Below are 70,398 nucleotides of genomic sequence, written 5' to 3' on the forward strand. Positions count from 1 at the left end.
AATCTTTGTTGTTTTAAAACTTGAAAACATAATTTTTATGAACCCTTTTTTATACTAAATCAAGTCTAGTTGAAACATGCAGTAATTCAATTTGATAAACCTAATTTTTAACAATTTAAAACTGCACATAACACTTGCCCAATGTTAGCAAAAATAATTGGCACATTAGTCTCCAAAACACCTCAAAACTATTCGGTTTTAACTTGGCTTTGCAAGCTTTTAATCCATTCATTAAACCTTTTACAATATGTTTTAATGGATTAAACACATGCTGTCCAGATTTGAAATTAAAATAGAAAATCAAATTTTAAAGAAAATCTTCAAAATTGATATATACTAAATCAACACACAATCAATCCTATCGATTATCACCAAGAATGAAGCATGCAAATTATATGAAAAACATCAAACAAGGACTCTGATACCACTGCTGGGATTCGACCTCATTCTCAAATATAAAAATAATCAAGAAATTAAAAATATAATGCGACAAGAAAATAAAATAGCATTTAATCAGAGAAACTGTCAAATCCTATAGGATCAATGTTTGTGTTTTTCATGTAATTTTCAAATTAATTATGAACATTCATAAGTTTAAGAGTTACATTCCTTACTTTAGATATCATAATCAAGAGCCAATTAAATCTAAAAACGCTTGTGATGAAGCAATAAACTTGAAAAGAGAATAAGACAGTCTAAAATTCTACAGTTGAAATTTTTTCTTTTTCACCTTTATGATTTGTTAAATCTTCAACCACTCAAGTGTTTGGCCTCTAACAGTAATCCACACAGTGATCGAATAAGACCTTCTCAAAGGTAAGATTTTTATTTGTGCTAGCAAGTTTTATTTATAAAACAAAAAGACCAAAAGTTCTTGTTGAATCTTATTTCTGTAAGACAAAGAAAACTATTTTTCTTTTCTTATTTTTACGAAATGGCTAAGAAGTGGCTAAAGGCTTAGAGTTTTAGTTGGCTAACATGACATATTTATATAACTAAACTAAGTTGTAACCCTAGATACAACATTTGTATTTTTATTCAATTAAGTCTTTGTGAACTTAATTAATTTTTTCACTTTATTTTGGTCTGTTTGAATTAAGTCCAACTTAATTAATTGTCCTTATTTAATCCCAACCATGTCATTTAATGTGTGTGACCTATTATACTTCTAATATATTGGCAATAAATATAAATCCTAATCAAATATCAATTTGATAATTGATTTATATTTATAGATCATGAGCGACATCTAATAATACATCATGACCACCCAAATGTTAAAGAGTCAAGTAAAGAATTTGACAAAACCCTTCAGTGATAAGCTTCTTAGTGTAATATGATCCTTTCAACTAATATCTCGGATATGTTATAAAGCATGGCTCAGTGTCTACTTATGACATTCCATATTAGTTCTCATAATTCATGACTAACTTTATGAATTTAAGAAATTAACTTTTCTCAAATTCATTATGCTTTGGCCAAACACTTTATACGAGTTAATCAAGAATTGAGAACAAGTGAGATACATCCCTTTATATCATTTGGGGTGATGAATCCTCCTTTGACCACTCAATCATCTTCGAATGCTTTATGACATACCTAAAAACACCCTATTTAGGCATCTAGTCGCCTTTAGACCCGTAGAGGTGAAATCAAAATATGTCATTCTCCATAAAAGATGACTTGGTGTCTCAAGTCCAAGGACTAGTTGCACGGCTATCACATGAGAACATATTCCATAGACACTTTAGTGAACTACCAAATGGATTTCTCATAGTAAGTCATGTTCAATGAACTTGTTCTTTAACAAGCACCCACATGTTATCATCAAGTATCCCATATACTTCAATTTATGTGATCAATTGCTTACTTTCCAAGTAAATAGCCTTAATGTGTATTAATCTTTCAGCATTGTGAATACCCTGTCTTGAGAATACAATGTCCAGGAACGATTTTAGGAACATGACTTTGATGCATAGTAATCTCATAATTGTAACAACTTTACAATTCTCTTACAAGATCTTTATGTTTCATGAGCTTCATCCAATTAGTACTTAATAACTCCTTATTATTGCACTAACATGAAGGAAAACCTTTATCTCATATAGTTATGTGATTAAGTATGTGTTTAGTGACAATATATATTCGTTGACCAATCCATTTGGCTCGAAAGCATATACCAATAAAATAGAAGGTTGGGTGAAGGCGAGTCCGCACATGTTTATAAAGGAACCTTGGGTAAAAAATTAGTCGTTATAAAAAAAAAAATCTGTTGAGTCCTAGTGTGAGTTCAACTATGAATTGAGGGTTATAAAGCGTTTAATGCGTAGAAACATGGGGAAGTTCATTGGTTGGTGTCTTAGGGAAAATGAATTCTTTCTTGTTTATGAATACATTCCTAACAATAACCTTGAAAGTCATCTCCATGGAAATGAAACCACACTTCCTTGGTATATTTGGTATAAGGTAGCTAAGAACTTGGTCTTGGCCATTCAGTATCTTCATGAAGGTGCAGAGAAGTGTGCCATCCATAGAGATATCAAGTCGGAAAACATATTGCTAGACAAATATTTCATTGCCAAGCTTGGTGATTTTGGAATTGCAAAGCTCAAGGGCTTAAGGACGAGTCAGACATCTCTAGGGCCATGAACTTTTGGCTACCAACCATCGGCATATTTGGAGCAACCCAGGGCTAGCAAAAAAGGAGACATGTATAGCTTTGGAATCATTACCTTAGAAATTGCATTTGGGAGAAAAACCGATCCTAATGAACTTAGTACAACTCATAATTGGATCTGGCAACTTCACCTTGCTAGCAATATAACTGATGTAGCATATGGCAAATTGCAAGGAAATTTTGATAAAGATAAAATGAAGTAGTTGTTGATTGTGGGATTATGGTGTACTTGTCTTTCCAACAGGGAAAGGCCAAATGTAGGTGAAGTAATCAAACTTCTTCAACTTGAAGCACCATTATCAAAGCATATATGCATGATCATCCAGCCCCCTTATCCTCATCACAAAGCGACCCTTCGGATTATTTCTCACTACAAATTGACACATCAGACAACGGAGATCATCTCCCGTTACAAGTTGAAGCCTCAAGACTTTATGTTGACCCTCCCTTAATAACGTCATGAAATCAAATCATAACATAATACACTAGTTTTTTGCTTGTATTATTTTGTTACTGACCTTTTTGTTCATATATATTGTCTTTTTTTTTTAATTTTTCCTTATTAAGCCAAATATTGTTCTACTGCTTGATACTGTGGAAATGGAACACCATTTCAAACGAGGATGTCAATTTTAATTACTGAATATGTGTAGGGTACAATTTATAAAATTGAAGTGGCAATGATACATCAGTATGGTTAAGGGAGTTGCTTTGATAATGTAGAGGATTGTTCTAAGAAGTAGTGTTGCAACAAATAGAGAGAGGTATGTTAAAGACCACAGAAATTAAAATTGAAATAGTTCTTGAAGTGTTACTTTTAAATTACTTTTAAATTAAAAAATCAAATCAAATTAAACAAATGACATTTACCTATCCTATTTACATAAGATAATCACCTCTTATCGGCCAAAGATTTGATCTTTCATGTATTTATATTAGATTGTCTTTCGATTATAATTTTTTTTATTTATAAACAATTTATTTACATTTTAAAAATATTTATATTTTATAAGTTAATTATTATTAAAAAATAAATATGCAAATGTATCACACTTACAATAAATATTAATTTAGGTAAAAGTAGTTAAGCGATGAAAACATAATACTACCAATTAATTTAGATATAACACAATTTTATATAAAATTAAAAATGTGATATATATATTTACTTGGAACAAATAAAAACTTTTCTATTCATTATTCATGGATTTTTTACTTGAACAAATTCTTCCTTTTTGAAAGATAAAAAAGCAAATTAGAAGTAGCAAAGAAGTAGTTGCTTAGTGATTCAAACCATGAGTCAACTAGTTTGGTTGAACTTGGTATTCAAATATGGATTATTAGTGTATTTACTACTGTATAGAAGCCCTTTATCTCTTTGTTTTCTCTTAATTTTTAGGTAATATCATTCAAACTTTGGAAGTAATTAATAAGATTTGGATTTTTGGATGCATATATATACATATCATTTATCATTAAGGACAAATATTCTAATTGCTAACGTGGAATTTGTTTCTCCTCGATTCCAAGATGAAATTGGCTCTTAGTACTTCGTTATTTGTTTTCAATAGTATTCATCTGAGAAAGGTCAACTAGGAATTTTTTTTTTATTTTTTACATTGCAGCTTCTTATGATTAATTGTATTACCCATAATTCAAAAAATAATGAAAATAGAAAACAAGATTCCAGTCTATATAAGAGCGACAAGGAAAAATGTATATATGAACCAACACTCCTAGTCTCAACAGCACTCAAAGCAAAACCATGTGATGTCATGTTAATGCCTCTTGCCAAACCTTCAGTTGGAGCGATTGAATTCAATACCGTAGATTATCAGTAGCCTGTTGGTTGGGTTGTGTTTTCAGAGCCTATTTGCCAATGGGACTCCTTGACCAAGATACATGCAGACTTAACGATCCATTTCCCATTCATCATCAACACTAGAAATGCCACTACCTATGGTCATGGCCTTACTTTTTTTCTTGCTCCTGTTGGCCATCCAATACCACCCAACTCAACAGGAGGATTTCTGGTATTATTGAATAGCCCTACCACCGCTACCAAGTCTTAAAATTAAATCTTTATGGTGGAGTTTAATAGCTATGTTAATGAGGATTGGGATCCACCAATACAACATGTTAGGATCAATAACAACTCAACATTGTCAACTGTCTGTCTCATGGGACACGTAACGGAGAACTAGCTCATATTTGGATTACTTATGATGTCACTACCAGAAACCTGAGTGTGTTCGAGACATACGATGAAAACCTTGTTTTCATAGGTAACAATGGATCCGATGAAAACTGTCCCATGGAGGGTTACAATGGGGTTTTCAGCAAGTAGAGGCCAGTACACGGAGTATAACGCCATCAAATCATGAGAACTCACTTCAAATATGGATAATGAGGTAAGCCATGGTAAAAGGCTGAAGACATGATTGTTATTGTTACAATTGTTTGGTCTTTTTAGTGGCTGGCCAAATTAGAGCCCAGTAACTGCTGGAAAGGAAAGTCAAGAATGCACCAGGAAATAATCATGCAAATAAAGAACATGGTGGCGCTTCCGCAGTTAGAGATCTTCAAGAAGAAAAATTACCTAAAACGGTTTTCAATCAAAGAACTAAAGACTGCTACCAACTACTTCGCAGTTGAAGGAAGATTGGGTTAAAGTCGGTAAACATATGTTTACAAAGGAATCATGGATGGAGAATTAGTTGCTGTAAAGAAAATATTTGCCAAGTTTATGAATTCCTTCAACAATGAACAGAGGATTTTAAAACGTTTGAGAACATTGCAACCTTGTGAATATTATTGGATGGTGTCACAAGCAAACGTCTTAACAACACATCAATCGTGGAGCTTCCAACTCATGTGCATTCTCATCCAACCCCCATGTTCACCACCACAAAGCAACCCTTTAGAGGTCACGACTCACAAGTTCAATCTGCACCAAGTGGCTATCGGGTGAGCACAAGCCTTGGGGCTTAAGTAAACCACCTTTAGGAGGCTTGGTTCAAATGGAAACCCCCAATGGTGTTGAAGGGGCCAACAACAACATTACACTTGCACAACTTGCACCTAAAGAACCAGCCAGCCGCACCAGCAGGCAAGCAACCCACCCTACATCGCTCCGATAGACTAATCACTATTTTAATGGATGGGAAAAATGTTCCAACAAGTTGGAGGTTTGAAATCATGGCAGAGGCTCCTACAAAGCTGTTAGAGAGAAAGGGGCTTTGTAAGAGGGTTCCTAAACCTATAAAAGGCACCCTTAACCAAAAAAAAAAAGCTGAATAGTGTGAGTGTGAGGGGTGCATGGGCTCACTTCCCCAAACCATAGGCAAGTTGTATGAGGGTCTCTCTTGTGTAAATGTTTTACATGTTTGTGAATATAATACTTTTTTCCTCACTCCCCTTTCTTACTTTGCTTTTGATGCATATTTCTTGGTTCATTCTTGCTTAGAAGGGAATGAAAGTTTCTAGATTAACTTAGGTGTTCCGGTGACATGTAAGGAGTGCCTAAAGCCGCATGGAGGCCTAGTTAAAATCTTTGACACATGTCAACTGGTATCAAAACCAAGAACAAGGAGAGTGGTGGCCATGTGGTGTTCGTAGTGGAGCCATGAGGCAAAAGATGCAAAAGAGTTACAACCATAACCAAAGGTGTAGGGAATTGAGCCTAAGAGGGGCGGACTAATAGCAAAGTGTGCCATAACTAGAGCTAGAGGTATGGGAAGACGCCTTGACAAGCCAAAAAGGGCAAAAGGACCGAGGCCAATAGTGATAAGATTGCTACAATGTTATGAGCCAACTTTGTATAAGATCGTGATTAGGTAGATGTGTCTAAGAGTGTAGTCATTTTGTGTCTTGCGAAAAAAGTGTTCCATTTCAAACAATGTAATAATCCTTGATAGTATACTTGTAAAAATTTATTAGCTCTTTTAAGGAGTGTCCTTTAAGGGAAATAGCATCTCCATCTCAAATAATGTAATAGTTCTTAATAGTACACTTATAAAAGTTCATTAAATCTTTAGAGGGAGTGAGCAATTAACGGAATGTTAGTTTACTTTACTGGTTAAGATATGTGTTAAGCTAGCCATCTAAGGTCAACCCTATGGCTTAATGATGGCATGGTGGTATCTTTAATCCAAATCATTCTACTTTTAACGAAACATTTTTCTTTTTTTGTGGAAATAGTGGCTGTGTATATAATGTTCGCTATGCTTTGTAATTTTGTTATTTTCCTGAACTAAGTTGTGACTATATTATCTGCTTGCTCAGATAGAGTGGAACTCTAGCTTGCGTAGAAGCATCGTCCCCAGTGTCACGTGAGCTATAACGAACTTGAAAAAAAAGGCTTACTTCATGACACGTGGTACCAAAGCTGACTTTGAGAGTACTAGCTATGTGTCACTGAAGACAATAATCTCTTATTGAAGTGGAGGAAGATGTCACAGTCCTAACGGGAAGCTATTATTCCCATATCACAAAAGATGTCCTAGTCCTAATGGGAAGCCATGAATCCCGCATCAAGAAAATATGTCATGATTTTAAAGAGTCTTGAATCTTACATCGATTATATACTAAAGTGAAATTGAGTTTTTACGAGTTGACACTATCTTCAACATGTGAGGCACCTTTTGTTGGACAAAATCGACCAATGAGTCAAAACAGCCAATATCTTGTAAGTTGGTATAAATCGTAACACATGATAGTGGAGCACAAAATCAAACACACGACCACCAACACACACCACATGATAGTGGAGCTCAAAATCAAACACACAACCCCCAACACACACCACCACAAAATCAAACACACAAAGGGGGAAGGGGGAATGAAATAAAGCCATAGTGCAAAAAAGAAAGTACCACACCTGCCAAAACCGCACAAGAGAAAGCAAGAGAGAAACTTAACATGCTGATTGCTATTAAATAATCTTTCAACTTTGTGTACAAGAATATAAAATGCATTAGATTACCGCACCGGCCCTAAAAAATTACAGGTTGCTATATCATGGTGTAAAAAAAATGGCAGAAGTCCTACTATGAAGAATGTTAGAGCCAGCGAAAAAGTAAGATTTCAGTACCATACATTTTAGTACCGTACATTTTGACTGTGCAATAACTCAACCACAGCAGACACCACTCCTTTTCCTTCCACAGAAATATCAAATCCTGGTTCTTCAACCTTTCTATTCAAAAGCTTGCCAAGTTCCCCACGCAGTTTCTGGAAATGATAATAAAAAGTAAATAAATAAACACACGTAAATATATTAGAAAAATCTTTTATAATCTTCATCCATTGCTTAGACTGGACCTGGAGGATAGTAACCTTTTTCTTTTTCTTTTTTTTTTCCCAAAGAAAGGCGTAAGAGGCATTACCTGTATCAAGTCTAATACACTCTTTGATGCAGAAAAATGAAGGTACCCTCCGAGCATCTCAATACCCTCTCCAGTTTTGCTAGGAATAAGATTACCACCAAACAGAAGCAAAGCATAATCTGATATGTTTGTTGAGTCACGGATAAAAATGCTGGTTGTTTTGACCTTTTCACTGTAAACCATGTAAGGCAGAGGGAAGTGATGAACGCCTGCATTAACAGATGCAGGATGGATATCAACTTTCCCAACTTCTTTAGTGTAGAATGCTGTACGCTTTCCCCTTCTTTTGCATTGAACAACATTTGGGTAAAGCCCAGCACAAAGGATTGCGCATACCATCTCCGAATCATGGCTGTATTTGTTGTAAGCCTGTATAAAAGTAGACATGGACTTTTAGCTATAAGTACAACCACACAGCTACCATTCTGAAGATAAAAACTAACAACCAAAGACCATGATGAAGACTGCCGGCATATGTACAATGTGGAAATGAAAACCTAATAAATCAAACATGGCCAGGGATGCTTGAAAAGGGATACAAAGGCATATCTTTAGAAAAGAAAGGAAAGGAAAGGGGGACACAGAAAAGGTTTCAGTAAGGCAAGAAAATTAGATAAGACAAAGAGCTTACACTAGCACCCCGTGATTTGTCCACAAAGCCTATGTCTGATAACAGATCAATAAACTGATTTCTCATATCCTCCATCATCTGCAAGGTCACCGGGGATAAATAATATTCCCAACAAAATGCTCTTTCTCTTCCATTACTTTTTGCATCTTTATATCCCCCAAAAGCTTTAAGAAGTGCTATGTGGTCACTACATTTAAAAGAGTGTATACTTTTCAGTTAGTAACAGGATCAAAATTAATTTTAATTTGCAATTCAAAAGGGAAAGGATGACTTAGCATAGGGGCCTAACCTGCAAGAATCACCAGCAAAGGATCTTTTTGCCGCATCAGCTTCCTCTTTCCTATGTATTGGAAGGACAAACGGGTCACGATGTGCAAGAGCAGATGCAATTGTCAAAGCTGGATTCAGGCATTGAAAAATAGCCCCCATTAGAAGCATCTTTCCTATGTTTGGGTCCAAAGGTAGAGTGCAAAGATGGCGACCTGCAAAAAAACCAGTTCAGGAAGCAGTTAGCATCGTAGGGCTGACATATGTTAGAGACTTGGAGATATTTAAAAAAAAAAAATAGATACCCAGAGGAGTAAGCTCCTCTGCATCATCCAAAGCTCCAATTGTTTTAAGAAGCTCAATTGCATTCTGAACAGAAAGAGGATCTGGTGGCTGAAGTGCCTTTGCCAAAAATGATCCCACAGTTCCAAGCTGCAAGCTTTTGATATGAAGGCATAGCTCTTGCAATGGTGTTCGGAGAATTTCAGGTAATTGATAGTCAAGCATTGCATCATGGATTAATTTTGGGTACAGTCTATAGCAAACTCCAGGTTGCACACGGCCAGCACGGCCCCGTCTCTGGTATGGTCCCACCATGTCAGAAAGAGAATCTTTGTAATGAGTTAAACTACCCAAAACATCGAATAAATACAGAGAGTTACCCATTAAATCTAGACTTTCTTGAAACTAAATGAATACCTGATGTGCTGAAGCCTTTGAAATCCACGATGGTAACAGACATGCCAGCTTGTTAAGAGCATCATAACTTGTTTCCTTCGCCTTTCCACAGTCTATAACATAGACAACATCATCTATGGTGATGCTACTTTCAGCAATATTTGTTGCCAGGACAATTTTTCTGAAAGATAGAGGTGCAGATTCAGAATTCAATAAAAGAGACAAAAGAGAAACCAAAACAAAATGATAAAAAAAAAAAAAAGTAAAACTGCACTGATCACATTAACCAGTTAATGGAAATCTACAGAAAAGAAAATTCTACGAACCCATATGTTGCAAAAATTATGGGGCCATGAATGACAAGTAGCTTACCAAAAACAGCACTTTGGCTGAGAAATTACTCCTTTCGACTTGACAAACAAAATCCATCTTTACTGTCACAGACAAGTTCCAGAATTTGTGTTCTTATAGTAAAAAGCAAGATAATATAAACATTGTTTTATAAGATTTCATCTTAAAAAAAAATTATATCAATTAATAAGAATCTAAATAAAAAATAGAATGCATCATTCTTGCTATTCAATTCAATCTACCGCAAGGGTTTAACCTATTTAAAAATGATGTTTCAAACCTGACATATAACTAAACATAGGGAAAATAAAAGGGTTTACAAGTCAAAGGGTCCATAAAAATTAGTTGTCATTATTCAACTAAAGAGCAGAAGAATCTTAGATGCCAATCTCTGTTTAAGTATCATTCCAATATCTCCTCCACTTCCTCGTAATATGAATCGTTGCTTCAGGGTAATATGATCAGAATAAGCAGATTCATGCTTAGTTCTTTACAGGACCGTTTGGTCATCGTATGGTACAAGTTCTAATTACCAAAAAATCAGCGACAGGAGATATCATCATTGTAAGGCAGTCAAGTTTAACAGTAAAAAGTTATTTTTCCTGTTATTAATCAATATAGAGTCTAGTACTATAAAATATACACTCGAGAAGAAAGGAAAAAGCTATAACGCCAGCGGCCAATGAAAATGGACACCATCCACCTTCAAGAAACAACAAACTAATAAGACAGAAACAGTACCGCTTGTTAGGGGGAGGACGGTCAAATATTTCACGCTGATTAATGGTAGGCATTGAACCATGCAGAGGAAGAACCAGAAACTTGCTAAGATCCCCAAGAAAGCTGTTTACTTTAATCTTGTCAAGGAGCTTAGAAATGTCATCCCAGCCTGTGAGGAATACAAGAATCGCTCCATCACCTTCATGGCGGCAAATATATTCAATTGCAGCCTCCACCTACAAATTTCCAGTGACAGCAACATAATTAGACATGGAGCAACAGTATATATAGTTGAAAAGGTTATTGCAAAAAAGAAATGAGAAAGAAGAAGAAAAGATATGGTAAAAGCAACAATATATATTTTCTTTCTTTTAAAAAAAAATCTTTTTAAAAAGATACTCTGTTTCACTATAACCATGAAAATGGCAGGGCCCAAAAAAAAAACAATAAGCAAAAAAACAGCCATCAATGATAATTAGAATGCCACACTACATAAATTTCCCTTTCAAGCTGGCAAAAAAAGCAAGTTATAGTATTTAGCTGACTTCGTAAGTTACATACCAGACCCAAATCAATCTGTGAACCTGACCATGCTTCAAGTGAATGTCTAGTAGATACGCTGTAATTCTTATAGTGAGAATCAATGTCAACATCCTACACAAGAAAATGCCACAATGTAATAAGTATTTAACAGAATTGAAGAAGAAATTTCCTAAACGGTAAGTGGCTTATTCATCTATTTATTGATAAAAGGTACCTATTTACATTGTCCAGATGAAAGCATTACATCCCTGGTTAATATATGCTAAACTGCTAATAAAAGGAATGTGAATTATCACAAAGAGAAAATGGAAAGAGAGAGAGAGTAAGAGCAAGCAACATATCTGAAATGAAGCTAAGATGTGCACTCACAAGAAGCACATATATTAGTAAGTATAAATAAAAGAAAGTGGAAAAATAATGTCTTGTAAAACTTACTTATTGGTGCCATAGTACGGTGTGAAAAAGCATTAAGCTAAACAGCACAAGAGTGCAAGTACTAGATTTGAAACCAGTTAGTTTGGCAAAAAACCAAAGGGTTTAGCATCCTGCTTTTGTTGGACCCCTAATTAACGACCCTGTATGGTAAATTTATGGACTATAAAAATTATTAATTTACTTCCAAAATTTTCTATCAATTAAAAATGTCAAGGAAAAAATTTTGGCAGAATGGTAACATTTATATATGTATATATGGTCCCAATTTAGTGACAGCATAACTAGGTCATGACCCTTTGATTGTATTTGTTAATTCTTTGCAAAATTTAATAGTTGCAAAGAGACTGACAATAATTGAATTTATCTTTCAATACGTGCCTCAAACAGTGCAGTTAAATTATCTTGCTTCAAATCCAGCTCTTTCCTTCTTCTTTGTGAATTGCCCTGAAAGTTGTCAAACTCTGATTTGATATTATAACGAGTTTGCTGCAGCACATCCTCCAGAAATAACTCTGCCACAGGAAAAGTCAACCACTGCATATAGAAAGTAAATGATGATGCTAAAAGATAAGCAAATACAGTTTATGCAATGAACAGAAGAAAACACAGTCCTACTTCTAAGAAACTTCACTACTGACTATACCGGTATGTGAATAGTTGGAGCATTTCCAAAGTATTTGGAGAACAAATCAGCATTGATGGTAGCACTCATCAAAACAAGACGCAAGTCTGGACGCCGAGGAAGAAGGTCACGCAAAATTATTAACAGAAAGTCCTCATTCATGCCTCTTTCATGAATTTCATCCACTAGCAAATGGCTCACACCATTTAAATCAGGGTCCTGAACCTGCAGTTTCAGTATGAATATAGAAATGAAAGAAAAAGAAGTCATAGCAGGAAATACAAGAGTTAAGTACAACTAGCTGACTGGAGGAATAATCACATCACGATGAACACAAGGCAAACAAATGCTCCAATGCTTTTTAAGCATTCCAAAAATTTACTAGCAGGATGCATTTCACTGAAGCAACCAAGAAAAATTTTTGTAATGGAGAGAAAAAACCGTGTGGTTTGATCACATCAAGACAAGCATAAAACAAACAATAGCTCTAGTTTACTTTAAGTATCCCAAAAAAAACTTTACTAGCAGAACGCATTTCACTTAAGTAACCAAGAAAAACTTTAAGTAACAAAAGGAGAAAACTGTATGATTTGTCAGTGACAGGTAAACACCATAAAAGTTCAAAAAAAAAAAAACCAACATAAAAGTTATGTCGCAGCCAAGCTACAAGTATCAGATTGCTAGCCAAAAAGAGTTTAAAAATTTCAAAGCATCACTAGAAATCTTGAAAAGAATAAACTACAAAGAAAATACCAACTTAGAGATTCAAACTTAATTTAAACAACAAAACAGGACATAATAGTACCAACTGTCTGAGTAACACTCCAGCTGTGCAAAACAAGAGTCGTGTTTGAGCAGAGCGCTTTGATTCTAGGCGAATCTGATAACCAACTGTTTCACCAAGACTCTCTCCCCTTTCCAAGGATATTCTAGATGCAACTGATATGGCAGATATACGACGCGGCTGAGTACATATTATGTTACAATCAGCACCTCGCAGACATGATATCTCCTCTTCTAAAATAAATTGAGAAAGCTGTGTTGTTTTACCACAGCCCGTTCCTCCTGAAATCACTAGAACCTGTATCATTGAATAAAATTATAATAATTATAATAATAATAATAATAATAGCATCTTATGCACTGCAAATTAAGCCAAAGAAATAAACAGAACTATTTGATTGATCTGTGTATGTAAGTCAGTACCTGAAATCTAAAAGTGGTAAATAAGCTATCTTAGCGTGATTTAACAAAGCAAGAATATTAAGAAAGATAAAGGATGAGGAGGAGGGGACAGGGAGAGATAGCAATATTGACCATGAAAGTATCCAAAATCTACAAAATGTCAAGTTCTCAGTTCCATCGTTAACTATGCTCTAGATGGCATCTTCTTGTCGTTCCTCTGGACTATGCAGGTAAAGATACTTGTGAGCTAGCCATACTTGACTTGTTGAATACTAGACCTCAACTAGTTCACTATTGAGTCAAACTTGAGCTTGAATAGTTCAAGTAGTGGATCAAGTTTGAGTTTGCGCACTTTAATACTTGACTTAACGAACTCATGAGCATAATTAACAACCTTTTTTTGCTTTAAATATTTGTAATTAATTTTATATATAATATGCAGATAAAGATAGAGCATAAAATTTTATCTTATAATTGCAATTTTACAGTAATTATACAATAGCAAAGCATTATAGAGTCACATGTTGTGGTATCAACTATTTTTTGAGTCATGCTTCAGCATGGAAAAGAAGCTTTGTTGAGTTTGAGCATGAAGTTTTCAGCTGAGTTTAAGCTTTAGCTCAGCTTGATCACACAGCAAGTGCCTCTACTCTTCTAATGATAAAATCAAGTATTCAACTCTGTTTTTGAAATTTATATGATAATTATGTCACTCATGATCCAGGTATCAAGGATCAATATAACAAATATACAACCATGTGTACAGAAAGCATATGCTTTTGAGCATATGAGCAAAATTTTCATGACCTCCAAGTTACAATAAAACATAACAAAACAACTCATGGATAACTTCATAATACCCTATAATAAAATTTATAAAATGTCTAAAAAATCATATATGCACTGATCAATTTGGAGTATCCAGCAAAAGGAAGACTCTTCTTTTCTTTCCATTGTAAAACAAATGCAAAATTACTGCAAAAACGTATTGAGTACAGAATCCACTGTGACTAGTTATTTAAGCTTCATGTTTATAAGAAAGCAACTATAATTTTACACTAGCATCTAGTCGTCAATCTCTTTTCTCCTTGTTTGGCAGAATCAAGCACATCATCAAAAAGCTAGTAACACCTAAGAAAAAATAATGCTCTCCTAATTCATGAGAAACTGGGTTTTAACAAAGTATTGGACCTGATTTTCAGTAACAGCTTTCAAAAACTCAGCTTTCACTTTGAATGCAGGTAGCTTTTCTCGGAAAGACCGCATCACCTTCACCCTATCACTTGCCTGCAAGAGATTAAATAACATGAGAAGTATTGAACCATAGCAACCTGGACCATTGGGATATATGGATGTTAACAAAGATAATATTATAACATGTTAAGATAAGCATGCACACCTTCAAATTTTCCTGCTTTTGCTTGAGTTCAGCACTGAATTTTTCCTTGGCAGAATCTGTTCCAATTGTAGAAACTGAATCAGTTCTTTTCACATCAGGCAATGGTTTTGTAGCTCCCCTACTGGATGCTACACCAGAATCATCAGCAGACCGTGCGTCCCTTGAGCTAGCCAAAAGATTTCCAACTCGCCTCTCAGTTTCTGTAGACATTCGAATCTGTACAAAAATTTGGAAAAGGAGAACTTATATGAACACTCAGTAAAAGATAATGACATTAAGGATATAGGTTGCATTAAGTTTACCTCTTTCTGTGTGGATCCATGACGTTCATCAAGATCTGCCCGATAATTTGGCAAAGGAACTTTACTAACCACAAGAGCCTTCCCTTTGTTATATGCATGGCTTTCTTTCCACAAGTACAAAATCAAGGGAAAAAAAAAGAATTTGTAAAGACTAAGAAAAATAAAATATATATATATATATAAGTAATAAAAATGGAATCACGACCATATTTACTTCAACCAAAATGATTGGGCAAAACCACTTCCAAACTAAATACGAGGCTAATTGCTAAGTAGTTATGGTACACTTACAAGTAAAGACCTAATTGGTAAGCCATATCAGAGAGAATTTGCTGGTCCGAACGGCTGAAATTTCGCCTAATTATCATCTCTTGCTCCTCTCCTTTTTTCATTTGATTTATCTTATCCCACCACTCGCCCTCATCAAGAACTTCCATCTAAACACAAACACAAGTGCATTAAAAGCAAAAATAAAGGTCTGATTGGTTCTTGCTTTTATCACTCTTCTTAAAAAGTTGTCATAAAGCAAAAGCAAACGATGAAAGATTCAATAATATTTGATTAAAAATGAGCAAATAAGTAAAACGTGACACACTGGCACTCATTCAAACACGGTAAAATCATATTTGATATTTAAGAAAAGCTAGTTTTTATAACTTTAAAGTATTCAAAATCGTTACTAGTATTTACCTTTGTAATCAAAAGCGCCAACAATAAGAACAGCCAAAGAGAAACTAAAAGAGGTATTCAGTACATAATCTCAAACAGAAAACAAAAATGACAGTTTTCGAATACCTCAGCTGCTTTTTGACGGAGGCGCTCAGCACGCCAAACGGGGTCCCACCAGCGCTGCTCACCGCCAGGTCCTCCGCTTCCACCTCCACCACCGCCTCCTCGGCGTCCCCCTCCGCGTCCGGAGTTGGGACCGCCGCCTCCTCGACGGCCGCCTTGGTAGTTAGGTCGATGAGACATGGCGAAGGAGGAAATCTGAGGTGGGGGAAATGAAGAGATCAGCGGCGTAGGCAAGAGAAAGAGGCGTTTGGAAAAGAGCAGAGTGAGGCTATTATGAGCACTAAGCAAGCGCAGGGACATGACATTTATACGAGGTAGAGAAATAATGGAGTTTTATTCCATATAGATCGCACTGTGGGAAGCGGGCGGTGGGCTGGGTTATTGCTTCCGTGTGCAAACACAGTGAACAACGGCACTGTTACCAAAATACCATTAATTTTTTTAAAAAAATTAAATATATAAAGTTTTTCAATAATTTAGGAGATAAAGTTTTTAATTTGAGTCATTTTCCAAAAGTCCATTAATTTAAGTTAGATCCACATATATGTACATCGCAGAAGATGTATAATTCAACCGTTATAATTATTTTAGTCTATGAAATGGATTGATAAGATGGTGTTCATGTATATTTAAAATATTAAATAATTAAAATAAATTTTTTAAAATTTTATTAAATATAGTAACAACTTAGTTAATACTATGACACAATCTAATAATCAACTGCTCATGTAGGTTTTAAAATGCAAATTTAAACCGACCAACATAAGGTAGACCAATTCGATACCACCGATTAGATTTTGAACCAACATTAATTAAAGTAAAAGAAAAAAAGTTTTTCATATAAGTTTGATCTTTTATCCTTTTTTATTAATTAAGGTAATTTTTTTTAGAGGACTTGAATGGCTCGAAAATTTGGGACAATTATTTTTAAAATGATTTATGGTAAGGAGTAAGTAACAGAGGCTCTGTATAATTGTAAAATAACTTATTAAAGGAATATCTTTTTAGTACAAAATATTTTTATGTTTTGTATAAATTGCTTAAAACATTTTTTATTACTTGATTTATCTTATAAAAATATTTTTTATCATGACTTATCTTTAAAAATTTTTTCTATAACGCCATAAAGATATTAACACTCCTCAATTATGCAATACATCCAAAATATATATTTTTTTAATATTAAACTATTATATATAAATAATAGTTAACTTTATTTTTTTATTTATTTCTCATCATATTGATATAGTAGTTAGTTTGTGAAGTTAATAAATCACAAATTAGAAATTAAAAGAAATGAGAAATCTTTATGTGTGAAAAACTTATTTCCTATTTATATAATTTTTTTCTTTTATTGACCTTAATTATTTTGTATTATATTAAAATTTTAGTAGTTTAGTAAAAATAATTATACTGATATGAATTTTATGAAATTAAATAAAAATAATTAATGATACTTTATCAAGAAAAAGAATAATAAATAAAGAGATGAAATGAAAAAATAAATAATGATACTTGATTACTTTGTGGGATCAATATCATAAAAAGAGAAATGTAATATTTTTGAAGTGTAATCATCTTAGAGAGAGAAAGTAAATGAAAACGTTTTACGTATTTTTCCAGATAAAAAACATTTAACATTAATTAATAAAGTTTTTTTGGTTCACTTGTGAAATATTTTACATTCGTAAAATTTTTATTTCTTTTAAACTAGAGAAAAGATTAAAAATTTATTTTGAAATATTTTTTCAAATTTACCCAACGAAACCCAAGTTTTGTTCCTTGTGTTGTTTTTTTTTTTTTTCCGTGGGGTTTTGTAGATGGAGAAAAGAGCCCATATTCATACGGATCGACACTTTAGCCGGTGCTTCTAACTCTAACACGGTCCATGGAAAGGTTCGTAACCTATCAATGACAAATCGGTCCACAAGCCCACAACATCTTTCCCCAACGTCACCGAATTCTCTCTCCAAAACTTTAAACCTCCATTAACACCAATCAAAAGATCCGATCGAAGAAGCTAAAGAGGCAGCTACTCCGCCCTATCTTATTGCCTCTCAAAAATCGAGTGGACTCGCCAACTCACCTGTTCAATCGACTCGGAGCTGTAGAAAAACGGCTCTCGGCCCGTCGCCAATTAGGGCAACCGACAATCGGAGGAGAGGGAAAGAGAGAAAGAGAGTGATGGTGGATCCGGCGAACACGCCACTTGGCAAAATGCTATTGGAGGAGATCACTCCGGTGGTTATGGTACTCTGCACTCCGCTAGTGGAAGAATCTTGCCTCAAGAACGGCCTCTCCTTCATCCAAATGCTCTCCCCTTTCTGCAATTTCACCAATATCGACGGTGATAATTTCAGACTCTGTCAATGAATTTTTATACATACATTTATACGCAGCTTTCTGTATATTTACGTTGAATTGTGACGTGATTACTTTTTTTATTAATTACTTATCTAAATTGCGGTGGTAGTGCCTGTACGGACGGCGAGTGATCAACCCTACAGGCTGCAGAAGTTTAAGTTGCGGTTGTTTTATGCCTCGGATATTCGACAACCCAATCTTGAGGTAATTTTTCTTGGGATTACTGGTATAGTAGCTGTATAATACAGCCGCATTCTTTAATTTTTCTTAATTTTTTTTTAAAATTTTTGAGTAGGTGAAGATTACTTGAATTCAATCTTTATTGAATTGGAATTGGAGAATAATGAAAATTTGGTAATTAGGAATCAACAGCGCTGATAGGCTTCTAGTTGAGTTGGAAGCTACTGTGAGCTATTTCAGTTTAAATATACCTGACATTAATTCGTAAGCTTTGATAAAGTATTTAGTATTGGAATCTGCGATTTAATTGAACTGATTGAGAGAGATTTACTATGCATTTCAAAATTAACAGATGAAGGAAGTTGGTGGGTTTTCGTTCAGTTGGAATAAAAGTTGGTTGATTCGAGCTCCATTGTGCGTGTGAAATATCAATGATGTGATAAATTTTCTTCTTTGTCTTCTTGTTGGTTTCTTTTTGAAAATAAATGTTGATCAACTAGGTAGCGAAGGAGAGGCTAAAGCAGGTTATTACCCAGGCAGGAGAGAAAGATTTTTCTGAAATGTGGTCAGACCCACCTCAAGTTAATGATCTTCTCTCTAGTAAGTACATTCGTTATATTTATTTTTTGGTGGGTATCATTTTGCTCAGTTTATTGTTGTCATTTTTATTAGCATTTTGTTTCATTGCGGCTAGTTTTTCATTTTTCACATGCTATCTGATCTCTGGTCTCTTAGCATGCCCTTTTTCTTTTACTTTTTTTAACTGTACATAGCTGCTTTGATTTATATACGTGAATGTTTTATGCAGGGCCTGAATCTGAAATTTTACCATCATGGTTTCAGTTTTTTAACGAAGAGCTTGTACGTACGTTGTCTTTTTCAGACCATGAAGCTTTTGATCATCCTGTGGCATGTAAGCTATTGAAATTAATTAGATACCTTTCTTTCTTTTTTCCCCTTTGCTATTAAGCTTTGCTAATCTTGTTCATTCTGCTTATGGGATTTTTAAAATGTTCATTTTAGACATCAAATTGCATTCAGTTGTTGATTGTTTCATGTCCAAAACGGTTTGCAGGCCTTTTGGTTGTTTCTTCTAGGGATGAGGAACCCATAAACAGATTTGTAGACCTTTTTAATACCAACAAATTACCCTCTCTTCTTAATGACGGTGCAATGGACCCAAAGATTTTGAAGCATTACTTACTGGTGCATGATAATCAAGATGGTGCTTCAGAGAAGTATGCCGCCCTATCTTATCTCACTATGTTTGAAATTGTTAAATGCAATAAGCATGACAGCATGCTGTTAAACACTGCTCTACAATTTCAGAGGGACATGCTTGCCTGATTAGGTTTAACTTTTCATTTTATCTTTTAAGTTAGTGGAGCAATGTGCAGATATTTGTTTTTCCTTACTTTCTTACTAGGACATGTAAAGGGCTGCATGTAAGGCTTGCAAGAATATTTAAGCAGCACCTAATTGAATATATTAGATTGCAAACCAGATGTATGTATTAAGAAAGGACACCAAGTGGATAACAAGTAAGAACCTTAGTTTGAATAGCAAAATCTGGAAAGAGATGCCCCATCATGTATGGAGAATCTAGTTTATAAAAGAATCCTATGGTACATGGAATAAGATAGATGTTTTTTGCTGGAAAATATCCTCAAAGAAGCTGTAGGAAAATAAATCATCATCATATGAAAAATGAAACAGATTGAGCTTTTGCGTAGGTTGGGGAAGCCAAATTTCTGACCAAATTTCCGTTCATCTCATGCGAAGCAGGAGTTTTTGTTTTAAGTTCTACTTGATTGTGGTTGGATTTTGATAATATGATTACTAAAAGGAAGCGAAAGACCTGATATAGATTCAATAATAATATTATATTTCAGTTAATTAAAGCAGATGCTATGTTAGGACAGTGAAGACATGCTAAGATCTGCAGCAGTTGAAACTTAAAAGTTGTTTTGACTTCTTTTATGTTTGCAGGGCTACTAAACTTTTGACTGAGATGAAAAGTACATTTGGCCCAAATGACTGTCAATTACTTTGTATTAATTCTTCTCAAGATAGGCAGATCCATCATCAGGAGAACCCTTGGGCTCCTTTTGTAAGTTAATCTACTTTGAAGGATAATTATCTTTTAGTTATTTACTTGTTCATAGGAAAATATTAGGTGAATCTTCTGTTGGTTTAAGGTACCCAGAAAAGTATTGAATAAAGTTATTCTAATGCTTTAATTCGTGTACTTTTTTGACAGAAATCTGATGCTTTACCTACTGAAAATCTTGGTTGTTTCCTCAATTTTGATGACTTTAATGAGGTAACTTTTTCAATAACTTGGTCTGATATTCTTGGCCGATGTTGCTTGTAATTCTACTTATGTTTGCATAACTTGGGAGCAGATAAAAGATCTCATGCAAGAATTATCATCTAAACACATCATTCCTTACATGGAACAAAAGATACGTGTATTGAACCAACAGGTATTTAAATCCAACATTTGTTCCTTCTGTAGATATCCAAATGCCCATGTATTGCTTTTGTTGTTTTTCTTTTATTATGTTTTATTTCTTAATTACACTTATGTGTCCTTATTCCTCTTGTCATGTTTCATTGCAAATAGGTTTCTGCCACAAGGAAAGGTTTTAGGAATCAAATTAAAAACTTATGGTGGAGGAAAGGGAAAGAAGATGCATCAGATTCCCCAAATGGTCCTGTGTAAGTGTAGATGTTCATTCATCAAATTTCAAGTCCGTTTCGCATTTCATCTTGAGTTATCCTAATTTAGTTTTATTTTCACTGTTCATAGGTACACCTTTAGTTCAGTTGAATCTCAGATTAGAATTTTGGGTGACTATGCATTCATGTTACGGGACTATGAACTTGCACTGTCGAACTATCGCCTAATTTCCACTGATTATAAGCTAGACAAAGCCTGGAAGCGCTATGCTGGTGTGCAGGTTGATTCATATATTCCTATTTTTAAGTAAAATATGTCATTTTCTTCTGCTCTTTATGTTCATTCTCCACTCTAAGTTGATTTTCCTTTTCCTTGGCTTGGTTTGTGTTTCATGTGAATGGTTTGTGTCTTCAAATTAAAGAAAGTACAAAATTCTGTTCATTTCATAGACTTAGATCTTATAAAAACTTTCTATATGGTCGGGCTTGCTTGTAGGTTATTGTTTAGCCTATCTGTTTGCAATCTTATTATTTCTTGTTCATTTCTTCAGGAGATGATGGGGCTTACGTATTTCTTGCTTGATCAATCAAGAAAAGAAGCTGAGTACTGCATGGAAAATGCATTTAATACTTATTTAGTATGTATAGTTCTTGGCTCCTTTCTTATTTTCTTGTAATTATTTTATATGGTTTACTGGAATTTATGGGTAGCTTCCTTCAAGTAAACTTTATTTTTTACAACATGATCCATATCATGGAATCCATTGATTTTTAAGCTGAAGAACAAAATAGATTAATTTATATCTATTTGAAAAGTAGGAACTGCTAAATATAAATGAATTAATTCTAGATATCCAATTCTGCCTCAAATTACCCAGATATTTTTAACATCAATAATTGTTATAGTTAAGATGGGCAAAAGATGCTTTTAAGATGAACAATTAGGCTTGAACCTTGAATGCATGATCTGTGTCTGCTGAATATGAAGAAGTTATCATGTTAATGACATAGGACAAATTGGGTAAAGTCTTCTACATGTGATTTTGTGGTGGATGAAGATTGATGGCTCGCAATATCTTGGTCAGATAAATGTTGAAAGATCTGTGTCTGCTGAGATTGAATGTGAATGATGTAGGACAAATATGGCAAAGTCTTCTACATGTGATTTTGTGGTGCATGAAAATTGATGGCTTGCAACATTTTGGTCAAATTAAGGTTGTTTTCTTCACAAGCCAAGGATAAAGTTAATGGGTTCTTCAACAGTAAAGGAATCCCTTTGGTCCTACGAAAAGCATCCTTCATTGTTGTTATCTTATATGTTATCTTATATACTATTCCAGTAGTTAAACATGTAAATGACTTATGGCCTTGGCGATGTGTTGGTGATTTTTTTGCTAGAATGTAGCTGTAATTCTTATTTTGGTTTGTGTAAGTAATTAGGGTTGGTTTTGGTGACTAGGAATGGCTGATATGAAGTGATTTATTATATATAGCAAATTCCGGTTGAGTTTTAATGTCTTCTGTTGTCATTTTTCTTTTTCCTTTCTTTATTCAATTCATGAAGAAACTTGGGTCAGCTGGTCAACAAAATGCTACCAGATGTGGTCTTTGGTGGGTAGAGATGCTGAAGACAAGAGATCAGATTAAAGAAGCTGCCACTGTTTATTTCCGCATTTGTAGTGAGGTAATTTTCTATATGCTGGTAATTGCTTTGGATGAGTGCATATTATCTGTCACTCACACCCTTTCTGGTTTTTCACCCTTAGGATCCTTTACATTCGGCTGTGATGCTTGAGCAAGCATCTTTTTGCTACTTGTTGTCAAAACCACCAATGCTGCATAAATATGGCTTTCATCTTGTTCTCTCTGGTGATCATTATAAAAAATGTGATCAGGTATCTCAATCCCTTAAGTATTGTGATAATGTACCAAATTCTCGCTCTTCTAATATTTTACAATGTTTTCATCTTCAGATTAAACACGCAATTCGCACATATAGAAGTGCTGTTTCTGTTTATAAAGGAACCACATGGAGCCTTATCAAAGATCATGTTCATTTCCACATTGGACAGTAAGTTACATATACAGTGCAGCTGGATCCTATATGAATTTTACAATTTCAGAACTTTTAATGTGGAATGTTGCTGATCAAACTTGCTTGATATAGGTGGTACGCTTTTCTTGGCATGTATGATGTTGCTGTCACTCATATGTTGGAGCTCTTGGCCTGCAGTCATCAGTCAAAGACCACACAGGAGCTGTTTCTGAGAGATTTTCTTCAAATTGTTCAGGTTGATCACAAGTACTAATGTAATTTCCTTCGTGCTTGGTAGACAAAGGAAAGCGAAATAAAATTGGAGCTTCTTAGATCACACAAAGTTTATTTATGTTTTGAAAAGTGAGTTGTCTAATTAGTTTGTCATGTGCAAGTTTAACAGGGTTGTCTAATTACTTTTTTTTTGGATGATATAGAAAACTGGTAAGACATTTGAGGTATTGAAACTTCAGTTGCCTGCTATCAACATCTCATCACTTAAGGTCATTTTTGAAGATCATCGAACTTATGCATCTGCTGCAGCTGTAAGTTGAATTATTGTTGCTTGTTATCTGGAATTATAATTTTTTTGTTTAATGTTCTTGAAGATGCCTCTTTCTGGCTCTTGATTTTCCCCCTTTGTTCTTATGTCACTGTTAATTGATTGATTGCATATTTTGTGCATGCGTGCTTTTCTTTTAGTAGGTGATAAGGTTGATTTTGGATTATGGATCATGTTTTGAGCTATGTTCTCATATAAACAGAGTAAATTGGATTTATGGATGTATATGGTAAAATACTAAAAATTACCAACATGTGATTTCTGAAGCATTTCTTGTTGGGACTTGTATAATTTTTAGTTTAGTTATTATTCATGATTGTGATATTTGTGCATGGAATTGCTGAAGTTAATTTTAAACATTAACCAGATATGTTTTGCTGTGATTTATTGATATGCTTAATGAATTTAGATGATTTGTGGATGTCATCATAGTTGTTTTCTTCCAGGCTAGTGTCAAAGAAAGTGTATGGCATTCACTGGAGGAGGACATGATCCCATCACTGTCTACTGCCAAGTCCAACTGGCTGGAGTTACAATCAAAGCTTATGCCGAAAAAATATAAAGAATCAAATATTTGTGTGGCGGGAGGTATGAAGGTGTTTGTATATACATAATGTTAATTTTGTTTCCTAGGACAAATAAATGTTCACATTCTGACTTTGAATTCTGTCAAGACAAATACTTAGAAGGTTTTTTAGCTGGTGACTGGTTCACATTTGGCTATTTTTTCTTCAGCAACAGAGCATTCTATAGATATTAGCAGTGAGGTCAGCTTCATTGTTTATTGTTCCTAATTTAACTGGATAGACCAAAACTTGAACCAAGTTAAGGCCTGGTACCATGTACTGCGAAAACTTCTGCCCAAATTCCTTATTGCCTTATGCAAATTCTATACTACATCTCTATCCTGTCAGTTACAGTATTTCTTTATTTATCGGTCAACTGCAACATATCTAGATCACCTACTTTGCAGCTAGCAGAGTTTCAGTGTACTTGCTTCCCTAATTTGATCTTTGTTGTGCTATGTCAAACATCTAGAGGGAGTTTCTTTGGGCAGATCTCATTCGTTTCATTTTTTATTTTTTCCCAATTGGATACTTTCCACGGCATGAGGCACCCCCTAACCCTAAGTTCACTCCAATGACTAGAATTAAACTCAAAACCTCAAATTTCTTTCTAGCAGATCTAGAAATTATATTATGCAAGACACTAATTTGCTGACTCTATTTAAATCATTGAAGTAGAGGACAATTTTACCCATTACTTTGTACATTATTCTTCAACGTATACTGTGAAAACATTTTTTTTGTTTCACTCTACAGTGACTTATTTTCCAAAATAAATGTCAAAACTTTCCAGTAATACAAAAGGTGAACGAGGTCTATTGGATGTGTATTGTTTTTATCAATTTCAAATAGGACACAAATTTTGAAGTCAACCTTCAAAGGGTCCCTGGTGCCTTTGGCATAAAATAGATAGAAAAGGTGTACTGAAGTAATTAATAAGCAAGCTAAAGCTCTAAGACATGGTGGTGACAAATGGGTGAGAGGTTTTCAAAATGAAAGGGGATAAGCATACATGCTTTGTGTGATTTTGGGAGGAACATAATTGGTGAAGGTTGTCAACTTACGGAAATATAGTTTCTGCTGAATTTTGTTTTCTCTTATTCTATGAATTCGTGGAAATGGTTATGTTACTTTCTTAACTGGGTGGGGCCCTGGTAGCCACAGCTTGGGGAACTGATCGGTTAGTAGTTTACTGTGATTGGGGAGGGAGAATAACAACCAATTTTTGATTTCCTGCTGCCATACTTAGCTGCATTGTTGATCTCTTGCTTTGTTGTCTGGTTATGGTTGTTTTTTAACTTGCATATAGCCAACCATTATGATACAAAATATGTATGCATGGCTTATTTTTTGTGGTAATATGGGTGTCAGTTACATAAGGTGGGTTACTTTGTAATGTTTACTATGTTTTTGTGCTCATTTTACGTGAGGAGAATCATCTGCCATGTCCTACACTTTCTTATGGCCATGAAAAGGGATTCTTTTATATGAGATTTGATGACAGGGATCCTTAGAAATCTTTTCAATCTTTGGAGTATGACATGATATTGTGTATTTAAAGTAGAATGCATGAAATTGATTCATATATTCTTCACAAACATCCACACTTTGTGTTGGCAATAATGCTACAGTCAGTGAATGAGAATTTTTAAGGATTTATAATCCAATTAGATGTCCTATGCTAATGCTTTCCTAGCATAGCATCAAGGCTTTCACATTGCTGGGAAGGAATTTTAGATTCAACTTCTACTTAATTGAAATCTGAAAATTTAAGTGTTAGAAATCTAAAATGGTCATTTAGTAGATAACAAAGAGAAGATACAAAATTTGTACTTCATTGTTACATTGATTGATCATTTTTAATATATTCTTCTCCATCTATTTGCAGAAGCAATAAAAGTGGATGTTGAATTTAAAAACCCTCTGCAAATCTCTATCTCCATCTTAAGTGTTTCTTTGATATGTGAGCTTTCTGCAAATCTTGAAGAAATGAACTCTGGCAAGTTATCAAAGTCTTTTACCTTTTTCCTTCGGTCTTTGTTCCTTTCTTGACCTTATGTATAATGTGGGTTAAAATTGGTTTATCAATCAACAATTGTGACGCAGATGGAAATGGTTCAAATATTGAGCTCCAGAATGATGAAAATAAAACATCAACTTCCACTAGGTACGTCTGTTGTGTAAAACATATATATATATATATAATATATATATATATATAATATATATATATTATATTGTGAATGTTATGTATGCATGTATGTCTTTACAACCTTCTTCACGTCATGAGGTTCCAATATGTTATTGCCTTACCATATACAATTGCTGATATAGGTGTTTGCATGATGACTGCAGGGATATTGACTCATCTTCGATTTTGTCTGAGGTTGACTTGTCATTAGAAGGGGGTGAAACAACCTTGGTGCGTATTTTACAGGAATTGTTAAATAAATTATAGATGGAGTGCTGGTCTGAATTGTCATGTACTATTAGAATTATACTTCTGAAGATTTCTAAAAGTTCAATTTGGTAGTCTTGATACAGAAACAATACAAGCAAGAACAGTTATATCATCTAATTGATGTTCTTATCTGTGATGTAGTGCAATTTTTCAGTTACTATAATTTTCTGAATTTTTTATCTGATTTACCTTATTTTTCAGGTGCAACTAACAGTAACTCCAAGAGTAGAAGGCATTCTGAAAATTGTTGGTGTTAAATGGAAATTATCAAGTTCAGTAGTAGGTTTTCATAATTTTGAATCTAACTCGCTGAACAAAAATGTTGCAAAGGGAAGAAGGAAAGCTAAGTATTCTCCTGACAACTATTTGAAGTTTATAGTGATCAAGGTGCTTCCTGTTTCCTCTGAACCTGCTTTTATTGTGATCTCTTTCTCTCGCCCTTGTGGAATTTAACCTGCATCTATTTTACACTGTTTTTTCATGAATGTCTAGAGTCTACCGAAGCTTGAGGGTATAATTCATTCTTTACCAGAAAAAACATATGTGGGAGACTTACGGCATCTTGTGTTGGAATTAAGTAACCGATCAAAATTTCCTGTTAAGGTATGGTTTTCTTTACCCATTTTAGTTATAATCTTTTACTATGTTGCTAGCTGACTTTAGTTAGTGTCAACCAAATCTGTCTCATTAAAGGGGGAAATCTGTGTTGTTATACTTAACCCAAAACCTTCTTCTTCTCTCCCTATATTTTCAAATAACATAGTGTGTTGTATATTATCAAGAAGCTATCACCCCTTTATTTTCTCTCACAACTTTTTAGAATTAACCTAATTAAATTATTTGTTTTTGACCATATCCACCCACATAGTGGGTCTGCGCAGGGCTTGTGAATAACAATTTGTTTGCATAGTTATCTCATTAGTGGCTAATACAACACTGTATGGGCTGCTCCCATTTAAGCTAAAGTAATTCACCTTTTGATTCCACTGAAGCTTATTCTAGGTTGCCCGTAGAGCCCCTTCTTTAGAACTTTAGAGCTCTTATTATGTTTGGTGCTGCTGCATGAGCTAAAAGACTGGTCATATTGATGAATACAGCATCTTGATCTGGTATCCAACATGGGTTGTGTTTTAGTATGGTAATGAAATCCAGCCTGGACATCAAGTTGTTGAAGACAAGTCATTGGTCTCACCATTGGTCAATGGTTGAACCACAGTTAAATTATTTGGTTATCTACTGCTTTCATATATAAAACACGGGAATATATGTTAATCTATGAAATGTTTTTGTTTGTAACAGTCCCTAATGCTTGGCTTAGTTTGTAAAGACCAATGTCCCAGTCTCATCTATGTTGCTGCAACGTTACAAATAATTTTACACATAGGTGAAAACTGGTTTGACTGTCAGGGTCTTTACCAGGTTTTGTCAAAAACATGTGGGCTTAATCAGATTGGCTGGGCTTTGGTCGGTCCTGCATCAAGCGAAACTTGAGCTTGGCAGGGATTGATATCTATGGTCTTCCCCCCCCCCTCATATACGTACTTTCGTGCTTGGGCTGTGTGACATTTTTATATAATGGAATAAGAAATGGTTATTGGCTCTATAATGCGGGTTATGACAATGTTTTGACAGAACCTGAAGATGAAGATTAGCAATCCAAGATTTCTAAATGCTGGGAATCAGAGGGAGTTGAATGTTGAATTTCCTGCTTGCTTAGGAAAGAAGACAAATGTTGTGCAAAGTGGTGGGCATAGTAACATTAATAAAGTGCTGCAGAATGTGTTTCTCTTTCCTGAGGTCAGTCTGGAATGTTTCTGTGTGCATGCTTTATTGACAATTTTTATCAAGTTGGTGTCACCCCATCCTTTTTCTTTTATAAACTTTACATTTGTCTATGCTTCAGAACATATCAGTGCAGGAGGAAACATCATTATCCTGGCCTCTTTGGTTTCGTGCTGCTGTTCCTGGAAATATTTCTTTGTATGTTACAATATATTACGAAATGGAAGATGTATCAAGCATCATGAAATATCGCACACTACGCATGCATTATAATTTGCAGGTATGTTCTTGAATAGGAAAAGGTTGAGGGTTCATGGTTTGATTCTTTGTCCTTGCCTGTTGCTATATATACTCCCATTGGTAGCTTAAAATAAGGATTGTTTTTCTATGAGTATTTATTGAGCCTTCTCTTGTGATGTTGATACAAAGAATTGAAGATCAATAAGGAAAATGGGATGGGGGAGATATTGGTTGTGGCAAATTACTAGAAAATATCCTTTGAAGTTTAGTTGAGTGGAAATTATATGGAAATTGAGTGCTAATTTCATGCATTTAAATTTTCTCATCAGATATTTACCTGATAGTGAGCTAATAACCACCCATGACTTGTTATTAACATATATTCAAATTCTTAAATTTTAAATTTAAAGTAGCATATTGAAATGGCATGTATATCAGCTGATGGAAGTAAGGCAAAATTTCCTTAGAAAAGTATTTGCATTTACCAATTATGTTTAAAGCAATTAATCCATTTTATTTTATCCAAGTATCTTTTTTCTAGGTTGGTTCTTAGTGGATTCTTTGCCCCCCTTTCCGCCTTTTAACTGTTATTTCAGTGGTCATATGGGTGATACTTTGTTATCATATGTTGTTTTGCCTCTATATGTATTAATTGGCTGTGTAGCCAATCCTAATATGTTCTCTTCATCTTTGTTAGGTTTCACCATCGTTGGATGTATCATTTGAACTTAGTCCTTGTCCATCAAGATTGCAAGAGTTCCTCTTGCGCATGGATGTTGTCAACAAGACCAGTTCTGAATGTTTCCAGGTTCATCAGCTGTCATCTGTTGGGAAGCAGTGGGAAATCTCATTGCTTCAACCTGTTGATAGCATCTTACCTTCACAATCTTTATTTGCTGGTCAAGCACTGTCATGTTTCTTCAAGCTTAAGGTTGGTACAACCATACAAGAACCTGAACCTTGGATTAATTAAGTGGTAAAATATTTTCGGTGTACTTTTCAAGTGGAAGGAGAACTGTTTTGTGCCTTCATTACTTTGATCATTAAAATTATATTACTACTGGGATCATTACATGTGCTAGCTAATGTTAAGTGACTTTTGTCTGTTTGTTTTCTTGGGCTTTGGCCTAGGAGTGGGGGGTGGGGGTGTTTGATCAAATGGACTGCAATCTACGAGACACGATAATAACTTTAAATTGTGGTGCTGTACCTTTGGACCTGAGCAAAATTTAGTTCACATTGATAAAACATAACATATGTTGAAAAGATCATGCAACGGTTAAACCTGGGGCTGGGTTGTGATTCAGACTGGAGTAACGTGCTCTAACCTTGAGATTGTAGATTGCACATAAGCTGCAATTCTACCTTGTATTAGCTATCAACCTTATTTCCTTTTAGTGTTAGTAGTATGCTATTGGCCACATGTTAAAGGTTTGTTTGTCATGACGAATTCTTCTATTGCCAGATAACTTTTTTTTTTTTTGTTTCTTTCAGCTTCACCAGTTGACTGTAAATTTTGATCTAATTCAATTTTCACTCCAGGATCGCAGGAAGTCATCAACTTCCGAAGATAGCATTCCTTCTCCTTCCCTGCTCCTTCAAAGTGATGTAAGATTGGGCCCTCAGGGTAACAGTGAAGCCCTCTTTGATGTGTATAGTTCACCTTTGGCTGATTTCCACAATAGTGAAAGATTGCACCAGGGAATGCCACTTCAGGTTGTTAATTATCTTGGTCTTATCATGCCATTCGTATAACAATCAATTGGAATGTCTATCCTTATGTTGATTATTATACATCACCAGTACCATTGTAGTCCAAATTTCATCAGGTTATGTTGTCTCGTATCTATATCACCATTTCATTCTCGACCCTTTTGCTTTTTTAATTGATGATGGTAATGATGTTGCCCTTTTTTAGGATAACTAGAAAAAATTGGAGCAACTTTTTGTTGATTCTTTGGATCTTTACTAGCCTGCTGATACTTTCGGCTTTTATATTTTTCATGGACCAGGGTAATGAATATAAAGTTGATTTTGTTTTCATCTCTCAACTGCTAAAGGGTAATATTGATTCTGGTGCTCCTAATACACCACTTCTCATTTCCCATCATGCTTGTCATTGCAGGTGAGATTCATGCAACAGCAATAATTTTTAATGATGACTTAGTAGATACAACTTTCTTCTGATGATTCTCTTTGTTTTGATGTACTTGTTTTTTATGTTAGTCTTTCGAGCATGAGTTCAATATCATGGCTAGTGGATGGGCCTCAGACTGTACAACATAACTTCTCTGGTTCTCTATGTGAAGTAAATTTGAGGATGATGATAACCAACTCATCTGATGCTGTTGCATCTGTCCGTATCAGCACCTTTGATTCCCCTAGTAGCAGCATCCAATCAAGTGATGCTTCTGCACCTCAGCCAGGTCTACCCCCGGAAATCCAAGCAGGGTGGTGTGATATTCCAGTAGTGAATGATATGAAAGTCATCACATCTGATGCTCTTGCAACACGTTTTACTAAGTCTGTGTCCCTGGAAAGTGTCTCTCAGTTCATTTGGTCAGGGTCAAGCTCTACTAAACTCAGACTTCAACCTCGGTCGACAGCTGAAATTCCTCTTCAGATTAGTGTTTTTGCTCCTGGAATATATGATTTGTCAAACTATGTTTTGAATTGGAATCTTATGCCCAGTAGTGAGGAAGAAAAGCAAGGAGAAGCGAGCAAGTCGTCAGGAGTGTGCCAAGGATATCCCTATTATCTTACTGTGGTCCAATCTACTTGAAATATTGGCTCATGTTCACCGGTTTTCTGCACTGTTAGCGATGAGATCTTGGTTGGTTGTAGTTATTATTGTAACTTTTCACATGTAAATTATGGTGCCTAAAATGTATAATTCTTGGTAAAATAGGAATTGAGAAAAGCTCAGCGAAGGGAGGAGATGAAACATTCTTTTTGGTTGCCAGAAATAATAAGGGAAGCAAAAAAGAAAAAAAAACAAAGGAATTTATTTTGTTATTACTTGATGTAAATGGACTCATCAGAGTTTTTGAATGAAGAAAATCAATTACATTTTATAGAGTCACAGTTCAAAATGTTGATCTGAATGATTTTTGCATATATTTTTCTGGCTTTTGAATTTGAGATGTTAACTGTTTTGCCCATTTGAAATAGTTTATGGATGATCTTTTCGTTTCAAAGAATCATTCGTCATGGTGCTTAGCGCGGGCCATTCTGGCATTGATGGAGATGGGGATGTCATGCTGCTTAACATTTAATTCAGTCAAGGTCCAAGTCAGTGCTGGCAGCCAAACAAGACCAATATAGTTGCATCCTAAGGATACGGTTGCCCAGAACAAATCCATAGCTATAAACATGCTAATATCAACAAATCCACGTCCTAAAGCTTCTATTTTAATAGTATTTATTTATTATATGACACCATCAGGCTAATTGACAAGTTGAAGAGAGCAGCCAAAAGGGAAAGAAAAACGTACGTTCCCTTGTCACCAGAGGCGGAGGGAGGAGGCTAGTCGGGGCTCCGTCTGGTCAAAGTTTCAAAAATTTATAAATTTTTGCTTTCTTAAATATTACATTTTTTAATTATACCCTCTTAAATATGAAATTCTATCTCCGGCCCCTGCTTGTTAGCATAAGAAATTGTTAGAAATTTAGAAGAAGAAGAAGAAGAATATTTAGAGAAGAAGAAAGAGTATGACTTTGAGGGTGTGAATTATCACTTTCTTTAAAAGTATTTTTTCAAAATACAACAAAATTCTTAACACACTTATCAAAATTGTAAAATTAATAGTGTAAGAACGTTGTTTATATAACAAACTAACGTATACGTCTTTCAATGAAAAAATTTATATCCTTTCGTAATATGACTCTTCAAATAAGATGAAAGGATTTATTTCTTTTTATAATATGACTTTTCAAATAATTATTTTCTTTCATAATATAACTATTTAATAATTATATCTAATAACTTTTAAAAAATTATATTTTAATAAGGTAATTATTTATAATTCGTTAATCATAACTTTTCCCAACAGTAACAAACTATCTAACAGAAATTTCCATTAAGGCAACCATAATCACAAGGCCCTGTGACCATGCATAGACGAAACAATAAGAAATATGGAGTGGCCGGGAATGACCCAAAACAAAGTTGCATGCACCATGCCACCAAACTGCTGTGTTGCTCCTCTCTTATCTACCACCTTCAATGCAGTAATTTATTTGCACATGTTTCTCTGCATGTGTGTTATTTATTACATCACATGATGTACATATAATTAATGCCTATCCGTACACTCTCTGTTTTACCCTCTAGTCGAGTGTATGTAAGAGCTGGAGATAAGGAAGAAGTAAGAGATATGAAGCATTCCAATTCATAGGGCTCTTCATAGTTTGATAAGAAATTATTGTGACATCCGAATAAAACATTTTTTTTTCTTTTTACAACAATGATTGGAGTTAGTTATTATGATCATGGTTACCTTGTTCAGTTAGAACAACAAAATTACATTTCTATGCTTGTATTTATCCCAGTCAAACATAGTATCATTAAAATACAATACAATACAATATTTCACCGACTACTAATTGCAAATTAGTATTTCTTTAGTGTAATGCTCCTGTAAACTATTTAAAAAAATTTCAAACAAAAATTTATTCTTCTATTACGTTCAACCAAGTTCATATATTTTTATTTTGAATTAAATAAACCCTTATAACTAATAGTCAATTAATTACCATTAATGAAAATATTATTTATCATTTTATACTCATATGACACTGAGATAAAAGATAGAAATATTATATAATCACGTCATTATGTCGTATAAGAATGATACATTACTATCTACATCGACTTATTTGATCTTAAATTTTTTTTTAAAAATATTATATCTATTTCTTTTATGAGAGATTTTTTTTTCTTCTAGTATCTCATATGCACACAAAGATAAATTTTATTTAACTTATTTGATATCAAAATTTGAATTTAAAATCTTTTTGTAAAATTTATAAGATAAAGAAAGAATATCTTTAATCTTTCAATATATACATAAAATCTCAATGAATCTACTCATGTACCCAAAAAAAAAAAAAAATTGTTGTTGTGGACAGCTTGATAAAAAAGATCAGTGACTGTGTAAACCTGTTTTTCATGACTCTCAATTTAACACACATATCATTACTTGGTTCTAACGTTTGGCCGAGTGTTGATGTCTCCTAGCATCTAACCGACCACTCCAACCTATTGACAACAAAATGACACTTTTCTTCAAAAGCTCAGGTAAATCCATCATCAATCAAAGTTTGGATTCCCACCCAAAACCTAAGTAAAAGGGAAACAGCTGCAATGGAGAAAGAGAGAGAAAGATAGCTCCAAATCAGTGTTGTGACCAAGTCTTCTCTTCTCTCCTTTGCTTGTTAAACTACTTTTGGACGCCCCCCCCCCCCCCCCTTGCCCTGTTTTTTTTTGGTCCATCAACAGTAACACCAAAACCAAAGCGAGAAAGATCAAATGAAAATGTGGTGATTAGGATGGGACATATTACTACTAATCAATCAATTATCCGAAAATCTTCCCCCCCACGCGTTTTCCCCACAACTATTTTTCCGCTTTGAAAGAACAATCCAATTTACTCAAACAAAGAAACCAACGTTGCTCGCCCCATGACCCTTTCTCCTCTTCACCCCCTCCCACCTTCCAAGATGTTTCCTCTCCTTCAATTCTCTACTTGTTTCCTATTAAAACCAATTAAACAATTACCCCAAAGAAATGCATGTCTTTTTCGTGTCCTCCTTCCCCATTTGACTTCTCCAATCCCTCTTGGTCGAAACTTGAGAGCTTCTTGACCCACATCCCACCTTCCTTGGCAGCCTCCTCCTTCCCACCCCCAAACCCACCTCAAAAACCTCTCCTTTCCACCGTTTAGCCCCACTTCTTCCTTCCATCTCCAATACCCAGTCCTCGAATCCTCCTAAAAAAGGCCTTTCTTTCTTTCTTATATTTTGTTGGATCAGGAAATAGGTTCTTGATGACTTGGTACCCAAACAACTTCACCCAATATTAATCCCATTTGCTTCTGATCCAACCAACGTTTTTAACGCCCTGAAGAGTTTTTAATACAAAGAACAACAAAAATGAACGATCTATTTTCAGGCTCTTTCTCTCGCTTCCGAAGCGAAGAAGCTTCCCCTGATCACCACGTCATCCAGATGACGCAATCCTCCTCCACCTCCGGCGGTGTCAACCTCGACAAGTTCTTCGAGGATGTCGAGTCAATCAAAGACGAGCTCAAAGAACTGGAGAGGCTGAACGACAATCTCTCGTCGTCTCACGAGCAGAGCAAGACGTTACACAACGCGAAAACCGTGAAAGAATTAAGAGCAAAGATGGATGCTGATGTAGCCATGGCTTTGAAAAAGGCCAAGCTTATTAAGGTTAGGCTGGAGGCGCTTGACCGGTCCAACGCGGCGAACAGGAGCTTGCCTGGGTGTGGACCGGGGTCTTCTTCGGACCGGACCAGGACGTCGGTTGTGAACGGGTTGAGAAAGAAGTTGAAGGATTCCATGGAGAGTTTTAATGGGTTGAGAGAAAAGATCTCGTCTGAGTATAGAGAAACTGTTCAGAGAAGGTATTTTACGGTTACTGGAGAGAACCCAGATGAGAGGACTATTGATCTTTTGATTTCAACAGGTCAGTTTACTTATTTGCTTCTTTTTGTTTATGGAACTTTTTGGTACATATGAAAGTCCAATATTCAATTCGAGCTTTGTAAAGGGATGTAACATTCTCTTTTCGTTTTTCAATTTCCTATAGTTGATTATGTTCTTTTCAGGAATCCAGCCGGAAAATTTCAAATTTTTAGCTGTTAGGAAATTTCTTAAAAGTTAATTGGTTAATTTAGCGAGTTGTGATTATTAGTGAAATAGTTATATGGCAAATTTGGGTGTATTATCAGTTGTTAGCGGAAATTTATGGGGTATTTTAGAGAAGTAATCCTGAAACTATGTATACATATAGATAGGTAATTTTGGTTTAATTAATAATTGAAACATGCAAACCGTAATTATAAAGCATTGGACAAATGAAGCTTTTGGTAAATTCTTATTCTAGTAATAATTTTGTTCTAGAGCTGGTTTTATTATTATGGAATAAAAACTGAGGTATAGTGTGTTTCATAAAGCTACATTGCATTTCTTGTGCAAGAGAAATATGAAAACATATGGGACAAAGATGTAAAAGACCCACCACTGATTTTGGGAACTTGTTTTAATATGCTGCAGGTGAGAGTGAGACTTTTTTGCAAAAGGCCATTCAAGAACAAGGGAGGGGAAGAATTTTGGACACCATCAATGAGATTCAAGAAAGGCATGATGCTGTTAAGGACATGGAGAAGAACCTCAAGGAGTTGCACCAAGTTTTCTTGGACATGGCAGTCCTGGTTCAAGCTCAAGGTGAGCAATTGGATGATATTGAGAGCCAGGTGAACAGAGCGAATTCATTTGTGCGAGGTGGAACTGAGCGGTTGCAAACAGCAAGGAATTACCAGAAGAATACCCGGAAATGGACTTGTTATGCGATCATACTATTGCTGGTGATCATCTTGTTTGTGGTGTTATTCACTGTGAGACCATGGGAAAACAGTGGTGGTGGTGGTGGCGGGAACAGCAGTCCATCTCAAAGTCCAACAACAACAGCTCCACCCCCACCTACTGCTTAACCATAGTCCATAGGTTGCTGTGATTAGGCGTTGATCAGTGTTAGCTATGCAGTATTCTTGTTTGAGATCTGAGTTTCTGCATTTTCTTTTTCTTTCTTTCTTTTTTTTTCTGGATTGGTTTAACGAATCTATCAGAGAGATGGAAGTGACATTTGGTTGGATGGCTTGAAGCTTTCCGCTGCATTGTTTGTTGTTTCACGGAAAGCAGGGGGTAGGGCTGGAGTGAAAAATGAATGCCATGATTGCTGTTGAGAATTCAGATAGACTTTCTGGGAGAGACACCATATTGCATTTTTGATTATTGATTGATTCTTTCCTGTATGTAACTAGTAATTTTGGGTTATTTATTTCCTGGTTGCTATAGAAACTGTATTTGTGAGATGTTTACCATCTTATATTATTCTATAGTTTATAGTTTATAAATAAATTTATAGTTCTGGTCACCTGTTGCCTGTATACATTTTTGGATGTACTCGGATTTAGATTTTGGAATCAAATTCAACGATGGTGACTATCCAATTGGCAGTAAGTGATGGGAAAAAAACTAATGAGTGCAGATAGAGAAGTAATATAAAGGGTGGCACAGGATATGGTGATCAACTATGTATATGTTGTTCATCACATTTATGATTTCATCGTTGTTCAGAAATGTGGAACAGTGATTTTTGATACTATATATAACCTTTGCATAAGGGAAATTGGATTTGAAATCAACGTCCGTCAATAACGACGCCTACTAGAATCATTTTATCATTATATTCTTGCGAGTACTGTTATATTATGTAAAGCTTCAATTGTCTAAATTAAAATGTAATGGACATAAACTTATAGTAAACCCCGGGGACCAAACTTCGGCGCAACGTTAGGGGGGTGTTTGGAATTTAATATTTTTCAGTGCAAGGTAAACGGCAGCAGCTGTTGGCTTGGGCTGAGAGCCATTTGGCATGCATGTGCCAACTGCCAAGGCTTACACAGTCAACCACTCAGCTTGAAATCTAGAAAACAAAATATATGTTAAAATAGTCAAAAATCAAGTATTTTAATCATTCGAATAATCACCTTTTATTTCTATAAAAGGTTTTACGTCGCCACGTAAGAATTGAATGTTGAGATGGCCGAGTTGGTCTAAGGCGCCAGATTAAGGTTCTGGTCCGAAAGGGCGTGGGTTCAAATCCCACTCTCAACATTCTAATTTTAATTTTCCCCGTTTCCTTTGTTGGGTTTGGGCCAACCACATCTTTCTTTTTTCCTCCGTTTTCTTTTTTGGGTTTGAGCCTACCACCTCGTTCTTTTCCTTTACATTGGCAACCAATCCATTAGGCAATGCATTTTCTTCTCAAATACGGAAAAATACAAAAATCTCCTTGAAATTTGGTTGAAAATATACTAAACATCTTAGTTTAAAAAAAAAAAAATTCTTTTACCCTCCTAAATTTGACAGAAAGTACACTTCTTAGCCTCATTAATTTGAAAAATACCCTTTTACCCTCTTAGGAAAATATAATTTCCCCTTGAAAATGTAATGCTGTTAATTATTAATATAATTTCAAATAAAACAATCGCAACTTCTGTTAATTTTTTTTATTTAATTATTTTTAAGATTACCTTTAATTCCATTAGAATATGCTCATGCGATACCTCATGTGATATAGGTAAAACAATATTTGTTCAAATGTATCTATATTTCAATAATCATATGGTGTTCACTTTACATAAACAATCATGAAGTTATTTGTTAACTGAAATGTGTATAAAAAAGGTTAAAAGCTACATAATTATTTAAGTGGTAATCTATTTTAAGAGGTGTGAATATAAGCTGCAGTATACAACTTAGAAACATATAAAATACATGATAAATGATTAATATTTCAACGACTTTAACATTTGGTCTTTGTGGAACTTCTTTTTTAATAATGATAATAAGCATTCCATCTTCTATAAAACCGTGAAAGAATAAAAAAAAAAAAAAAACTAAACTCAATCTCGTAAAGATTCAAGTAGATTGTTGTCTACAATGGAAGAGTATAACCACAAACTTAATCAAATGAAATAAAAAGAAAGAAAAATTTAGAAACTTATCTGAAAAGTTTTGGATTTCTGCATTGAAGCAATAACATTATAAAAGTAAAAATAATAAAAAATTCAAATAAGAAAAACTTGAATAAACAAATCAAATGAGATATAAAGAAAGGAAACAGAAACTTACATCAAAGTTTCTGCTTTCTCTATGTAAGCAATAACATTATAAAGAAAATAATAAAGACACAAACAAAAAAATTGGATAAACAGAAAATTATGGAATTAATTTTCAATTAATTATTTTTTTATTCTTATCATTTTTAAACTAATTTCATAAATTTGAATTAATACATAAATTAAAATTTAATAAATAAAATAATTAATTTAAAGGTAAAACAATGAGTAAGGCAATAAGATGGAGAAAAAAGAAAAAAAAAAAAGAGGCAAGACAGTTTATCTCTATGTAAGAGGTTCAATCAATTAAAAAATCACAAATTTATATTTATATTTATTTTTCTTCTCTTTGTTCATTTCCTCAACTCTTTCTCATGCTTGATTTCTCCTCTCGCCTCTTTCCTCATCCGATTCTCTCATTCTTTCTCTATACTCGTCCTTCAACTAAGAGAGAAAGCAAGAGAATAGTCCAATGAAGAGAAGAAAACTCTGGAACCATGGCATTAAGAAAAGACAGAAATGCCATGGCTTCTAATGAACAACCATAAAAAAACCTTGACTCTTTCAAAAAGAGCAAGCACGTCCCAATGGCTCAATTGGCCATCTGGGCAACAATTAGTCTCTCAATTGTCTATTGGGACAACTTTTAATGTATGTAGATGTAGATATTAAATCTATTTAATTTATCTTTACTTCAAATATATATTAATTTTGAGATGAATGTGTTAAATTATCTTTAATTATAATAATTTAATTACCATTGGTTTGAAAAAAAAGTTTAGAAAAAAATGGATAATCGAAAAGATATACTTATCTTTTTTTTTAAAATTAACTTCATAATTAATATAGTTTACTTTCAACCAATAATAATGTGTTTTTTGTTATGAAAATATAACTAGAAAGAACAACTATAAGAGAAATATAAAAGAAAGTATGTAGAGGGAGATAAAGTATTTAGAAGGAGTAAGAAAATCTTATTAAGTGTGTATTTACAAATGAAGTAAGGGGCTTATTTATAGGCAAATAATCCCTTATCTCGATAGAATTTACAAGATAAAGATAATACTAAGGGAGAAGATGGATGGATTAAATCCTAATATTCATCCAATCTAATTTACATTCAAATTTATATATACATAGTATAAATGGATATTTATAAAAATATTCATAACACTCTCCTTTGAATATCCATTGTATTAAGAATATGCCTCGTTAAAACCTTACAAAGAAAAAACCTCGTGGAAAAAATTCTTAGTGAAGAAAAAAGAGTGCATAATTCTTTTCAAGAATACGCTTTTAAAATACTGCTTTATTAAAAACTTTATCAAGAAAAATCCAATTGGAAAAACTTTGATGAAGGAAAAGAGTATAGTGCATATTTTACTCCCCTAATGATTGCATTATTTAATATCTTTAAAATGGAGCATTCCGATCTTTTGTATCAACTTTTTGAATGTTGCAATAGAAAGAGCTTTAGTAAAAAATCTGTTAGATTATCACTTAAACGAATTTGTTGAATACTAATATCACCATTTTCTTGGAGATCATGAGTGAAGAAGAATTTTGACGAAATATGTTTTGTTTGATCGCTTTTAATATATCCTTTCTTTAACTGTGCTATGCACGCAGTATTATCTTCATATAACATTGTTGAAATTTCTTTCTTAGTTGACGAGCCCACATGTTTCTCAAATATATTGAGTTATAGATCTTAACTAGACACATTTACGACTTGTCTCATGAGTTGCTAAAATTTCTGCATGGTTAGAAGAAATAACAACTATAGTTTGTTTTACAAAACACTATGAAATAGTTGTACCTCCATATGTGAATAAGTAACTTGTCTGGTATCGAGTTTTGTGTGGATCAGATAAATATCCTGCATCTATATAACTAGTTTAATATGATTTTAATGCATTTAAATAATATAAGCCCATATCAATTATTCTTTAGAGATATCGAAGTATATGTTTAATTCTATTCTAATATCTTCGAGTTGGAGAAGAACTATATCTTGCTAATAAGTTCACAGCAAATTATATATCAAGTCGTGTATTACTAGCAAGATACATTAATGCTCTAATTGTATTAAGATATAATACTTTAGGATCAAGAAGTTCTTCATTATCCTCACTAGGTTGAAAAGGGTCTTTTTTCACCTCTAATGACCTTATAACCATTGATGAACTCAATAGATGCGTTTTGTCCATATAAAATCATTTTAACACCTTTGCTATATAATTAGATTGATGGACAAAAAATTTATTTGTCAAGTGTTCAATATGAAGACCCAAACAAAACTCTGATTTCCTCAGGTCTTTCATCTCAAATTCTCTCTTTAAGTAATTAACGGCTTTTAATAACTCTTTAAAAATTTCAATAATGTTTAGGTCATCAACATGAATAGTAATTATCGCAAATTCATATCTGAATCTTTTTATAAAAACACATGGGCATATAAGATCATTTTTATAGCCTTTTTTTTAACAAATATTTTCTAAGATGATTATGCCACATGAGTTCAGATTATTTTAATTCATATAAAGATTTATTTAATTTGATCAAATAAATTTTTCGAGAATTCAAACTTTGTGCTTTAGGCAACTTAAATCCTTCTAAGATTTTTATATAAATATCGATATTAAATGAGCTATATAAATAGGATGTAGCTACATTCATTAGACGTATTTCAATTTTCTCATATATCGCTATACTAGTTATTATAAAATTATAATTGCATCCATTACAGAGAATATATCTTTTCATATTCAATACCAGATCTTTGGATAAAATCTTGTGTGACAAGTCGTGCTTTATATCTCATAATCTCATTTTTCTTATTTAGTATTCGCACAAATATCCATTTATGTCTCATTGGTTTTACGCAATTTGATGTACAGACTACAAGTCCAAAAACTTCATGTTTTGCAAGTGAATTCAATTCCACTTTAATTGCGTCTTTCCACATTGACCAATCATATCTATATCTACATTCTTCATAGATGTAGGTTCAAGATCCTTATTTTCTTTCATAATGTTACGCTATATATTATATACAAAAATATCATCGATGTTTATTTCATTTCAATTCCATCTTTTCCCATCATCACATAATTTATTGAAATCTCTTCATTTTCAATGATTTTAGATATCTGAATTTCTTCTCAAATTTTTAATCAATTATGTCAGGGGTCTCTTCTAGAGTTTCTATATCTTCTTTCTGACCATCTTGAATATTTTCTCCTTTTCTTTTTGAGTATTTTATTTTTGGAACCGATTGATCTCCATGCTTCTAGTGTGCCTTGTCCTATATGGACATCAATGCTAATAGGAGCATTTGCAGTTAGTATATAAGATTTGGTTGTTCTCTTTAGGTCTATAAAGAAGTCTGACAATTAATTTACTATATTTTATAAAAGAATTATCTTTTGAACTTCTTGCTGACATTGGTTTGTACGATGATCAAAATTAGATAATGATAATGTATCCCAAGATATTTCTTTTTCCAATTACTTATTTTCTCCCTTTAATGTTGGAAAAATTTATTCATCCAAATGACAATCAACAAACTTTACCATGAATAAATCTCTTATTGATAATTCTAAATATTTAATTACAAATGGAGATTTGTATCCAACATATATTCCTAACCTCCATTGAGGATTCATCTTTGTGCATTGTGGTGGAGCAATTGAAACATATGCACACACCCAAAAATTCTTAGATGGGAAATATTTGGTTTCTGACCATAAATCAATTGTATAAGGGAGAATTTATAATAACTCGTTTGGCCTGATGCATATAAATGTTGCTGTATTCAAAATGGCATGCCCCCAAATAGAAATTGAGAGTTTAAATTTCATAAATAATAGCCTTGCAATCAGTTGGAAATGATTCTGCTAGATCGTTTTGTGTATGAACATGAGTAACAGATTGTTCAACATTTATTCTAATTGACATGCAATATTTATTAAAAGCTTGATACGTAAATATACCAGCATTGTCAAGACAAATTGTCTTGATTGCATAATCAAAAAATTGTACTCGCAAACGAATTATTTATGCAAGTAATCTTGTAAATGTCAAATTGCGAGTTAATAATAAGCACACATGTGACCATCATGTTGATGTATCGATTAAAACCATAAAATATCTAAATGATTCACATAATGGATGTATGGGTCCACATATATCACCTTGAATATATTTCAAAAATGTGGAGAATTCAGTCCTAACTTTGATTGGTGATAACCTTATAATTTATTTACCTTGATAGCAAGCAGCACATGAGTATTTCATTAGATTGAAAAATCTCTTGATTTTTCAATGAATGATCATATTAATTTTCAATAATTTTTTTTAGCATCCTTATTAATCTGGGATGGTCCAACGGTCATGCCAAACAGTAAAATCCTGGTTTACCATGAGTTTCAATTAGTCTAATATTTGTGTAGTTTAATTTAGAGAACAAAACGAGTAATTTTTTTTCATCACACACCTCTTACTTGAGATAATAAATGTAATATAAAAGTATTAAGTATCTCTTTCATTCATTGTCTCAATAAAATATCTATTCAGATGGATATATTTAAAACTTAATAAATATCTTTGAGACTTCAGAGAAAATAATATATCCTTTATTATAAACTTTATTCCTGAAGATAGTAAAATATTAGCTTTTTCGGAGCTTTCAATTAATCTTATACTATTAGATACTGTATTGACATTGGTTTTTTCTGTTATCAAGTGAGAAAAATATTTCTTATTTTTAAATATAGTGTGCGTTGTAACAATGTTTGCTGGATATATATTTACATCATAGATCTTGGATACAAAAAAATGAATATCCATATTTTTCTTCAATAAAAAAATATATATACAATAAGAAACTTACGAGTTAACATAAAAGAACATTAAATATAGAATTAAAACACATAATAAGAACATATTATTTAAATATAATGAGAACATTTAAAAACTTTTTTATAATAGAGTTACACTAAAATATACCAACCGAACTATTAAGAAATTTTATTCTTGGATATTTCTATTACTAATCAAATGATCAATTCTTCTTTCAGGGTGGACAAGAAAATCAGCAATTGATATTTCCATTATCAATCATATGATCAATTCTTTTTCAGGGTAGACAAGAAAATCAACATATCAACTTGGCCATGGTTAAAATCATCACAATATATTTTAGCTTTAAACGATGCTTGATAAAATACAAGACGTGTAGGTATGTAACCAATAATCTTTCATGCCACATTGATGACAAGACATGTTCTATATTCATTTTATTCTGTCCATTTTTGTCTTTTCATTATTCATTAACTTCTTGTGGGTTAAAAGTATTCATTCACTTTTAGTAGGTTATCCACTTTTGATGGGTTGTTTATTTTTAGTGGGTTAATCGATTAAGGCATCCTTCCACTTCTGATAGTAAAATTATCTATCCACTTATGGTGATAAAATTATTCTTAGATTTTGATGGTAAAATTAGTCATTCACTTTTCATGGTAAAATTATTCTTAGAATTGAAATAGTGATAGTGTAAATTTTTATAGCGATAATAATTATTAAATGATGTTACATTCACTTCAAGGGATGGATGGATTCATGACTATGATCATAATTATTAAATGTTGTTGCATTCACTTCAGGAAATGGATAGATTTATAATTTTTTTATTAGTATCTCGTTTGTTGCATTAACTTCAGGGAATAAACATTCATGATTTTTCATTAATAGCTATATAATAGCAAATTCACTTTCCAATGAAGGAACAAAATATAATATATAATATATGATAACATAAGGTTGATTTTTAAGGAATGAAAACACTAAAAAGATATCAAGTCACTTACCTGATTTGCTACAATCAGAAATTAAAGATCAACCATTGAAATCTTTTTAAAGCTTGGAGATGATGAAAACAAAATAGCACTAACACTTACTTGATTTGCTAAAACCAGAGAGCAAAACCCAATCATTGAAATCATTTTGAAGCTTGAAGATGATGAAAACAAAATAATTCAAAAACTTGAAAAGATCAGAGGATCGTACTGATAACGTGTTATGAAAATATAACTAGAAAGAACATCTATAAGAGAAAATAAGAGAAAGTATGTAGAGGGAGAGAAAAGATCTTATAGAAGTGTATTTACAAATGAAATGAGGGGCCTATTTATAGGTAAATAACCCCTTATCTCGATAGAACTTATAACATAAAGATAATACTAAGAGATTAAGTGGATTGATTAAATTCTAATGTTTATCCAATCTAATTTACATCCAAATCTAGATATACATAGTGTAAATGGATATTCACAAAAATATTCATAACATTCTTCAAAATAATAGAGAATAAATGTGTTTTCAGCTAAACTTCATTGGTTTTTGTATTTATGTTGGAAATTATTATTACTCCACTACTTAGGATCTAGGTACTTTGTTTTTCTTTGGAATAATTTATTTTTATTTTTTCCAAATTTTCTTTCTTTAAAAGTTCTTTATGTTTTCGCATTATTTCGTATTATTCGAGTTAAATTCGCTTAGTTTTTTATACATAAGACTTAAGTGTCGCACAAATCTTATCTAAAATTCTAAGCTTGTGACAAGTTGCCCAAATAGTCAATTCAAGCGATTCAAGCTATTTGCTTGAGAGTTTTTGTTCTATGGAATAATATACTTTTATTTTTCCTAAATTCTTTTTCTTTAAAAGTTCTTTACATTTCCCCATTATTTTGCATTGTTGGAGTTAAGCTTGTTTAGTTTTTCATGCATATAATTTAAGCGCCATGCAGATCTTAGTTAAAGTTTCAAGTTCGTAACAGTTGCTGAGCAATTTAAGCTATTTGCTTGGAATCTATGTGCTTTGTTTTTCTCTAAGAATAATATACTTTTATTTTTCCCCAAAATCTCTTTCTTCAAAAGTTTTCATATTATTTTACAATATTTGAGTTAAGCTTACTTAGACATTCATACACAAGACTTAAGCGTCACAAGGATCTTAATTAAAGTTCCAAGCCCGTAACAGTTTAAAAAGTTCTTAATTATTTAAAAAATATTCAAATAAATATTTATTCTTTTATTCTATCAAACTCTTATACATTTATTTTAAGAAATATAAATTTTATGATTAATAGTTGACTAACTGTTTTTAGTCAAACATCACTTTTCATTTTTACGTCTATGATTTGACGTTGATGTGAAAAGTGAAAAATATCATATGGCTATGTCATAATGATATATCAATATGTCATGTTATCATCCATTATGATATACGAACATATTATTTCAGCACCACATACCATAAAATAATAAGTGACGTTTTGACTAATAACATTTAAGGTAAAATGCCCAAATCCTCGTAAATTTTGATCAAAATTATATGGAAGTTTATTAGTTTTTAAATTGAACACCTCACCCAAAAAAAAATTTTTTGCTGGACATGTAGGTCCAGTTGTTAGTTAACCGTTAGTATTTCTGTTAACTGGTTAATGTGACAAGGGTAAAAATATAATATTACCTTTAATTAATTTTTAAAATTACTATTATATAATTTTTTTATTAATTAAAAAAAAAACCTCCTAAGATGGGGAGATCGAAGCTCCCTTCCTTTGGGAGCACCAACAGGGGCTCCTTTTTTTTAAAATTTTTTTTTTTAAAAATATAATAATAATTTTTTAAATTAATAAAAAAAGAAACGATACTTAAGTATTTTCTTAATCTTTATTAATAATGTTTATATTTTTGAGATGGAGTGTTTATTTCGAAAACTAATGAACTCGTTTAGAATTTTGATTAAAACTTAGAGGGATTGGGATATTTAACTCTAACATTTAATCAATATCTAACCGTAAAGGTTATTTGTAAAAAATAAAAGTGTAAGAATTTGATTATATGTAATTGAAAAATAAATATTTATTTGAATTATTTTAAATAATTTAGAAGATTTTTAAAAATGTTATACTTTTTTATTTTAAAAATTAGCCATAATTAGCTGAAAAAACAAAGTACCATTAAGTCGTTGACAGCAAAAAAAATATCGTAAAGCACAAATTGGAGAAAGCAAGTGCATTACCGTTAGGTCCGTTGCCCATCTCTCTGTCTACCATGGCGCCAACTCGAATGATAGGCAAGTAGATCTTTCCAACTCCATAATTCTATCCTTTTTTTTTTTCTTTATAGTTGCATTTCCTTTACAATCTCTTATTTTCTTATTTTTGCTGTCTCCCATAAATTAAGCCAGATATCGCAGTCAACTTCACAGGTAACTCTTTCACACATTCCATCAAACAAATAATGCTCCATTCCAATCTTTTGCTTCAATTAATCTTTTTTTCTCTTTCTGTCAATCTGGGTCCTTCTTCTCAACTTGGATGATCATTTTTTCTTGCACAGATGGCATGTTCAAAGGCATTTACAATGGCAAGCAATATCACGTTTCCGATATTGCCACTGTTTTGAGCCGAGCTTGGAACGCTGGGGTCGATCGAATTATCGTGAGTTACCCCATCTCTCATATTTTCTTTGCATTTGACCTATTTTTGTTTCCTAGGAAGCTTAGTTTCTTTACAGAACTTGTGGACCTGAATGATTGAGTTTAAGTTTTGTTTTGTTATCAAATTAATGAAATGGTATTTTCATTGTTTTATGGGACCCTAGATGAATGTAGTTACTTTGGGAACTTTTACAATTAATTTTCAGCATGATATCAAAGCATAGTGAGTTTTAGGTTTGATTTTGTTGTTAATGCATAATTTATAGTAATAGAGTTGATGGTTACAGGTTACTGGTGGTTCCCTTGAGGAGTCGAAGGAAGCTCTTGCTATTGCAGAAACTGATGGTCTGTTGACTCTGTTTTATTTTTATTCATTGCCAATCTCTGCCTTAAAGTTGCTTTTGCTTTAGAATGTGTTTGTTGTGGTTATTTTATCCGTATAAAATCTGTTATTCATCACAGGTAGGCTTTTCTGCACAGTTGGCGTGCACCCAACCAGATGCAAGGTTAGTGTTATTCACGCAAATATTGTTGTCTTTGGTCCTTTTTGTTGCATTTTAAGTACATGTTTAACTGTGTGGTTTCATTGGAGATGTTTGTGTACCTGTCTTCTTTTACGTTTGTTTAGGAGTTTGAAGAGAGTGGTGATCCCGAAAAACATTTTCAAGCTCTTTTGGCATTGGCTAAAGAGGGAATCCAAAAAGGGAAGGTGTGCTTTTACTTTGTTGTTCATAGATTTTTAAATTTGGTTACATCTAAGATTGGTGCATTCCCATTCGAGCCAGCAGATGTGAGATGATGAATTTTAGCATATATTATGCAGTTAGATGTTTGAATTTCAGTTGTTAGTTGCTTTCTGCCCAACATGTGTTGGTTAGACAAGTGAAAGTTAGAGGTCTTGGAGCATGCTAATGCCCTGTTCTCTCTCTCTGCTTCTTCTTCTTTTTTGTCCCAGCCTAATTTCTACATAAGTTCTTTTACATTCAACAGTTTCCCATGCATGTACATAGTATTTTTCTTTGCAAAGATGAATTTTTATAATAGTTTAATTAAGAGTTATCAATTTCATGAATAAAAGAGTTATTTCTGTTTATCAATAGTTTAGGGAAAAATAGAAAAGCCCTCTGAGGTTTGGTAAAAAATGTACTTACTCACTTATTTTGATAAATACCCTCTTACCTCTATGAGGTTTGGTAGAAAATACACTCACCCTCTGAAAAAGTAACGATATTAATTACTAAGTTAATTTTATACGAAAAGACAAACATACTGTTTGTTAATTATTTATTTCTCTATTTATTTTTATTTTTTTACTACAAAATTGTAAGATTTAGTTAGTTGTGAGATTTAATCAGCTTTAAAGTCATCTTTAATTACTATCATATTAAATCTTAATTCAATTACGCATTATATATTTTAATCTTATCTTTAATTTAATTATAGATTAACTTTGAGATGAATATATTTATTTATTTTTAGTTAAAATAAATTAATTACCATTAATTTGGAGAAAAAGGTTTAGTGGTAAAGAAATTGATTAAAACAAAAAAAAAATGAAAAAAAGGAAGAAAAAAAAGAAATTAACAAAATGATGGCATTTTTAGCATTTAAGGTGAACTTTGAACACATATTAGTTTGACTAATGGAATACTAATGACATCAATACTTTTTCAAGAGGGAGAGTCTTTTTCAAACTAATGGAGGTAAGTTTATATTCCATAAAACCTCATAGATGACAATTATTTTTCCTAGTTGAATTATATATTATTTAGTACATTTAACACAGAATAGAATTGTAATTAAACCTAATTAAAATTTAATTTGATAGTAATTAAAGATAGTTTTAAAACTGATTAAATCTTCAACCAAATTTATAACTAATTAAATCTCATAGTTTTGTAACTAAAAACAAAAAGTCTTGGACAAAAAAAAGAAAAGAGATAAAAGGAAAGCAAAAGAAAAAAAGAAATGGAGAAATAAATAACAAAAGATTATGCTTGTCTTTTCGTTTGAAGTTTACTTGGTAATTGGCATTTAGGGTTTTAGGGGGTAAGTATAGTTTCAGTCAAACTTCAGGGGGGTAAGAGGGTATTTTTCAAAACTAATATGAGGTTAAATGTATTTTCAACAAAACCTTGGAAGGGTTTTTGTATTTTAACCCAATTTATATAGATCTGAGAATGGTTAGTAACCAAACAACAGTCCTCCATTGCATATTTCCTCTTCGATCAGATTGTTAACCTTAGTTGTAATATGGTTAGAAACTATGAGTTTTCCTTAATCTAGGTGGTGGCAATTGGTGAATGTGGATTGGATTACGACAGGCTTCACTTTTGCCCACCAGAAATTCAAAAGAAGTAAGTGGTTGCCGAGAGAAATATTTGTTGAGATTGTTTTCCTTCTTTTCTTGTTAACTATTGCCTTGTTTTCTTCTGCTCTAATGATAAAATATTTGTTACTTATCCATTCTAAAACTAGGTATTTTGAGAAGCAGTTTGAATTAGCTTATGCCACAAAGCTGCCTATGTTTCTGCATATGCGCGCAGCTGCTGGAGATTTCTGTGAAATTTTGGAACAAAACATTAACAAGTGAGATTTCTGGATCTGTCCTACACAAGTGAAAATTGTCAGCTCTTTTACTTAATCTTATTATTTTATCATTTGACTATCTTTTTCATTTTTTTGTCTGTGCTAACCCTGTAAACCATCTTTGTTCAATTTTATGAAATGGATATTAAGCATATAAGTTAATTGGTTCACTTGTAGATGCATAAATGCTGAATTGTGTTGCCTTTTTTTTTTTGTTTTTCAATTTAATAGGTTCACTGGTGGGGTCACCCATTCATTTACTGGTAGTGCTGAGGACCGTGATAAGCTTCTCTCATTCCATAACATGTATATAGGTGAAAATTCAACTTAGACACAGCATCTTTCATGCACTCACCTAACATATCATGTTGCTGGGCTAGCAGTGAGGTGATGTCTGCTGGCTACCCTGTATCTACCAATCAGATCATTTTATGTTCAGGCTGATCACTTTTGAGCACTTACATTTTTTCACTCAGTCGACCAAGTTGATGAAAAATTGATATTTCATATGTACTTGTTTGAAGCTGTCCATTTTTATGGATATACTGAGGTTCGTGGCTAACCTAATGAGTATTCTCGCTTTGCTTCTATTACAGGCATAAATGGATGCTCCCTGAAGATGGCTGAAAATCTTGATGTCGTGAGGGACATTCCTATTGAAAGAATGATGATTGAGACTGATTCTCCATATTGTGAAATCAAGAGTACTCATGCTGGGATTAAATTTGTGAAATCCTTATGGCCTTCTAAGAAGAAAGAGAAGTATGATCAAGAAAGTCTCGTTAAAGGACGTAATGAACCTTGTTTAGTGCGGTGAGTGAATCTGCTTTTCCATTTGCAGTATCTCAACTTTTAAATCTTTTTTGCACTTTATTTTTTAATAATTTTTTTTCCTGTAGAGTGTGTTCTTAAAATGGAAATCTTGTTTTCATTGTATATTGGAAGCTACTACCATAATCATATCATCTTACAATCAGAAATTGACACAAATATAGCAAATAACATAAAAAAATATAATGCATTGTTTCAGTGTATACTATATAGCTAATGATCATATTTAACTGGTTCATTTGGTCTTTTATAAATGGAGATTTAATTCTGTTCAACACATTTTCTCTTATTTTTTGTTTTATTTTCCTTTTTTTTTTTTTGGACTGGGGTGGGGGGGTTGGTTTTTCAGGCAAGTTCTTGAGGTGGTAGCTGGCTATAAAGGTATTAGCATTGATCAGCTGAGTGCGACATTGTACCAAAACACCTGCAGGTAATTCTATTTGCAATTTTAGGAATTTCTTAAATATAATGATGGGTGATTTGGGCACTAGATTAAGTGGTTACTAGTGATCAAACTGCTTAGAAGTTGATAGATTGAGGATTTGACCAATTTGGTTAATAAATTATTCTTTTAGGTAAGTTGTATTGTACAATTTGAGTTGATAATGGATTGGGCTCCCCTCTACATTTTTATCCAGCACTCTTCAATACATGTTTAATCACCATTCACATATGTGTAGTACCTATCTATGAATTGTGGAAGTCATACTTATGAGTGGTGATCAAAGGTGTATTGAAACTAAGGGATTGAGGAAAATAACAGAGGGGAGCCAAACCCATTGATAATGTGCATTTTTTATTGCCATCAGAATCCTTACTAAAACTAAAACTACTTTTTAGTTTAGGGATTTAGTTGTTCTGCTTCATGAGAGAATTTTGTTATGCAGGGTTTTCTTCCCTCATGATTTGGATGCTGCAGCAGATGCTCTTCTTGCTGGTCGGCGTGAAAGTCAATGACAAAGTTTTATGCTATTTAGATCTTTTGTTCCTCCTTTCAATTGAGGAAGCCACAAGTCGAGAGTTTTTAAAATGAATTGAGCTTTAGGCATTGGAATGGAATCCATTGAAGTCACCTGCATACTAGTATTCCATTTTGCTTTTATGTTGATTATTTAATTGCAAAGTTTGGAAATGGGAAATGCTCATGAAGTTCTATCTTCTCATTGTCCATATATCTCTCTATATATTCATGTCATATTCTTCCTTTGCATGTTAGTACAATTCTACACAAATCAGAGTTGGTCTCTCTAAACTGTTGATAACAAACCTAGGAATGGCCCCAGCTGTCCAGTGAACTGCTTGAAAAAGCCAGGTTAATTAGGCTTCAAAAGGTAGCAGAATCTTTGAATTATAGATTGTGCATAATGATAATTGAGAAGGCAAAAATATGTTGATGGTTGTTCAGGGGTTTAACCTAGTTATAGATCAATATCCAAGTTCATAAACCCTAGCATTTATTATCACCATGTTATTCAACATGTTCCAATAGACAAGAAAGAACCAAAGTGGATTTGGCCTGTAATGAATATCATAAACTATTCAATCAAAAGAGAACGGAAACCTACAGGAAATTTGGCTTTTACAATTGCCATAATATGTAAAACTCGTGCCACATGTACTCCAAAACCACAAATAGAGAATCGTCTCCCTTTGCTTGCTCTATGATTATGTGTAATATTTGTAAACAGTTCCGGATCAGAGGAAACCAAATGACTAGTGTGGAATCATAATTTGGAACTAAAAGGTAATATCTCCGCTCAATTTTCCTGATCCTCTTTGCAAAACCATATTTAACCACCTATTCTCTTTGACTAAACTTTCAGGCAGTGACGCTGGAAAGCAATTCACTGCTTTCAAGACTCTCTTTGGTGTTTCTTTCCATTTCCGGTGATGGAGTTCCGGGAGCTCTATCCGCGGCCATATTCAATCGTAAAGGTCGACCTTCCACCTCCTACAAGCATGATTACATAGAAACAGAAATTGAAAAGGTAAATAAACTTCAACCCCAAAGTATTCATGAACCAAGTCTTACCACTCCGTTCATTGCATTTAGAGCAGCCTCAACAGTCTCAGCAGACTCAAAAGAGACGAATCCAAAACCTCGAGATCTTCCTGTATCCCTCTCATAGATGACTTTAGCACTCAACAGGCCTGGTTGACTAGCGAAAGCATCTCTGAGACCTTGAGAGGTGACACCCCAACCGAGGTTTCCTGCATAGATCTTGTAAGGGCTGTCTAAAAAGCTCTTGTAACCTCTCCGTATCTTTGGTCCCATTACTTCCCTCTCACCACCTCTCGGCACCTCTGGGAAGTTCACCTTCACAGTCCGTCCTCCAACTTGCTGTTAGCGGTTAGGGATAAAAGCATTAACATCAGCTTTACTGGCAATTCAAAATGGAATAACCCACGTAAATGGTGCTCTAAAAACCAAAGAAATACACAACAATTCTAGGTAATCTGCATAGAGCTAAAAAAACTTTGTAGGTTCAATCAATGGTTAATGTAGACAGTCAAGAAACTTTATAATTAAACTTACGGATCCATCAAACAGCCTAATTGCTTCTTTAGCATCATCAACGCTGGCCATTGTAACAAAGGCAAATCCCCTGCTTCTATCGGTAACTCGATCATAGACAATCTATCAAACACAATTCAACAAGAAAAGCCATTACCAAAAATAACCAAAAAAATGAAGAAAACTAATAAGATAGCCAAAACCAATTGGGGAACAAGGGGACGAAAAAACACAAACCTCCACATTAGCAACACGACCAGCCTCATTAAAAATCTCAGATAACTCAGAAGAAGTCATTGAATAGGGCAAGTTCCCAACATACAACCTTCCTTCTTCACCACCAGACTCTGAAATCTTCTCTTCTTCAGCTTCCTCTTGTTGTGGCGGTTCTTCAACGTTTGGACTTTCAGGGTATTCTTCTCCAGGGCTTCGGTCATCTTCAGTAACTAGGAAGCTATCAAAAGAAGCTGCAAAACAGTGCAAACGGGGGAGAGACAGGTGGAGAGAGAAAGGGAGGGAATTGAGGCTTTGGGTTTTGAGGTTGAAGGGTTTTAACTGCTTATGGGTCGGTTTTGAAGGAAGGGAGTGGAGGGATGAAGACAAGAGAGTGGAGAGTTTGTTGTTGCTGAAGAGTGAAGTCGCGGCAGCTGCTACCGTAGCTGCCATGGGGAGAGTTGGAGCTGACATTTTCTGCAAAGAAAAAAAAAGTATGTGCATAATGAATTTTAAGACAGGACTAATGAAAAGATATGGGATATTTCGGGGGGAAGTTAAGAATTGAAAGAGGCAGTGGCTTGCAGCTACGAGATGGATAAGGTTGGGACAGGATTTTTTTTCCTTCCTTTGTACTTGCTTGGTCTGAAATTTGTATGGATTAATTATATATTTGGTACTTCAACTTACAGCGAAATTGTCGTGTGTTTGCGAAAGCCATGTTATTGTATCTTTAATTCTTAAAATTAAAAAAATTGACAAGAGAGGAAAATGGGGTAAAAGGGAGGAGAGGAGGGAGGGATCCTCTTTCACTAAGTCGAAACTTAAACCCAATTTCGTATGGTATTAAACTTTGAAATAAAATTTTAACAAGTTTATACATTATGGGCTCTTGTTTCCAAGTTAAAAAAAATTGTTTGATAAGTAGTGGAAGACTTATATTTATATACTAAAAATTTATCTCATTTCTTATTGATATGAGATTCGTTATATTCTATCATACCTAATTATGCAACGTTCTTGTTAGACTGGCTCTTTACCATAGATGAAAGAGACTTTTACACTAGTTTGGATTTACCTTGATCTTTATCTTTATATCTCTCATAGGGTTTCATATTAGTGAAGATCTAAATCTGCTTTGATACCATTTGTCACGGGCTGAACTTAAGCCTAACTTCGTGTGACCTTAAACTCTTAAAATAGAGTTTAAGTAAGCCTATATATCATGAGCTTACGTTCTCAACTCAAAAGATATGCCTATAAATCATGAGCTTACGTTCTCAACTCAAAAGACATGTCTAATAGGTGGTGAAAGGCCCAAATTTATATACCCAAGATCTATCCCATCTTTTATTGATGAGGGATCCATGACATTCTACCTTACTCAATTATGTAACGCCCCCATTATACTGGCTCTTTACCAGTAGATGAGAAAGACTCTTACACTGGTTTTGGTCTCTACCTTGATCCTTATATCTCATATAGGAGCCCCACATCAGTGAAAATCTAAGTCTGCTTTGATATCAAATGTCAAGGGTCGAAGCTTTTTACTCGAAGAGGAAAAAGCCTTTTACACTAGTTTGTGTTTACCTTGACCCTTGTATCTCTCATGGGAGCCACACATCAGTGACAATCCAAGTCTGTTTTGTTACCAAATGTCACAGGCTGGAACTTAAGCCTAATCTCATGCGATTTTAAACTTTGAAAATAAAGTTTAAGTAAGCTTATGAATTACAAGCCCACGTTCTCTACCCAAAAGACATGCTTGGTAGGTGGTGGAAGGCACCTATTTATATACCCAAAACTCATCATTTCTCTTATTGATGTGGGGATTTGTGACACCTTCCCATTCACCCTATCCGCTCAATTTTCTCTCTCTTCCCTTTCCCTCATTCTTTCTCTCCTCTTTCTCTTTGTGTCTTTTTTTTTCCTTTTTTTATGATTTAATTTTTTAATTTTAAAAATAAAAAACGTATTTTCCTATTTTTATTTTTAATTTTGGAAATCAAAATTTTAAGAAAAAATTAATTTTTTTTAAAATTTTCAAAATAAGATTTAAAAAAAAATAAAAAATGTAAAATGATCCTAACATTTTTAAATGTGTTTTACATTGTTATTTGTTATTTTTTTAATCATGCCACTCGTTTAACTAAAGATGTCAGATGCTTAACGAAAGTAAATTCAAATATCTAACTGTAAATGTGTAATTAATCCAATCTAAATTATTGACTTTCGATTTACTTCTAGATGAGTTACGCTACCAAGTTTGTCTTGTGTAATGTATGTTTGGAAAAAAGAATGAGAAAGAAAGAAAGAGAGGGAAACAGAAAAGAATAGATATAAGGAAAATTAGAATGAGAGATTAGTAAGAGCAAAGGATTGCAGCGGGTCACCATGGGAACTACAATGTTGATAGGGGCAAGTACACCGAGGAAAGGAATTGAAAGGATCCATGTGGGGTGGAAAAATGGATAAGATCGCTCTTTATAGCTTTTGCTGGAAACTTACAGAGCAATGTGGAATGAAGGCAACTCAAAGTCTTTTTGGATGAGTTTAAAGTGGTAGTTGTTGATATTTTCTACCTAAGAAATGTAAAGAGTCAAGGACCATGGTATGCATATGTGAGATATAAGGAGGAAAGGGAACTAACAAGGGTCGTATACTTAGCCCATGGAAGGAAAATTAATGGAAGAAGGGTAAGGATAGTGGAGGTTGAAAAAGCTAAAAATTTGAAAGGGCCAACAAGGGAGACTATAGGGAACTTGAAAAAAGATATTGAAAAAGGGGTGAGCAATAGATCTTTTAAAGAAATCTTACTAGCAAATTCACACAAAGTTGTACTAGAGGAAAAAGAGAGAAAAGGGCAGGAAAGGAGAGAAATAGTAAAAGAAAAAGTCAACAGGGTTGATATTAATGAATCTGAGTTAGAATGGCTAGGTCGCAACGCTTTAAGGCATTTAAGAGGCCCTATTAATTGTGGTTCAATTGAGAATTCATTATTCCATGAGGGTATAATTGTCAAGTGAGACCAGTTCGAGGATTAGGGGTATTGGTCACCTTTGGAGACAAAAAAGACAAGGAAAAACTTTTACATCATTGTTTTGACCACTTCGAGCCACGGTTCTCGAATTTGGCTTTATATTATGTGGGATCGGAGGAGAAGAAGTTGAATGTTTGGGTTAAACTTGAAGAAATTCCACTTTATATCTGACATGAGAATAGTTTCAGAGCAATTAGGAATGCATGGGGTAAATATTTGAAATAGGATAAAGACATTGGAGAAATGGTGATTGAATCAGGCCAAGATCTTTGTGGAGGTGCATTCACTTAAAAACATCACTACATGCACACACTTGAGTATTTTGTGAGAGCCTCGATAATGGAAATAGTAAGCACTGAGTCGAGAGCGAGAATAAGAGACTCGATGGACAGTGTCTTTAAATTGGAGTGGGAATACTAGTAAGGGAGAAGGGTTGGCCTATGTGGGAGGAGTTGAAGGAGGGGACGTTCTTCGAGACAAACCAGGAAGACTATGAGATAGGGATAGGAGTTGCAATAGGTCCCTAAGAATACAGAGTAGGCCTGATGGTAGCATAGAACACCGAGGTAGTAAATTTGACAGTGGGAAAAAAAGCTTAACTAAAAACAAAGGGAAAGAGATATGGGAGGGAAATTCAAATTCAACAACAAGAAGTGATAGGAGTGAGTATTGATTAGGTCTAAACAGAAAAGACTAGAGGAAGATGTTGGGCCGAGTTTCTTTTCTTTGACCCTTTGTGAAAAGGTAATGAAAGATAACAGATTGAGCTAACTAGAGGACCTAGGTGAATTTAGAACACAAAATGTAAACAGTGATGGAGGGTGTAAAGGAAGGAAGACTCATGAACTAACCAGTTCGTTCAAAGACCTGAGGGTCATAAACCAATACAACAAAATGGGCTGAATAAATAAAAAAATGAGCGTAATTGGAAGGGAATTATAGGTGAAGGTGAGAGGGCTGACTTAGGAGATAAAAAGTATTTTATAGAGACATTGAGATATGGGTGGAAAGGGTAAAAGAGAAACAAGCGAAAACAAAAAGTGGAAAATAAAAAAAGATAAAGGTAGATTAGTGAGAGAAGTGGTATGGTAAGCATGTTTCCAGAAAATGGGAAGAAGAAAAAAGATAGTGAAATGTGCAATGGAAGGCTTGGATCTACCTAGGGTAAGTAGAGAAAAAGAAGTGGAGTTAAAATAGAGAAAAAATGAGTAGGAAATAAAAAAGTCCCTAGAGAGTCAAAGGAAATCATATCAGAAGTGTACAGATAGAGGCATTGGGGAAGAAGTTAAGAGTTATAATGGCTGATTGATAAGGCAAATATAAACTAGATAAGATTTCAAAGAATGGGAAATGGGTCAAATAGGGTAAGTAGAAGTCAAGTTAGGAAAGAGATCGGAGAATGGTTGGAAATTGATACAGGAGGTATGCACAAACTAAATGAGCAAATAGGCCTAGACCAGACTAAGACAAAAATAGATAGTGAGACGAGTAGGGAAGCTTTGAAGATTTGAGAAGTAATTAATAAATTAGGAATGAAATTCAAAAAAAGAAAAGAGAGGTCATTAAAGCCTTTGCAGAGATAAAGTTAAGGGAGACAAAAAGAAAAAAATAAAAAGAACATTAAGAGGATTGATGGTGTCCAAATATGTGAGTTTTTTAGTTTTTTCGATGCTTTTGATTTCGTGGAATGTTAGAGTGCTTGGAAAAAGAGAAAAGAAAAAGACAGAGAGAAATGTTGTTAGGAAAAATAAATCAAATATGTTGTTTCTGTAGGAAACAAAACTTTAATATGAGAAAAAGAGCATTTATGAAAGGTTGTGGGGGAAGGATAGAATAGGTAGTGAATTGGTGGACTCGCTCGGTCGATTAGGGGGGTTGATAAGCATATGTAGGGAAGAGTTTGCTCAGTCATTTTGGGGAATTTATTGATGAACTAGCTCTTGTCAATTTACCACTAATAGGGGATAAGTTCACTTGGAGTGGATATAGGGAGGGGTTAGTGTTTAGTCGGCTAAACAAGTTCCTTCTAGATGTAGAGTGGTTAGATTACGAAAATGGTATGGTGCAAGAGTGTCTCCCAAACTCATTATTAGATTACAACCCCGTGTGTTTGAGATCTAATAAGGTTAATTGGGGACCAACGCCTTTCAAATTGTTCAGCTATTGGATGGAAAAAGCAAGCTTCCAAAAATTGGTTTCTAATTTTTAGGATTAAAATAAATTACAAGGCTCGGATAAAGGGGGAATTTATCAAAAATTTAGAGACATAAAGGTTGATATAAAGGAGTGCAGTGCTAAAACTTTAAGGAATATTCAAATGCACATACAATATAAAGAAGAGGAGATAAAAGTGTTGCTCCAAGCTTGTTAGGAATGTAAAACTAACTAAGGAAGGCAAGAGGAACTAGTAAAAAAAAAAGCTGAATTGTAGGCGTTATATCGAGATGATGAAAAAGAATAACTACAGAAATTGAGGTTTAAATGGTCAAACGAAGGAGATCAAAATAAAAAATGCTTCAATGCTATGACTTCGGCAAAGAAGAGGGCAAATCATATTGAGAAAATTCAAATGGAAAAAGGCTTGAGGGAAGACCCAATTAGCATTAAAGAAAAAGTGTCATTGCACTTTGAGAAGCTGTATCGAGAAAAACAAGTGTTGGAATTGAAAGATATAGATTGAAATTTTGGCTGGTTGAATGACGATTTGGTTAGGAAGCTTGACTTTGACGAAGAGGAAGTGTGGGGAACCATCAGGGGTTGCGATGGCAACAAAGCACTTGGCCTAGATGGGTGTAACTTGAATTTTTTTAAACATCAATGGAAGGTGATGAAAAAGGATGTTATGGAATTTATGAGTACGTTCCATAGGAATGGACAACTAGGGAGAGGTATTAATGCATCGTTTATTGCTCTTGTTCCAAAGGTAGTAAATCCAACCAACCTAGGTGAGTACATGGCAATCAGCCTTGTTAGTAATTTGTATAAGATCGTGGTGAAAATAATTGTAAATCGATCGAGAAATTGATTAGGGAAGTTATTGAGAGGAATCAATTCACGTTTATCAAGAGTAGGCAGTTGATGGTTTGTTCATTAATTGCAAAATGAAATGGTGGATTAGATGAAAAAAGATAAGAGGGGGAGATTGATGCTGAAGGTGGATTTTGAGAAAGCGTATGGCAACATTAGTTGAAACTTTCTCTTAAGGTTGTGTCAAAGATGGGGTTTGGTGAAAAATTTAGAGGTTGGATTAGGAAGTGCACATCTACAGCATTAATCTCTGGTTTGGTCAACGGTTCACCAACTCAGTAATTCAAAATGAGGAAAGGGTTGAGATAAGGGTGCCCGTTGTCCTTTTTTTTCTTTAATATGGTGGCAGAGGCTCTGAGTTGTATGATAAAAAAAGTTAAGGGTTTGAGTATGCGTATAAGGGTTGAGATTGAAAATAATAAGCTTCAGATTTCGCACCTCCAATACATTGTTGACGCAGTGTTTTTTTTTTTTAGTATGAGTTGGAAAATTTAATGATTTTGAAAAGGATACTAAGGTGCTTCCAAGTGGTGTCATGCCTAAGGATAAACTTCCATAAAATTCACCTTATAGGTGTTAGAGTGGAGCAAAATGTAGTAGCATGAAAGGCAACACACATCTCATGTGTGGTTAGTAAGATCCCAATAACTTACCCTGGGTTGCCATTGGGGGTGAATCATAACTTCGTAAGTTTCTAGAAGCTAATGGTTGAAAGAATGGAACAAAATTGGTGGGGTGGAAGTCTTAAACACTGTTCTTTAGAGGTAGAGTCATTTTACGCAAGTCAATGCTCACTAGTTTGCTGTTATTCTACATGTCTTTATTTTCCATTTTAGCGAAAGGGAAATGACAGCTAAAGAAGATATAAAGGAATTTCATGTTGGGGGGAGGGGTTGATAAGTAAAGGAAAATCCATTATGCTAAGTGGGATGTGATAAGCTAGTATAAAGAGTACAGAGGTGTAAGCCTTATTGAATTGGAGGTAAAAAATCGGGCACTTCTTAACAAGTGGATTTGGCGCTATAGGAAGGAAAAAGAAAGTTTATGGAGAGAGGTCCTTGTGGAAAAAACTAACTGCGATCTGATTATGCTCTTGCCACAATTGAGTGATAATAAAAGAGTGTCAACTTTATGGAAAAAAATTATAAGCCCTATTTTCCCCACTAACAAGTATTTTTTGTAGGTTCAAGCTAACATTGGTTTTGCTGTTGGTGATAGGACAAACTTGTTGTTTTGGCAAGATCAATGGATCGACGATGTAGTGCATTCGTTTCCAAGGATCTTTGCGCTAACAGTAAACAAAGTAGGTAAATTTGTGGATTTTAGGGCCTAGATTGAAGAGAGAGAGAGTTGGAATGTGCAACTGTGAAGGCAACAATTTTGGTTGGGAAATCACATAGTGGGAATAGTTGGAAGGTTTACTTGTGGAGTTCCAACTCAGCAGGAAATTAAGGGATGAAACTATATGGAAAAATGAAGCTAATGGACAGTACAAAGCTAAATCTTTTTGTAAGTATGTGTCTTCTTTTAATGCAAATGTTGATGGTATATGGAAAGATGTATGGGTAAAAGTTGCACTGTATAGAGTCAAGACATTTATTTGGCAGCTGTTGCAAGGAAAGGTTAAGGTAAAAGAGGAACTTGCAAACAAAGGGGTGTAACTCAATAATATGCTAAATTGTGTCCTTTGTAATAGGGAGAAGGAAACTTGTAACCATTTATTCCAAAATTATTATGAGACATGGAAAATATGGTTGGTTTAGTGTGGGAGTTAGGGGTGCAACGGGTCTCACCTGAAAGTATGAAAGAATTCTTCATGGCATGGAATGGAATCCTTTTGGGGGGATTGGACATCAGATTGTGGAATATGGCTTTTTTTTATATTGTTTGGTCAATTTGGAAATGTAGGAATGAGGTAGTGTTTGGAGGTAAAGAATGAAAAGCTGAACGGTGTCTTGAAATAACAAGAATTAGAGTAACTACATGAGCTAGTGCAAAATGGCCAAAGGAGTTTCCTTTAGTGCTAGATATTTACTAATAACCCCCCTACAAGGACAACACCATAAAGAGAAAAGAGGAAGGAAAAGAGTTTAGTGGGAAAAACCTTGGACAGCCTTCATGAAATTTAATGTAGATGGAGTCGTTAAAGGCTGTCCGGGATCGACAGGTTTTGAGGGCATTCTAAGGGATCCAAGTGGTGAGGTCAAAGCCACGTTTTTTAAATCAGTTGGCATGGCTGATTCCAACCTTGCAGAGATACGAGCGAAGACGAGAGTTTTCCTTATTTTCTCAGCTTCAACATGGAATGAAGAGTACCATCTCGTAATCGAAAGTGATTCTATAAATGTAGTGAAATGGACAGAAATTCGAGCACTTCACCATAGAGCATGCACAAATGGATTCTACAAATTGAATGCTATAAAGAGGGTTTGACTAACTAGGAAATTAAGCATGTTATGAGAGAAGCAAATCAGAGGGCCGATGCTTTTACTAAAGATGGAGTGGATATGTTATCTGAAGTCATAAGAATTTTCTAGTAAGTTTGGTTTTTTGGCTTTGAAGAGATTCAGCTACTATTTGGATTAAAATCTTGGTTAAGGTTTATGGGTGATTTTCAGATTCTCGATCTGTGGATATCTCTATGATTTGCTATGCCATGTTTCTTTTCGAGGGTGTTAATTTTTGCGTTTTTGTGTACAGTTTGATTTAGGGGTGCTGATTAGTTATTTGGGATCTAGTTTCTATTAGGAGTGTAGGGGTGATTCTCTTGTATAGTCTTGTTCTTTTGTTTTTGGTATAAAGGATCTGTTCCCTATCCTACAAAGTTTCAGTGTAGGGGAAGGCCATTTATTTTGCTTGATAGGTGTTTTTGTTTCCATCTTGGATGGCTGATTTTGTGCTGGATCTTTTTTAAAGTTTATTGGAGGGTATATCAAGTTATGAGAGATACACCTACCAATATCCTATGCTTGGGTCTTGGTCCTGATGTTGTTTCAGATTTAGACAAGTTCCTTATTCCCATGATAAATAAATCTTCACTTTACCTTTCAAAAAAAAAAAAATCTAGTTGGCTCACATTTATTGCTTGAATAGAAACTAATAAAATATGGAGTCCATAATGGTTTTTTTTTTAGCTTTTTTTTGTAGAATTTCACTTTCATCTTTTTTTTAACGAGAGAAGGAGAATTAAAAAATCTAAGTCTTTGAGCAAAGGATGTACAAACTTATCATTGGTGCTTCTTAGAAGTAATTTTTTATATTTATTTTATTGAAAATAGATTTATTTTTTTTGAAAAAAAATATATTATCGAGATAAATTTGTGTGTTAAATGTGAGATATGTTATTATTGATTAAAACAGTTAAATTTGAGGGATTTTAGTATTGGACAATAATCACAAACTCATAGTAACTAGTACAACTCTTAAGGAAGATGGTATGGCATGGGCAAGTGCTAATCATTTGTGGAGAGAATATCTTTCCACGTCAAAAAGCGGCAGCATAAGGATTCAGCTGCTAGAATAATTAGGGTGCAGAGGCTGTAACCAATTCAGTCCTATAATAGTTTTTCCAATATGTCAAATTATTCATTGAGCCTGTGCTCCAAACCATTTGCTGCTTCTGCATTTCCTACTACAATTCTGATGTGCTGCCGCTTCAAAGTAACAAAAAAATTTCATGCAATATCAGTTACCTATGTTTTGAAAGGAATGAGATCCCAGGTTTGAAATTCTTGATCATAATTGAGCAAGAGACCATCCTTTGAGATCTTCCATATACATTCTGTTTGACACCGGCTAGAATCCCATTCGTATGCGTAGGCATCAAAATGGTGCCATCCTGACTGATCCCATTGCACATTACAATAAAACAGTGTGGTGCCCCAGAAATTAACAGAGAATTTCCACTCGAATTCAGAGCCATCTGGAAGGGCAACATAGCCAAGATCATTGTCGCGGGACTGGCAGTGTATGTTCAGAGTCCTGTGATTTCCCAGCTGGTTCATGACCCTAACAAGAATTTTTCCCATGACAAAGTATCTTGACATGCTAAACAGCAGCAAGAGGAGGATAGCAAAGGTTTTGTTTCGAGTGTTTCTCATGTTGCCTTGCTCTCTTTGTGTCTTTGATTCTGGGTCATATCTACTTATTATAAAAAAAGAAGAAAGAAAAAAACAATTTGGACATCCAAGCAAAGCATATGACCAGCTACCTCCCTTTTTGTCCTACTAGTTTATATCAGAAGAAAGATTGAGAGACGAGAGATTATGTTTTCTTTTTCTTAACCTGCATGAAGAGTAAGAATCGCACTTTTGAAGGCTCTAAGATATTAGTAGAAAATTGTTTTGAAATTTCGTCCAGCTTTGATCCGATGTTCGTCCATGACACAGCTAGAAAAGCAAGGAGAATCAGGAGAAAACAAGGTTCGAATCTTCAATGTTTGCAACCGAAATTCCTCTATAGTTCAGACAATTATACATCTAGAGAAAACAAGTGAAAAAACTGAGTCCAAATTTGAAAAATAAAGAATGAAGATTTAGGAAAGCTATTTCTCCAGAATCCTAATTGCAGTAGATGACACCATTCTGTGGCCTGCTAAGGCACATTATAGTAAGCCACATGGCGTAATCAGGAACTGCCCGAACATTCAATTTAATTTGTTTCATCATCCAATAAGGTACTAAAGTGGAAAATTTTGCATATATACTCCTATCAGAGGTGTAACTCTACAACAGATTGAGAATAAGATCAAACGGAATAACACATATAAAAACACAAGCATAATATTCTACAATATATTATTTCTCAAGCATGACAAACAGTAGATAGCATGCTTTAGGAACACCACAATTCTACATATTTAGGATTACAAGCACATAATCAAACATTCAAGTTCTACTGGATCAGTGGAAACACTCCATTGATAGTCTGATCCATTTCTTACATTAAAGTTTTAGCATCATCCACCACCCCAGGACAGCAGTGCTGCGCGGAGTTGGAAGGAAGAGCTTTAGATAAGATGAGCCAAGAATGATTTGCCTAAACAACCAAATGGCGGCTGGACTATCCAGGGAACCAAAACCTGTTGCAAAAACTACAACAGCTGATGTAACAAAGTTCCTCCATTTGGTTGCTCCAGGGAAAGTGGGTAGGTGCACCGAACTTAGCACCAATCCCACTAATACCCTCGGTATCAAACTTTAAGGTTGCAACAGTTATCTCCTGTTGCAACCCACTTGCTGGGCATAACAGTACCACGCCCATTGTCCACCATGCGTGGGAGAGTGTGGACAGACAGTCCAAGATGATTGATTGGGAAGTGTTCAAGATCTCCCCTGGAATACACGCTGGTCACCTCTGACCCTGAAAGAGTTGAGCCTCCTCCATTTGCTTCCTTGGACGAGTTCAAGGTTCCACTGTCAGATTGCAGGACTTCAGAATTCTGTGAAACTGCATAGTGCCAAAGTTTTCCTTCAGCAGCTTTGTTCATCTTAATTCCATCTTTGCCACTGTTTGAACATTTTGTGTTCAAGAAACGGCCGCCGCATCCCCTTGGCCGGCGCATTGCATGCAGATGGCGTGAGTAGTGCATATATGGCTGTGGAACAAAAGCAGAACCTAAATATTTGTGGCAGAAGAAGATATTTAAATTTTCAAGTGAAGAATCATCTAACAATGAAAGACATCTGATGGTGGTCTTGATTGAAATAATGCCCAATAGCTTTAATAATTACAATATACCGCACACATTCATGATTTTTATGGCTTTCAAATTAAGACTTTGTTTAGTTTTTCATCTAGTTCAATGAACAAGATCATAACTTTGGAGAACAGAAACTGAATTCATTCGAGACATTGAACTAGATTAAGATTTAAACAAAAAACCCAAAAACACCATGGATACGTTAATTATGGCATATTGAAGATAATACCTGTGAATTCAAATTAGGTAGCTAAGTCTTAGCCAAAAACAAAAATAATAATAATAATAACTATGACTAAGATACCTAGATATCTGGTACTAGCATATATGGTTCCTCAGTAGTGATTAGTAAATTTTAGGATAAATTGAGTTTTGAAATTTTTTAACTAGGTATCCTTTTGCACATTTATATTGACTAACCATACTAACCTCAACTCTACCAATAAGGAATCTTAAATATTCACTTTCTCAGGCAGAAATCGTATCATGCATATTACTGGAAATATCACTGATATCAAAGCTTCTAGTCAACTAAATTAAGGACATCCTCCCCAAGATTAATGGCAACTGTCAAGATCTCTCAAACCAAAACCATTTGACATGTGAAAATTATACAATGTAAGATTTCTGGCCCAACTCATTTGGATCAATCTTTTGCAAACCTAGAAATTCCTACAACTGGGTTGAGTGAGGTGGTTGATTCAAGAGGCTTATATCCATGAGGGTAAATCATTTTTTGCCTAAATCACATGGCATACGATCAAGGCAAGAAGCAAGTATTGAGAAAAACAAAAATTTGCTTCTAGCTTGTCTCCATTAAAGCTTTGGCGAAACTTTCCCAATTAAAAGAAATAGTGAATTGGGAACCCAAAAAGAGATCATACCTTCCTTGCTTTAGTCACTTTATTCTCAAGTACAGCCTTTGCACGAGACTGCCGACGCCTAATGATTCCATTGTACTGCTTGGCATTTACATATATTGGTCCGTCCTCTGTTGCCACATTCAATGGCAGCATAACACGACCCTAAATCATTATGGATTACATTAATCAGTTAAGGTTTTACATGAAGGAAAGGATAAACTATGCATTCCAAGCACCGGACAAGATAGCATTTCAAATATTTTTAGATAAAGAGCATCTCCACCGGAAACACAGTCAAGAGGGAGATTATGTGAAGATCCAACAGGAAAGCCTGTATTTTCCAAGCTTTTATTTCTAAATTTTCACTTGTGCAATATGTAATTTGGGGGGTTTATCATGCTTCCTTCCCGTGCAGTATGAGCAAGTCAAAGCTACATAGTTTTGATATATGGATGCACATGTTTTGTCAGATTAAAAATTGTAGCACACCTTAACACCTTTTTGCAGAAATCATCTTTCAACTGGCCCCTCATTGGCTTTAATATATATTCCCATTAGGTTCACTAAACATCAAACTGGTAGACGATTTTGAGCTCTCTCAACCATAGAGTATCCAAACTTAAACTTAAGTCCATAATCTTTAAGCATACCCAGCAAGGAAATGAGTGGAAGTGCAAGCTTCAGATTTGGTAATTATTGTAATATGATCAACAAATATAGCTGGAAGCAAAAAATGACTAAAAGGTAAAATTTTCACATGCTTGGCTGGCCTTGTAAAAGAAAATTCAATAGTAAGATTGGAAAATTCTGGATCAAAGGAAATGCAACTGAATGGGAAAACTAAAGTAAGATTTAGTTCAAAAAATTTTTGACTTTAAGCTCCTTGTTACAAATTACAATACTTCAAACCAAAAAGGAAAAGATAACCCAAATCAGTCTCTGTATGTTATATGTCTATTTAGATAGTTCAGCAAGAATCAAATATCTCCAGTACAATCGAGTAAAATACATGGAACAACAATATTTTACTTCATAATGTAATTGAGACAGTATAAATCAAGAGAAGTTGCTAGCTAGAGGAATAATGGAAGACAAACCGAAATTTGAGGTCCATAAGTTGAGAAAACTCCATAGCATTGATCCATGTAGGGGTATTTTGCACAGACCTACAGTTGGACGCAAGAAGCAAAAAAATTTAACTTAAGTAGCAAAGAAGTGAATCAGTTAATGGAAGGAAGTTTCTAAGGAATATTACCATGGGCTGACGAAATCCTAGTTCAAAGCGAGCATGATGTTCTGAAGGAGCTGATTGCAGAGAGATGACTGCCTGAGGTTTATGTCCATCCCCTGAATTTTTGCAATCACCTGAATGAAAACCACTTGGCTGGTTAGTAATAGTCAGTGCATTAATAATTTGTGTAAAGACAAAAGCATCTGCACTTTACAACTATGTGTCAATAGTTTTGCCCATCTCTACCACAAATGAACCAACATAAGCTACAGTTTTAAGTAAATCATAAAAATTGTAGATCATTAAATAGGCTGCATGGGATGAAAAAGAAAAAAAAAATTCTCAAGCAAGTTGCAGAAAGAGGGGACATAAGGGGAAAATAATTATTACTTTCAGTGGACTCCATCAGATGATAAGGGCAAATGGGGAGAGAACTAGAGCCAACATTGATCCTGACTAGCAGTCCAGAAAAAACGCACTATTATTATATAATCATCTTGTTCTTCAATGAATTCTAAAGTGATGGAAGGTAAAGAAACTCAAATATTCAAGTTCAATAATAATCCGTGAGGCATGCAGCAGTCTTAAGCTTGCGCTTAAAGTGCTCTATTCTTTGAGCAAGTACTACTAGCTTTTTCCTGGTAGAGGGCATGATGAAACATCTCAATTAAATTATGTGCATCATCATGCACAAAAACTTTTACAGGCTACATACCCCAACAATACTGCATAGCATGAAACTCAAAGAATATCCTTAGCAAAAGCTAAAGTTATCAAGTGCTTGAAGTTCTAATAACTTTTGTATTCAATGTGAAAAAACCCGACATCTTCCCTTTCTAGAAAATCAAGCAACCATGAATCCTATAGTGTCATCACAAATTGCAGGAATCCAACCTTGGCTCTTATTTTATTTTATTCACCATCCTGAGCATTTCATTAAAAAAGTTCCATTATTCTTCTTTACCCAAAATATTATCTTGCCTTTAGCCATTTTCTGTCTAAGCTATAACTTGCAAAATTTGATGAATCTTAACATAACCTGGAGTGTTCATCATTTGCACCTCATTTGTGCGAAAAGTGGGATTTGAAGAACATTGGCAGAAATTCTCTCATAGATAGCAAACAGATCCTTCTGTTTTGACCTTATATGAGTCAATTTAGATAGCACCTTTAAAGGTCAGTATTACCTAGCTCATGAAGCAAATTTAACCAAACAAAATTAGTTGAAAAGCTTTTCAAAGTGAAGAAGTGAATTTTATGAACTCACTTAAAGAGGCTTTAGGTTGCCTTCTCCTTAAGGTTTCCAATATCCTACAACATCAGTGCAACTTCTAATGTCTTTATCCAATATGACAAAAGGAGCATTCACACGTCAAAAAGTAAAAGAATTGTAGATCTATTTCGAAATAAATTTCTTTATCCTTAAGAATTGTAGATCTATTTCCAAAACGGCAGGGGAGGGGGATCCAACCTTGCTACTACAACCTCTCTTGCTTTGATTGACACTTCTAACTTGAAAATTACTTTTTTCATCCTAATTCCTCGAATTTCTATATCACCAATAACTTTGTAAGCCGTATATTTTACTCTGATTGCCACAATCTTATCTCCAACCAAATTGTTGATAAAAGGCTGGAAATAATTGATCTTCATAACGCAATATTTAGACAATCTTCAAATCTAAGAACCATCCAGGTACCTTGTTCACTCTTTCCTTGTTTAGACCAAAGCTCAGGAAGTGCTCCCAAGAGGAGAAATATAAAAAATGAAGAGCTTTGTCTAACAAAATGATGTTCCATATCTACTGGCATATAAATATTTGGCTACAGCATATTTAATAATGGAAAACACCAGTAGATTTTAAGTGGGAAACCTAAAAGATAGAGATGAGATTACCAGGGAATATAGTGAACTGAGTAGGATTTGCTTTATTCAGTTGTTGTTCAGTAGCCCTCCCAGCTTGTTTAGTAGAAGTGAGTTGGTCTCCACTAGAGGGATGTTCCATCAACAAAGTCTTGAATTGGCCACAAGATTCCCCACAAACGGATTGAGATCCTAAAGCACTCCACCAGGGCAGCGTTGGTACTGATGCCAACTGCCCCATGGGATTATGTACAATCCCATCATGTTCTTTAAGATACAGAGTTTGCATGGCCATTCTTACCTCTCAAACTGATCCCAGCAATGGCGCCACACCTCCCTTGAAATTAACTATATTTCAATTATTTAACTAATTCCTGCAACATAAAATATATGTAATTAAAAGTACATCATAAAATTTTGCTAAATTTATGTGAAAAGAAAAAGAAGGAAAAATCCTATCAAACATCTGCAATAAGGTTTTACAGAAATAGGCTCCACCATGAGTGATTGATCTCCTTAGTATCCCAAGTAACAACAGTGACAGGGGAAACCTTAAACAAAATCAAGCCTTGTTTAAGAAACTAAAACTATCAAGGAAAAAGGCGGAAACTATATATAGCTACCAAGTTCTCCCGTATCAAGCATCACTCTTTCGAAAACAACCCCTTAGATTTTCCGTACATAAACATAACCCAAAAAAAAATCATCACAAATATAAGGGACCAAAACCCCATGGCAGACAACAAAGATGAATTGGGTAAAAAGGAAAGAAACCAGAACCCTGATGGAGAAAAGTGTAAAACAGATAAAACTAGCAGATGCAACAAGAAGAGATCATCACAACCTGAACAAAAGAAGAAGAAGAAGAAAGACAAGAAGAGATTCTGATGATAACCAGAAACTTCAAAGAAAAAAAGAAAACTGAAGAAAGAAAGAAAGATAAACTGAAGTACTCACATAACAGTAGAACAGAAGACACAGGTTCTAGTTTCTTAGTTCAAGAGAGGCAGAAAAACCCCATTTGTTAGGAGCCATGTCGGTACAATTTCAAGCAAGGAAGAGAGAGAGAGAGAGAGAGAGAGAGAGAGAGACGGCCGATGGAAGCGTACAAGTGTAATGGAACTACACGCCACTTACCAATGAGCTTCAGTTTTCATGCAAGTCTATATTTTTTAGTACATAGGAGGTACAAAGGTCAGAGCTAATAACCGTTGGGCTAAAGTATC

At 34.1% G+C, this 70,398-nt stretch overlaps 7 protein-coding genes and 1 non-coding gene across 12 annotated transcripts; 4 read left to right on the top strand and 4 right to left on the bottom strand.

Moving 5' to 3' along the window:
* Positions 7,583-16,389, bottom strand: LOC18598419 (DExH-box ATP-dependent RNA helicase DExH1). Of its 2 annotated transcripts, XM_018121997.1 has the most exons (16): positions 15,993-16,389; positions 15,489-15,634; positions 15,198-15,297; positions 14,896-15,111; positions 14,688-14,783; positions 13,117-13,392; positions 12,333-12,536; positions 12,068-12,223; positions 11,273-11,365; positions 10,733-10,947; positions 9,662-9,821; positions 9,268-9,541; positions 8,985-9,177; positions 8,696-8,882; positions 8,065-8,433; positions 7,583-7,909 (listed from the first exon to the last, which is right to left on the bottom strand). In XM_018121997.1, exons 1-16 carry the CDS (start codon positions 16,287-16,289, stop codon positions 7,778-7,780), a joined length of 3,114 nt encoding a protein of 1,037 aa, XP_017977486.1. In that variant the 5' UTR covers positions 16,290-16,389; the 3' UTR covers positions 7,583-7,777. The 2 variants fall into 2 exon arrangements, with proteins under 2 accessions (XP_017977486.1, XP_017977487.1); XM_018121998.1 differs by lacking the exon at positions 15,993-16,389 and having other exon boundaries at positions 15,198-15,301; positions 15,489-15,579.
* On the top strand, positions 17,926-31,943 carry LOC18598420 (trafficking protein particle complex subunit 8). 4 transcript variants are annotated; one of them, XM_018121746.1, is made up of 28 exons: positions 17,927-18,336; positions 18,463-18,557; positions 19,034-19,133; positions 19,342-19,446; positions 19,609-19,771; positions 20,523-20,643; positions 20,794-20,856; positions 20,939-21,019; positions 21,160-21,254; positions 21,346-21,496; positions 21,767-21,853; positions 22,780-22,899; positions 22,982-23,110; positions 23,189-23,286; positions 23,383-23,506; positions 23,688-23,795; positions 24,259-24,400; positions 26,267-26,377; positions 26,485-26,545; positions 26,734-26,800; positions 27,041-27,226; positions 27,332-27,442; positions 28,472-28,636; positions 28,743-28,901; positions 29,559-29,792; positions 30,404-30,577; positions 30,874-30,986; positions 31,088-31,943. In XM_018121746.1, the coding sequence occupies exons 1-28, from the start codon at positions 18,174-18,176 to the stop codon at positions 31,641-31,643; spliced, it is 3,882 nt and encodes a 1,293-aa protein (XP_017977235.1). In that variant the 5' UTR covers positions 17,927-18,173; the 3' UTR covers positions 31,644-31,943. The 4 variants fall into 4 exon arrangements, with proteins under 4 accessions (XP_007028000.2, XP_017977235.1, XP_017977236.1 ...); XM_007027938.2 differs by having other exon boundaries at positions 17,926-18,336; positions 22,982-23,286; XM_018121747.1 differs by lacking the exon at positions 17,927-18,336 and adding an exon at positions 18,886-18,947 and having other exon boundaries at positions 18,465-18,557; positions 22,982-23,286.
* LOC18598421 (syntaxin-121) lies at positions 34,526-36,978 on the top strand. Its single transcript, XM_007027939.2, has 2 exons — positions 34,526-35,570; positions 36,161-36,978. Exons 1-2 carry the CDS (start codon positions 35,015-35,017, stop codon positions 36,595-36,597), a joined length of 993 nt encoding a protein of 330 aa, XP_007028001.2. The 5' UTR covers positions 34,526-35,014; the 3' UTR covers positions 36,598-36,978.
* Positions 37,703-37,783, top strand: TRNAL-AAG. The gene has a single exon. It is a non-coding gene; the product is annotated as a tRNA-Leu (tRNA).
* LOC18598422 (putative deoxyribonuclease TATDN1) lies at positions 46,830-51,878 on the top strand. The gene is made up of 12 exons (XM_007027940.2): positions 46,830-46,933; positions 47,048-47,068; positions 47,200-47,300; positions 47,587-47,644; positions 47,762-47,805; positions 47,928-48,008; positions 49,586-49,656; positions 49,778-49,888; positions 50,120-50,202; positions 50,485-50,701; positions 51,069-51,149; positions 51,607-51,878. The coding sequence occupies exons 1-12, from the start codon at positions 46,912-46,914 to the stop codon at positions 51,674-51,676; spliced, it is 960 nt and encodes a 319-aa protein (XP_007028002.1). The 5' UTR covers positions 46,830-46,911; the 3' UTR covers positions 51,677-51,878.
* On the bottom strand, positions 52,157-54,084 carry LOC18598423 (33 kDa ribonucleoprotein, chloroplastic). Its single transcript, XM_007027941.2, has 4 exons — positions 53,472-54,084; positions 53,256-53,357; positions 52,752-53,060; positions 52,157-52,670 (listed from the first exon to the last, which is right to left on the bottom strand). The coding sequence occupies exons 1-4, from the start codon at positions 53,949-53,951 to the stop codon at positions 52,539-52,541; spliced, it is 1,023 nt and encodes a 340-aa protein (XP_007028003.1). The 5' UTR covers positions 53,952-54,084; the 3' UTR covers positions 52,157-52,538.
* Positions 63,100-63,614, bottom strand: LOC108661928 (pumilio homolog 15-like). Its single transcript, XM_018120920.1, has 2 exons — positions 63,269-63,614; positions 63,100-63,167 (listed from the first exon to the last, which is right to left on the bottom strand). Exons 1-2 carry the CDS (start codon positions 63,612-63,614, stop codon positions 63,100-63,102), a joined length of 414 nt encoding a protein of 137 aa, XP_017976409.1.
* LOC18598425 (nuclear transcription factor Y subunit A-10) lies at positions 64,261-70,315 on the bottom strand. The gene is made up of 6 exons (XM_007027943.2): positions 70,130-70,315; positions 69,206-69,546; positions 67,334-67,443; positions 67,176-67,244; positions 66,100-66,240; positions 64,261-65,110 (listed from the first exon to the last, which is right to left on the bottom strand). Exons 2-6 carry the CDS (start codon positions 69,465-69,467, stop codon positions 64,706-64,708), a joined length of 987 nt encoding a protein of 328 aa, XP_007028005.1. The 5' UTR covers positions 69,468-69,546; positions 70,130-70,315; the 3' UTR covers positions 64,261-64,705.

This window comes from Theobroma cacao, chromosome 5, assembly GCF_000208745.1.
Source record: "Theobroma cacao cultivar B97-61/B2 chromosome 5, Criollo_cocoa_genome_V2, whole genome shotgun sequence".
Taxonomy (NCBI): domain Eukaryota; kingdom Viridiplantae; phylum Streptophyta; class Magnoliopsida; order Malvales; family Malvaceae; genus Theobroma; species Theobroma cacao.

Bases quoted from the DNA above. Each gene is read 5' to 3' on its own strand.
- LOC18598419 (XM_018121997.1), bottom strand. From the start codon at position 16,289: ATGTCCCTGCGCTTGCTTAGTGCTCATAATAGCCTCACTCTGCTCTTT. The intron at 14,784-14,895 runs GTGTGCATGCTT...AATCTCTTGCAG, and splicing joins AAAAGCAGGAAAATTTGAAG to GCAAGTGATAGGGTGAAGGT. The intron at 9,542-9,661 runs GTATTCATTTAG...GGACCATACCAG, and splicing joins CAAAGGCTTCAGCACATCAG to AGACGGGGCCGTGCTGGCCG.
- LOC18598420 (XM_007027938.2), top strand. From the start codon at position 18,174: ATGGTGGATCCGGCGAACACGCCACTTGGCAAAATGCTATTGGAGGAG. The intron at 24,401-26,266 runs GTATGAAGGTGT...ATCTATTTGCAG, and splicing joins AAATATTTGTGTGGCGGGAG to AAGCAATAAAAGTGGATGTT. The intron at 26,546-26,733 runs GTACGTCTGTTG...TGATGACTGCAG, and splicing joins AAAACATCAACTTCCACTAG to GGATATTGACTCATCTTCGA.
- LOC18598421 (XM_007027939.2), top strand. From the start codon at position 35,015: ATGAACGATCTATTTTCAGGCTCTTTCTCTCGCTTCCGAAGCGAAGAA. The intron at 35,571-36,160 runs GTCAGTTTACTT...AATATGCTGCAG, and splicing joins TGATCTTTTGATTTCAACAG to GTGAGAGTGAGACTTTTTTG.
- LOC18598422 (XM_007027940.2), top strand. From the start codon at position 46,912: ATGGCGCCAACTCGAATGATAG. The intron at 49,657-49,777 runs GTAAGTGGTTGC...TTCTAAAACTAG, and splicing joins CCACCAGAAATTCAAAAGAA to GTATTTTGAGAAGCAGTTTG. The intron at 49,889-50,119 runs GTGAGATTTCTG...TCAATTTAATAG, and splicing joins TTGGAACAAAACATTAACAA to GTTCACTGGTGGGGTCACCC.
- LOC18598423 (XM_007027941.2), bottom strand. From the start codon at position 53,951: ATGCACATACTTTTTTTTTCTTTGCAGAAAATGTCAGCTCCAACTCTC. The intron at 53,358-53,471 runs GTTTGTGTTTTT...TGTGTTTGATAG, and splicing joins GTCGTGTTGCTAATGTGGAG to ATTGTCTATGATCGAGTTAC. The intron at 53,061-53,255 runs GTAAGTTTAATT...AACCGCTAACAG, and splicing joins TTAGGCTGTTTGATGGATCC to CAAGTTGGAGGACGGACTGT.
- LOC108661928 (XM_018120920.1), bottom strand. From the start codon at position 63,614: ATGAGAAACACTCGAAACAAAACCTTTGCTATCCTCCTCTTGCTGCTG. The intron at 63,168-63,268 runs GTCTCTTGCTCA...GTTACTTTGAAG, and splicing joins ATGGAAGATCTCAAAGGATG to CGGCAGCACATCAGAATTGT.
- LOC18598425 (XM_007027943.2), bottom strand. From the start codon at position 69,467: ATGGCCATGCAAACTCTGTATCTTAAAGAACATGATGGGATTGTACAT. The intron at 67,444-69,205 runs GTAATCTCATCT...GTTTTCATTCAG, and splicing joins TCAGTTCACTATATTCCCTG to GTGATTGCAAAAATTCAGGG. The intron at 65,111-66,099 runs GTATGATCTCTT...TTTGTTCCACAG, and splicing joins AAGTGACTAAAGCAAGGAAG to CCATATATGCACTACTCACG.